Source organism: Ptychodera flava, chromosome 6, assembly GCF_041260155.1.
Source record: "Ptychodera flava strain L36383 chromosome 6, AS_Pfla_20210202, whole genome shotgun sequence".
NCBI lineage: Eukaryota > Metazoa > Hemichordata > Enteropneusta > Ptychoderidae > Ptychodera > Ptychodera flava.
The window spans coordinates 7,088,184-7,160,272 of record NC_091933.1 but is presented as its reverse complement, the minus strand read 5'-3'; the positions used below and the strand labels follow the sequence as shown (position 1 = coordinate 7,160,272).

Sequence of the window (72,089 nt, the reverse complement as noted above, 5' to 3'; positions counted from 1 at the left end):
TTTTTATTACCACAAATGTGATGTAAATTCTCCATTTACAAGCAAACAAAATTATTATTATTATTATTATTATTATTATTATTATTATTATTATTATTATTATTTTATGCTCTCGCTATCACTCGTGCATATGTCGTGAATTGGTCAAAATCTCGATGTATACCGTTGCTGGGTGTGCTTTATTGCTTAAATATTTAATACCGATTATTAGTCTAAGAATAAAATGATGTCATTCTTCCCATACCCGTTGTATTTAACAGAGTTTCTAATTCTGTTTTGATTTTTTTGATTCTTCTCCCTTTACAGTAATTTTATTCTCAATGTACTATTTCCCTAACCAACTATAGGCCTACTGTGTAAGTCTTCTCATTCAAAATGTCCTTAAACTTCATAATATTAGATGACCCATTTTTTAATGATATGAATATTGTCTGTTAATTATAATAGAATCATAGTACCAAAGATATTGCTTTGAAAGCTGTTCCGAAGTTACGAGTCGCATTGAGTTTCGTGAAAGTTGGATAGGTTGGCGACAATATTGGATGGAATTGGGCGATAGTTAAATGAAGTTGGCCACAGTTGGGTCGCACTGAGCGAGAGCCGAATGAAGTCGGCCACAGTTGGGTCGCACTGAGCGAGAGCCGAATGAAGTCGGCCACAGTTGGGTCGCACTGAGCGAGAGCCGAATAGACCACTTTCCGGAAGTGGAAGATCGCGGTTTTTAGATGCGCGCGCAGGGTATTTACATCAATATACGACGTACGCTGGGGTGTTCGATCGACGGTAAATTCTTAGTCTACTATACATGATACTGACAAGTTCCTACGGACAAATACTGCCAATTTAATTAAAATAAATATATATTAGGCATTACGTATTTGTATTATTTGATGAAATACATTTGTCATGCAATCTGCACCAATTCTTGATCGTAAGCGCTGGGCAAGTAGGGGGCAAGTAGTTGTTCGTCAGTGTGACTTGTTCCATGCAACTTGCAGGCTTTCATAGCGTTGAACACTCGTAGTGATAGAATCTATGTAATATTCTTTGGCGTTTATGATGAAAATGACCGTATGTCAGCCTTATATTTTGACATGATTATATTTGATTTTTGAAAAGTCGAAACTTTTTTTCCTCCAACTCCCTCCTCCGAGAAGCAGGTTTTTTCCGCTTCAGACCACAGCAGCACATACACCGGAACACCCCGGTGCGCGTAGTCTCGTTTTGAAATCTACTTCCGGGAAAGTGGTCTATGAAGGTGGCCACAGTTGGGTCGCACTGAGCGAGAGCCGAATGAAGGTGGCCACAGTTGGGTCGCACTGAGCGAGAGTTGAATCGCATTGAGCGAGAGCCGAATGAAGGTGGCCACAGTTGGGTCGCACTGAGCGAGAGTTGAATCGCATTGAGCGAGAGCCGAATGAAGGTGGCCACAGTTGGGTCACACTGAGCGAGAGCCGAATGAAGGTGGCCACAGTTGGGTCGCACTGAGCGAGAGCCGAATGAAGGTGGCCACAGTTGGGTCGCACTGAGCGAGAGTTGAATCGCATTGAGCGAGAGCCGAATGAAGGTGGCCACAGTTGGGTCGCACTGAGCGAGAGTTGAATGAAGGTGGCCACAGTTGGGTCGCACTGAGCGAGAGTTGAATGAAGTTTGGCTCAAAATGTAAGGTATTAATTTTGGCATGGATTACGCGCCATATACACCCTATGCAAGCCCACCGGGATTTTTAGTTTGTGTTCATTGAGTGCTCTTTACACATTGGCATGGAGGTGGCCATATTGCAGTGGGGATACTGCTAATTATTAATTGTATTAAAACTAGCGCAACAAGTTCCGGTTAGTAGTTAAAAACAGTACTGCGGCATGCACGTCCTTCAGTATAAGTACATTTACGTGAATCAATTTTGGTCAGAATTTTATTCAATCTATATGCTCCTCAGTCATTAATATTCGGAATCTAGAACTTCTTCAATTATAAATTTGGTCTTCTTCTTGTAAGGGGCCATTTTGAAGTTCATGGAGTAATTAACGTTTCCACGGGCTTTGTTTTTGTGAAAATGGGAAAAAATCTATGGAGTTTTAATTTTGAACTTCAAATTTCGGTACATATAGGAGACTTTGTTTTCCTAGTACCAAAGTTTCCCAAAAAGGAGACCTCTGATTTTTATCTTTTTTCAAAAGGGAACGTTTTAAAGGTTTCTTGTTGAAAGTTTTAACAACAGCTTAAATCTTTCTATTTGTCTCTCTATGTCGTACCTTAATCCCAAAAATTGGTGTAACTAGGTGACACATACGTGTCGACGAGGGGAATAAATCAACGTTTTACAATGAACAATAACCGAAATGATATATAGGTGAAATAACTTCCTGTGCAATTAATCTGAAATATGTGAAACATTTATTAAGATAGTACATTTCTGGTATGGTGTGTCTGGCAAGGGAGTTTGGTCAGCTATTTTGCGTGGTGATCATGTTTTCGACGTTACGCTTACGAACGGCGCCATTCTTACAAACGTCTACGGAAAGTTTCGGAAACAAGAGGACGCTTTGAAAATCCTTTTGTATATGCACCGGTCAAAGTCATGTTCGCAACATTTTTTCAACAATGACAAATGTTCATTAATAATACACATGAGAGGGAAGGGGAAGGTATCTGATTCAGACCAAAAGATGATTCAGTGCTCCCAAACAAAAAAGAGGTATGGGGAAGAATTAAATGTTGTCGGCAAGACTAGGTGAGAGGTAGACTCTCGCCAGTCGCTAGTACCACTTGGTCTCGCGTATTGGCGTAGCTTCCGGTATTTGGCACTCGATCTCGCGCCTTCGGCACTCGGCCTCGCGCCTTCGGCGCTCGATCGCCTACGTTGGATTGCTACCGCACTTTAATAAAGTGACTACGGTCAAAGAAGGCACGAGGGACTGTCGACAGCCCAGGTGAGAGGTGAAATAATGCTGTCGAAAACTTCATGTTGCACGCGATGTTTTGAAAAAAGGATTCGTATCACATTTTAAATCGTTGCTTCTGCTTTCCGATGTAACGTAAATTTTGTACAGACATTATCAATGGGGAACGCGTATAGTTCAAAAGTTAGCCCATGAATCTGAATACCGTCGTAGAATTTGCCCTTTTGCGCTCTGTTGATTCCACTACGGTTTTGCTGTCTGAGATATTAAGAGGAAAAATATGTTAATGGTCGGCGATCCTGATGAGATGATCGATCAGTTGGTTTGACATTGTCATTCAGCCAATGGGTGATGTAAACGTGCTTTTAATAGTCACCACCCAAGATAAATAGGCAGTCGTTTGAGATAAAATGCGTCAACTTCCCACTGAAATTTCCCGCTAAAAGTCGGTGAGATTACGGAAATCTCATGTTCTACGCATAATTTTGTGCAGCAATTTTCTGTCGATGGGCTTTGCGAAGCTGCTGGAAAACAGTGTCGAAGAGAATTGAGTAGTGAACAAATCAATCTCAGAATCTTCACTTTTGAAAAAAAAAAGATCTGAGTGTTCGAATAAACAGTTTTCATACCGGATTGCCTTTGCCACGTGAGTGTACATGCGTATACGGGTTAATTAACCTGGATATTCGATTTCTTTGATCAGTCCGTCCACCCCAGATATTTAGACGTTGTCACTGCATAGAGTCTACCGCGTGGAAGCGAGCCTCACAGTACAACTCGTGCCAGACAGCAAATTTACCACTTCACTGTGCCACTGATTGATTCGAATCCTATCAGGCTTTGTGTAACTTGTGGTAGGGGTACAGTGCCGGGGATTATGGTTAAAATTGGGAATAGTAGAAATTTTGGCTCCGAAAATAATATATGTATTTCCACGTTAACATAAGCTTATTGTCTCTGTATATTTGCAACATGGTGTCGCAAAAAAATTATGATATAGAAATGATAGAATTTTATTTTTATTTTTCAAAACGATAACATCCATCGGTCGACGGTACCGTTGTACCTTATTTTGGCGTTTCATTATAACACATGGGTGCATGGGGTCACAGTAGCAACATAAGAAAGTTAAAGGCATGGTTGTCAGGCGTCAGATTGTCATGCCAGGAAATTTCTTACTACATTACAATTTCAATGGAAAACTAAGGGCTATGACACCTTCAAAATCCTCTTACAGACAAGAACAAACTTGATCCATTCCCCTATTGAAGGTCTAGTAGACATGACTTACAAAACAAATGATAGAAATGTATTAACAGTTATCGAGAGAGTCCCTTGAAGATTGAACTCGTGAGAATGAGTTGTACTTGCAGCATCCGACGATGGACAACCTTACACATTTCTAAGTGTCATTGGGAACAGAACATCCCAAGAGCGCAGTGAGATTTCTCCTATGGTAAAACGCGACTGTCCAGGTAAAAAGAAACTACGATGGATATAACTGGGAAAATCCGGGGCCATGAACCAGTGTGCTAAACCTCATCATGAATGCTAGTTTCTAAACGTCAATCAAAGAGGAAACAGCATCAGTTCCTGAAATTTTAAGTTTCAACTTCCCCAAGTCTCCATCCTTTGAACCTTAATATCCTGTCAACATATTATGTCCGTCATTCAAATTGTATCTTCCAAAAACGACAGTAACATTTCTTTGTTATACTAATTAACCTGACTAGTTATCCTCAAAATTGGCAAAATGCGTTCAGAAATTCGATTTTTGCTGACAAAACATTGCGTTTGTTTGAAAGGAACTCTTTTGGTTATTTTTGATGGCATCCTTTCGGTCTACTATGATCTCCACTGCTGACGGCAGTTGTTTCCGCTGACATGATTGGACATCACGATATTTAACGACACGCGACACAACAAAAAGTTCCCGTATGGTGCGTAATCGATGAAAGGAATTACATATTCTCAAAAGCTATAATATGAAGATCTCGTGAAATTTGTGTGATTAAAGGAGAAAATATTATAGTACTTATATACTTAAAGTAAAATGTTTTATTTATATATATAAAATTTCACTAGCAATAAATGAATAGTTTTCAAAATATATACATTTCAGTGACACCTACAAATTAAGTAAATGTCTGGGTTATACGTAACTTACTTGTCAAAACTTGATCTGTTATATCATGCAGTTTCTTTGGCTTCATAGCGAAACAACCTGATGTAAGGCATGGCGGTGTTACATCCGAGTGAAACATATATGATATGCAGTTTTAAGCTTACTACAAAACTAATTTTGACTCGAACATGGCAGTTTTACTTAGCTTTAGAATCGAACGTGCCCAATGGTATTATGGAAGTTTTTTGGCAGTAAAAGACCAATTTGAAAGTACTTTAATCCCAAACGTAGAATTTCTTTCGGTTTATAAACAAGACGAAAGATTTGATAGTTTGGTCATACATTGTCGATTGCTTGATAGCTCTCAAACATGGCCGCTTTTCAGTGAAATTGAGATTGCGGTCAAATTGCATACGGTCAGAAAGTATTGTCAATAACTAGCAAAATGGCAGTGATGTAAGTCATGGCATTGTTTCAAGTTCACAACAAAGTGACACATTTACCTTGAAATAGTATTCAGGAATGGTCACCCAGATAAATTCAACTTTAAGTGAGCAAGCCTGAAATATCAAATTTTCCCAAGAGAATTGAAATTCTGTAAATTTTGGGGTTTATTTATCATTCTAATATTGTGACCGCTCCTTACAAGACCTAAAGCTCTTTGGTGATTTGCTATTTCAATGAGTCTATAGTCTGAAAAGTGTTTCCCGCCAAGTGGTGACTCACGTCGCAAAAGTTCAGTCCCCTTCGCGAATTCCCCACTGTGTGCTCATTGACGATTGCTATTCATACAAGGCTTCATTTCGAGAATGAGCCAGCGATTCAATGTATTCTTACAAACGCCCAAACACCGCAATAGTGCCTTAGAATCCATCAGGCGTAACCCTGACCCGATTTTAACTCCTTGAGTATATCTTCAATGATTTCCGATTCGTCAGCGGTGTGGTTCGACAGGGCATGGTTGCTGAACGACGCTATGATGACGTTGATGATAGTAATGACCATGACCATCACGGTGGCCGCGTTGTTACAGATATCGGCCTGTCGCTGGTGTTCTGCCTTGAGAATGTTGTATTTGATCTTGAAGAAGAGTAGAAGCCCCACGACTATCTGCAGGATTATGGAAATGGTCAACAAGGTGACCAGAAAATAGAAGAAGTTCGGAGGGTTGCCCTCGATGTACTGCTGGCACAGTAGCTTCAAGTACGATGTATTTGCCGTCAGCAGGGCTATGTCGAGCATTCCCTGTGTTATTGTTTTCTTGCTAGCATAGGTGTTGGCGTTGAACGTGCGTATCACGGAGCTATTCAAGCGACGGATTGATTTCGACTGACGGCGTACCAATTTTTCTTCTTTACGGCCACTACCCATTAACACACCGTTTGCGGTGCGATCTTGTTTGACGTCGACTTCGTCCGGTTCCGATGTAACGTCCAGTGGTACGTCTCTTGTAAGTTTAGCCTCCTTAGACCTGTCGACCACGTCGAAGTCGATTAGTGAGTCATCATCCTTGAATATTAGAGAAAACATACAGACAATTGGTGAAATGAAAACAGGAAGGTGGCGAGTATTAAAGGATCATAAGGGTTCTTTATTTGACCAATGTGGAGTTATAGTGAGCTGCAGCAGCACTTTTTAATTTAATTTTGCTAAGTTCTAGATGTCTGATGTACTTGCATACACATGCAGAACTGAAGTCCCGCGCTCTATGAGCATTGTTATCAGAGTGCATGTGTACTCTGTGTGCCAAAAGAACAGTTATCCTTGATCTTCTTAGTCATTTGCCATTTGTCGACAGTAAACAAGGACGTTTAACGAGCACGGATCAGTAGCCCTGGGTGTGGAAACCTGACTAAATTGGTAAAATCAGTCAGTAGTAAGCAGACTGTTGTAAAATAGACAAGTGCATTAAAATGACTGACAGATTATTATTCTTGCGACTAAAGTTAAAAGTGCCTTCCCATGAGTTGCCGTAACGAATGTGCCCTAGCCATATACCAAATCTCAGCTATGCAAGTATACAAAAAGACAGATTTCTTACCGGACAGACGGACTGTATTCTAGCCATGGGAATGAAAACAGTATTACCATTGCAGTTGCGCGTGTTGTTATGGTGACGTGAGGTCTCTGGGCTTCCCTGCCCAATCTTCTCAGTATCTTGTTGCGCGCCAAGGGTCATCTTTCTGAAATATAACGAAAATTGTCCAGTGAAACAATCTCTCTGAAAAAGATGGGAAAGCATGTTCTTGAACTTGCACTTTCTGCAGCATACAGGCAGGGATGGCAAAGCTTCAGGGGAGATTCTGGCTATACAGCTCCCAGCCATGGTGGTTTTTGTTCATGACTTTTAATATTTTCTACTTGCAAGAGTAACTTTAATGCCATGGTTAGTTCATTGTGCGCCCATATCACGCCATTCGTGCTGCTGAACACAGATAAGAACTATAGAAAGCAAACGCGTAGGATTTCAAGTTTGAAGCGCTAGAGACGGACAGACACCTGTTTCGATTTCAGTCAAATCACCCTAGGAAGACGAGTGAAAGTACGGACATCTACGTTACTGGCCTCGTGATATTGCTTTCCAAGATTGAGGTCTTGAACCGTGCAGTCTTTTGTTGCAACTATCTTTCTAGTCAAATCCAACTGTCGCCGACGAAGACAATTTGGCAGGGAGCCGTACTTCCTTACACGCACCCACGAGCCGATTCGAAACATCGACCCTCTGTTGCTCATGACGGCGTGAGCTGGACTTGCGCCAAAGCGCTGACATTGCACGAGATGGGACGAAATCCGTGCGAAACATCATGTCGTTCCAAAACTGTGCGATTCGAATATCTGACGACATAGCTACTGAAAAAAGTGGCGGACTTTAAGAATGAAAAGCTGAAGTACTGAAATTCTTGATGTGTGAAAAAGTCACAAGTCTTCCTGGCTTGTCACAGTCGCTGTTGCAGAGATGAATCAACATGACCTAGGTTGGAGCCACCTATAGACTTCGTCGCGTCAGTGGAGAATTTCGCAATTGGTAATTTCTGATGTAATATCCCGATAGGCGTGTAAAGAAACTAAATCTTGCGCAAATATGGTAGCTATGATACGGATACTTAGATTGTGGCACAAAATATAGTAATAAATATTTCACTGTGGTAGTATAGGGAGGTTTTACTTCCTTCCAATTTCACCCGATTTTTCAAGTACAACCTTCAACCTTCTTCAAACGATTACACAAACGTGTTTCTTTCTGAGAAATTTGGGTGAGTCGAGCATTTAGGAATGCCGCAGTACGAGCGAGGCTTATTAATCTCGTGATTTAGACTCGGAAGACAGTGGTATATCAGGGACAGTCAACACAGCTATTCCAGCTAAAATATGGTTGTAAAACTTTGCGGGCGGCGTGTAATATTTTTCCTATCGGTGGGCCGCCAGGAACGGACGCCTGGCACTTTTTTCTCATCAGCGGACTGGAACATTTCATTCTACTGCTCAACTGAAAATTTATGAAAAATGTCCGACAAGTGAACAAGGACTACAATTTGATTGTTGTTGGTGGTTTTCCTCACAGGTAGGGGAGGAACATATAGTAAAGAGGTAGCAGAGGGAAAGGTAGTATGAGGGTAGTGGAAACGTTTTAGTAGGGAGGGGGAAATGGAGATTTATTTGCGGGGAAGGGGGAGACGTTTTTTTTCAAATTATAGCGAGAGGATAAGAGCAGCAATTTCTTCCCCAAAAATTTAATTTTGGTCATGATATGTTAAAGAAATACATTTCCTCGCAAATAAAACCGTTCTGGTCACAATTTCATAAAACCAGCTGTTTGTCTACCCCTAGGCGGCATGCAGGCATGCAAGCATTTTTTCTTTGGGTCGTATTATATTTACAATGTTTCTCTTCCCCCGAGATACGACCTTCTGGTGTTGATTTAAAGCTACATGACATTTGATCTTCAGATTCAGTATTAACAACACTCGGCATTCATCCTTGCCATTATGTACAAACATTTGAAGTGTAAAAGCGGAAGACTGGAGATTCAAATTGACATGGATACGTTTCATGCGCCATGCAATGACGCCGTATGCTGAAACAGGGATCTGTTTTGACAGTTGAAAAATTGTGTGTGAGATGTGGCTTTTGTCGTCCTCTTTAGTCTGTGATCTTCCCAAGTTCGCCTCGCTCTTTCATTTACACTATCTTGCAAGCCTAGCTTGATAATTTTTTACACGGTACAAAAACATCGCCCGTTGTGCCACCGCATAACATCACCATCAATTTTAATACAATCTCGTCGCTTCATGCGCCCTGGAAAATGTTTTGTAGTTTTGCCCTGTTATACACATTTGACTACCCCACTCACAGCGGACCGAGGTACTTAACCTTGACCTGATCACATTGAGTCTTTGACACTTGTTTTATCAAATGCAGTCTATGTATATGTACATCCAGAACAAATTTAAACAGGATCACATCCAAGTTATCACTCGGGCAGGGCGGGTTATTCCCCGTGGCTTGCCTCATCCTTTTTCCTGAAATGAGGACCATCCCAAGAAACCCTAAATGCTGAGTTATGGTGTCAAGCCTCCATGATTGTAGTACTGAGTTATGGTGTCTTACCTACATAATTGTGTATGAGTCGGACCGAGCGTGATAACTTTACTTAATTTGAAGATTATCGACACTATACTGTTTATGCAAGCCTCTGGCGTACATAGCTACGTCATGGTTGTACCGAGAAGGCAAAATGCACGCACAGGCGAGTTTAGCGAATTCGTGGAGATGAAAGACAATACCGATAACTTCCCCTCTGGATAGTGCGTGAGGACACGTTCATAACAATAATTTGGGCCGATGAATAAAGGATAGACTCGATGTCATGCGTGATTCGTAGAACGTGATGCAGAACTCAGGAGGGTGAATCGAGCGTACATCGGCCGTGTATACCAGTCGGTGGATATCACCACAGCCGACATGCAATCTGGATTTAAAGGAGGCCACGGACTGGCTCGGCCGCTTCAGAATAGTCCTCGCCCAAACATACACCGTAGTAAATCACGTTTCAACCATACGCTTCGAATGTCCAACATCCAGAAAGACCAATACACAAGACACTAATGGTCAATACAATTCAGAACTTAACCAATATCAAACTTAATGTGGCAAGACGAAAATTCTAATGGCAAACGATAGCGACAAACACGTAAAGACCGAGAATTCCACTTATTTTATACCCGATGTTCATAAGATCACTCCGGCATACTGCTTTTTTTTCTAAAGCAAACAACCATACAGTGACAACCAAGGATGCAATTGCATTGGCAAGAGGTGGTTGACATCAATGCTTTCTCTTGTGTGAGTGGAACTAACTAGAACAGGCCACAGTTTTTTAACTTGGCACTCTTGCACCACTTGGATGAATGTACAATTCAATGCGATTAATGTGTCCCTCACATGATTGGTTGTTTTAGCTCTTGTATTTCCACGTTTCTCCTTCATGTTTAAGTGCTGACGTAAGGGTTGAACCCGAAACATCCGTGTTTTTATCCTCTGCATTTTTACAAGTGTTCTTATCTCCCGCTAGTCAGTCAGTATTTTTATTGCATTCATTTTTACTTGCTGCAGTTTTACCCCTCTTTGGGGGTAGTTTGTGACAAGAACAACCAAATAAACATTCAATTTTTGAGTCGATAGAAGAGCAACAAATAAAGTCGACGTAATTTCACGAGTTGAAGTAATGCGGAAGACAAGCCGTCGGACCCTTTACACTAAAAATTGTACACTGATGCTAGTATCTTTGAGTTAATTGACTCTGATCCAGGACGGTCAACATTAGAAACGACTTCCTCAAGTAACAGCTAAGGGTAGGTACATGTAATCATACATTTCCCACAGCTTCTGAGTTATCTCGTCGCTGTAGTTGTCTTTTTCTCTCTCTTTCTGAAGAGTACACACGAACGTTCAGACGAATGTCGCTGTCCTACCGTTCTCCCCTTTAAAAAAAACGGGACACGTGACGAGTACCCGGAGACTGTTTGGAAAGCTGCCTGAAACAAACTTAATGTGCAGTTAGCTTCAACAGAGTCTGACGTTCTCCTGCTTGATACGAGGTCGTCTATACACTAGACACTTCCACCTTTTGAGCGGAGCCGATGCCGTGGCGCAACGATGAATAGCTGTCAAGCTTTAAAGGACAACTACGTGATTTGCGGCGCGAACGCAAGAACCCAATACACGTTATAGGCATCGCCTTACTTCTTAACGTAGAAAATGGGAAGTGAGAAAACTGTCCTGACTTACCTGTTCGGGAGACAGTATGTAGATTTTGCTCTGGATGTTCTGTTACGAGCCTTTGATGCTGTGTAGGTCAAAGATGTTCACTGCTCTTCAACGTACTTCTTTAATGCTTACTAGTACTACATTTCACGTGTTTTTGATCAGTCCACACTGTGGGATAGATGCATATTCATAGCCGTGGGAATTCCCCAGTCTCAGCGACGCCCACCATTTCCATGTTTGGCATCGAAGGTCAACACAGACAAAGCAATGCAGCCACTCGATCCCCACTGACAGTTCTAAATTGAGCCTCGCAGTTCCGGGAAGGTGTGTGCCTTTTCTTTGCAATCTCTTTTCAAATCATATAAAGTGTACCCATACAGCACTTCCGCTGTCTGTCTTCCATATATGGGAATGCGCGACCCGGTGTGTTCTGAAACACGTGCCACCATTCACATATCACATTGCGTTGTAATATATCAACTCCAGGTCGCATGTTCAGTATTAGTGGTTGCGTAATAGTAGTTCACTTTTCGAACTCAATTCTAGCGAAAATACTGACAAAGCGTGGTCAGACGAAGAGAAGGGAGCGGCAAAACTATCGGAGTGTTACAGTGAGAATCCTTGACTTAGTTCAAGCCGATGAATTTTCAAAAAATAAATGATTTGCAACAGTTTCCCTGGTGTCTCTTTTTTATGAAATTTGGTAGCCCAGCGCCCTGGTAGCGATCGAACACGTTCCCTTTGAGTCTGCGCAATATAGTTAGTTAGTTTCTGCCGGATTCCAGGCCGCGAAACTCCCCTTTATAGCGTCCAATCCCATGGCGCTCACCCCACTAATTCGTTTCATATGAAAACAACACAACTCATCGCGTTCATCCCACTTATACATACAATCACAAATCATAGACTTGAACCAAGTCTATGAGGGTCCTTGATATTTTGGTTCTTTTCACACAAGGAAAAGATATATTTTAGACACCCCGTTGGGCTGACGTTAATCTTCAGTCGAATTGTTGATCTTCCCGTGGTTTTCACGGATTAGCAAACTACGGAATCAATTATGACATATCTGGCTACTCAGCTTGTAAGGAGTTCAGTTCACCTGAAGTCGGTGAAAGTGGTATGCATCACACGTAGATTAGGCCAGAGGGCAAAAATCATCAAGATGGAAGACCCATAAACACGATGGTGTTAGCCTTACAGAGAGAGACATTTGACAGAAACGCAATCCATCTACCCATGAAGAAGAGTGTATCTAATTCCATTAGTTGATGTTATTTATTTGTTTTCCTGAACCTCAGTTAGCTGTAATATCGTAGGGAGAACATAAAGATTGTTAGTGTTTGAAAAAAGTTTAAATGAACTGTAGTAAGCTTGCCAACAAAGCCTTATCATACCGACAAGCATAGACAGCAGAAGCCACTAAAATGTTTATGCTGTAACTTTAGTTGAAGATTTTTTCGTCTTGTAAGTTCTTTCTTTCGAAAAATTCATCAGTCTGCAATATAGTTCATGTAAAAAAATTTAAAAGCTTCTTGTTTGATGCAAAATTTAACAGTTCAGCATAATCGAGACAGTTGAACACGAAAGCAATCGATTCAGAGAGCAAATACCACAAGTAATATCAAAATTCGATGTTGTCCCTTTTGTATTTAAGTGTAAATTTTAAGCTGCACGCGAAATAGGAGCGCTTGAAATTTTCTGAAACATTTCGTCGGAACCCCCCCCCCCCCCCCCGCCAAACTACTTACGAAGGCAGTCTACGAGAACGAACACAATCAATGATAGCGAGGCTGTAAGAAAAATATTGTCTAAAACCCCGTGATATATATGTCACCCGTAAGAGAACAACGCGTTTGAAGGAGCCATGCATGACCCGCGCACAACATTCCAAGGTCGGTTGGTCACAATTGACAAGTCATTTCTGAAAAATATATCATTCAATATCACTACTGCTCAGCATGAGTGAACGGAGATCGATGGGGTTTTTTCCGACAAACAGTGAAAACGAAAGAGGACAATTCTTGCATCTAGTCTAAGCAAGGAGTAGAATTTCAAGCGCTAAATACAGTTGTTCGCGAGGCACGGTACTTGCACATGCATGTGATAATATTTCATGGAAAATTCGACCAGTAATATACATCCAATTCGCTCTAAATGATGCAATACCACACATCCATTCAGACTTGGACTGAAAGTGTAACTGCGTAATCTTGGCTAGTTGCCACTAAAATTATATCGCTGATAAAAAAGGAAAACAGACAGAAATATTTCATTTCTAATGCAGTGCCAGTCTCTGTTTCCTTGAAATCGTGCAATTATAGGCCCCCTGATTATCAAAATTAATGACAACTCTCTTTAGCATTAATATTTTTTTCGTTACACTTTTTTCCAACCATACCGCCAACCTTGTCTGTGCCCTATTCTATGCAGTCAAGCTTGTCGTCTCTCCCCATCATTGCGCAATGATGGCTCTAAGACTGCTTTGATTAGCGCATGGCGGCCTGCAGTATGTCAACAAGGTCGTTGTAGGTTACTGGTTGCGTTATCTGGCGATGTAAAAAATCGGGGCGGTGTTCAGATTCAATGGTATGACAGTATCATGTGCGAAGTTGCCGGGGAAATCACAATGGAAGCCTTAAAGGCCAGGGACTTGATACCCGGGATCAAGTTGCACGGTCCCGCCACAAATTCATGAGTGTTCAGTTTACACAGAGAGAAATGTGACGTATATTATACAATGTTTTACAGCGGGATAGCATGCAGGGATGTTTTGGGAAAAGGCGGAACAGGAACTACTTCGGGAGAATCCTATATTATATAGTTTTGACCTCCATGAAGGGGAAAACCCGTGCGGGGATGACTCATAGTTCTACAATGACTGAAATGAAGTACAGTTGAGAGTCAAAGTTGGGAGCGCGCCCACGCCTCGTTCCAGACGATAATACTATACCAGAGGACAGGAAACGACGAAACCCCTGCAACAACAGAATTTTCCATTCATCTTCATTTACATGCCTTGTCTCTACTATTAGTTAGTGTCACGTGTTCAGCAACTACTGTCTGATCACTGCAAACGTTGCACAATCAGCACATAAATTGTCGCTCCCATCGTAATGGGACCGTTCTGTATTCATGACGGGCAGTTGCTGCGGATTCGTAGCCCTACCACTCCCTTTGCTGGTTGTCCCCAACACAACCAGCAAAGGGAGTGGTAGGGCTACGGATCCGCAGCAAGACGGGCAGCTGGCCGGGGACGTTTGACGTGTATTAGTCCTCCACAGAAGTGTGACTCCCCTGCTGCCTTTCTACTACATGTGACCTCCCCATTGTAAAACATGACCTCCCCGTCAACAAGCAGTGGGAAAGAGGTACAAAAGTCCTTGTTTATCGTCGTGTTAAAGATCTATCCAGTGTAAACGAAATCACAGTTACAGTAGTATTCAGAGTTTTCCCCAGAGGAAGCACATCAAACGTAACCTCGGTGGCAACCAGAATTAGCGTTAGGAATGAACCATTTGATTTCTGGGGGAGCTGGAGGAAATGGGTATGGCAAGAATTAAGTTTTTCACCCAGCCTGGCCGATTTTTTTTTTCAAATTTTGCCTTGAAACATTTTTGTCCAGTAGAGTCAAATCAGTATTTTTTCACAAAAAACCCAAAAATCGCTGATTAGCGAACCATTGTATCACGCGCACAGCACGTTAAATTACCACAATTCTGTTTGATTTGTACCAATGATAGTTGCTTTTCGTATAACTTTTCCTGCTCTTCATACAAGCAATAACAGAAAGCTTAAGCATATAACATTGTCCAACAATATTTAGCAAATGTGCGTTTAGATATTTCAGTAATAATTACAAAATAACCATTAAAATACAATTAAAGTCACATATTCTGCAGGTAGCGCTGGGAAACAGGTTAAGACAAACTGAAGGGCTCATTCTCTGAGAAGTCAGCAAGTAACTTTCTTTTATCATTTCCTTTGGAAACATCAATATCTTTTGTTTTATGAAACAGGTGCGACTAGTCTCCTTACTTTCCATCCTATTATTCTGTATTGCTGTGGAAACACCTTGCTTTCCATCGTATTATTCTGTATTGCTGTGGAAACGCCTTGCTTTCCATCGTATTATTCTGTATTGCTGTGGAAACAGTCTGTGGAAAATTTTACAAAATTACTATAATCTTTCTCATCAAGCATAATTTTCCAAATGATTTAAATATGGGAATAGAGAACCGTTCTCAAAAGTATGTTTGCAGAATTTTTAAAACCAGTCTATGAATTTGTCTACATATGGGAGACATCGTAGACGTCCCCAAGGAATCACCAGTCGTACTCATAATTAAACATGGGATATCTCCAGTCCTGTGTAAGATCACTAACTTTGGAAATTATACACACTTGAATGACCAAATTAATTTGATTGTTTTTAATGTTACTCACCCGGTGTTGGAAAAAATGTTTGATTGGTGATAACTTACTGCTCTTTTGTCCTTGGCCGTATAAATTTTGCATGCACGTCCTTGGCAGCGTTATATGGCTTCCGTGGTTCTAAAACATGCAAATAGGAACAAGATTGTATACTGGTTTATGAACGTTAGGAGAAAGTATACAACCATTTCTACGAATCAAAGTTAGCTGAGAATGAAATTATTTACGGCCAAAAATACACCCTGAGACACTCAGACCCGGGCACTGTACGCAGTGTCAGTTGTCTGCATATGCAATGACTACTTGCATTGGTCTCAATCCTGGTGCAAGATTTGTCCCCTTTCATCTGAAATGACAAACTTGTCAAAGCAGTTCTTTAGGAAGAAAACAAACGTTGATGAGCAATGCATATGACAAAATTATATAAAATCACTTGGTCCATGCTATAGGTGCGTCGACTATCATATACAATGTACATGTATTGTTCTTGAAAAGTATGATGTTATTTTGTCATTTACCCTCTAAGGAAAATTGCATATTTATAGTGTCGAAACAACGACTTCTCTGAAAAAGGTGCTTGAAACTCCATTAAAGTATATATTTTCCGAAATTGGCAAATGCTATAATTTGCATAGTTGTAATCATTTTGTACGTAAGGATCACATGGCAGTCGATTTCTCAGACAGATTGATCTATAGCCTAACACCTTTAGTTGGTTCTATTATTTACAGGAAGTACCGCAGCGTTTGTACAGGGGAAGTAAAACCGATCCGTTTAGAGTTTTCAAAAACGTAGTGAATCAAAAGGTCACAGGGCAGCCGAGGTTTTTCAATAATGTTGTCCCTATGACTCACCTTGTTTGACATATTTCTGTTGACATACAGACACAGACACAGACACATATATACATAAATACATAAATATACATATTACATATATACACACATATATATATTATATATATATATATATATATATATATATATATATATATATATATATATATATATATATATATATATTTAATATAACAAATTTTTCAAATCATTGGTGCTAAACGATACCACACTCTCAACCTCGAAGTGAATGAGAGAAAACTAGAGCAAATATCAACCATTCACCGTATAGGCATCGATCATGGCTTGAGCTTTCACATATTGGAGCTATAAGCTGATATCCGTCCGTCAGTGTACTTTAACTGTCCCACTATCCCCACATTTCAGGGGGTTGGACATAGTGGTAGGTGATTGAACTAAAAAGCCTTGAAACGAAAAAATCTTACCCTAAACACTAAGACGAACTTCAGCTGTAACGTTTTATGTATTTTTCAACATCTTTCCGAAGATCCTGTTGAAATGTTTACAGTTCAACTTCATGTCACCAGTGTCCGTATGTATGTTATGACCATGCAATGTTATGTCTCGTTGAAAGCCGGATGTAAGTCGGGTACAGAATGATTCATTTGTCAGTAGAAACATCGCACGTTGTACACAATGATGCGTTGTGGTAAGGCTAATGTTTTTTTATTTAAAAATAGTGAGGGGGCAGAGTAAGGAAATCGTTTAGATGAACAAAAATAATCTACGTATTATTAAAAGTAACAGCGAATGTGCCCTAAATGATTTCATAACAACCATTGCTTCCGGGTCCAATATCAAAAGGTCTCTCGGTCAAAGGAGACATGCCGGTAATTTCATGAATCAAAATATGGTATAACTTATAATTTAATGATATCGTATTTTTTTGTTATTCTTGATGGGTTATTTTAGGTTTCTTTCGTAAAACTGTTTCTCTTCAAAGTGGTTGGCTCTGTCGTCTGTAAAGTATTTCGGAACACGAGTTAACACGGAATCGCATTTGATGCGAGTCTTAATTACATATTGTATACTCTCTGAATTGTATGTGCATCAACATCTTGTATTCAAGGCGGACGTCGACAGTTATATCCAGGAGTAGAGAGGGGCGGGTGAAAGATAAAGACATATTATTTTCTCCTCCTCTAATGTTGGTCTAATTTTTTCACGAGTTCGTCAGAGCACGCAAAGTTCGTGTTTTTACGAAAATTCCAAAGTTTAACTTTTTCCAAGGTCCGATATATGGAGATAATGTTTTTAAGAAAAAGGCTGCAATATATCTTTCTTATAATTTTAGTTATATTGATTTTCCCAATACCCGCGTAGTTGATCTTTACAATCAGTCTCCATTTTTCAGTTTTCGATGACATCTGTCTGCCATCCTACAAATCACTCGAGAAGGAGGCTATTAAAATGTTGACAATGACAATGAACATGACCAGTACCATGGCGGCGTCGTTGCACCTGTCAGCGCGCCTTTTGACAGAATCATCACCGTTGACGATGTCGCACTTGAGCTTGATCAGCAGCAAGACGCCAACCACGACCTGAAGCGCCATCGACACAGATAAGAGCGTCACCAGTAACACGAAAAATAGAGGCTGGTCGCCCCTAACGTAGCTTTGACAGAGGAGTTTGAGATGCGACGAGTTGGCGGTCAACAGTGCCACGTCTAGCATGCCTTGAGATATGGTTTTCTTGCTGGCGTATGTGTTGGCATTGAAGTGTTCTTTGGTTGGTGTTTTGTCGTCAGGGTCACCGGTGCTAGAATTGTCCCCATCCATTTCATCTGCTCCTTCTCTTCCATCGCCCTCACTGTGTGAATCGTCGCTGTTTTCTCGATAAACCTGACAGTAGAGATTACATTGTAAGATCACGTTCAGTCTTTTGGTATCTTTCAGGTGTTCTTGTCTGTCATGTTTGATCTGACGCGAACTACACAACTTCTAAACTGAACTTTTTAACATATCCTCGCAGTAGCTTGGTATTCTGACTGACACATTAGATACTAACACACCTCTGCATGTTTGCCTACGATACTCAATTCTATTAAAGAGTAAAGTCTTACGGCAAAACTTTGGTATAGGTACTGCCTTTGGACAAAAAGGTATTTGTACAGTGGCAGGTTTATGTAAAATACGTTTTCAGTTATTCTTTCGAATACATGGTGCCCATAGGAGGGTATTGACTAGCGCCCCCAACGACAGAACTTTTGCGAAGCCACCAGCCAATGCGGAATTCCGGTGTAGTGATAGTATTTAAACTTTGTTACATTTTCCGACAGTTTTTGCACTGCGTAACATCATTGAAGTCATCGGTATTAAAGTGATCTAGTAGTCGGAACTGCGCTCAGAGGTCGTATGGGACCCATACGACCAATGGCAACACTGTATCGAAGGCACGATGGTGATGACAATTAAATCATGTCGGTCATAGTCTGCATCGTATAATTTAAATGTTGCTGCTATGATGATGCGATGCACCTAGGTACTGTGCACGGAATTCATTATTTGTAAACAAGAATGTCGCACAGGAGCAGTTCCGACGACTGTTTCCCTTTAACCTGAAAAGCGAAACCGAAGTACTTGCAAAGTAAAAGCACGTCGTGCACTTGGTTTCTCACAAGTGAATGAAACCAATCTCATTATAAAATGGAATCCAGAAGACAACAACATGACTTACTGAGATGCGGTGACGTTATGTCGTCTGGGGTATAGCAGATGTTTAAGGTAACACGATGACTAGGCCTTTTTCCCGTGACATATTGTTATGTAGGTCATTTCCCCCCCACACTCATCATGACCTGAGTTCAATTGGTCTAGAACATTCTCAGGGTCACTGCCCTTAATGACCTCACAACCTTGAATTCAATTAGTCATGTTTGGAATGTTCTGGAAAGTTGATTAGTTGTGTAAGAGAGATAATTTTAGAACAGTAATTAGCATGTCAATAAAAGTTCTAGATTGTTCTTATATGCCTTTATAAAAGGGACGTGCACTGCTTCCAGTCAGACTTTTGGGATCGTGTCTCTTGTGTGTTACTAAACTCCAGCAGTAGTCATTCTCAAGACTTTTCAAGACCTTCACTGCCAACGCTGGATTTATACTGTGGACTTTGTGCAGCCTGCAAGCCAAAGGACTGTTCATTCATCCAACTGACTGTTACAACTCTGAGACTGGAGCTTTGCCGTCCCAGCTGAGATAAGTAGTCTGTACACTTTTAAAGCTTGTACTCTGTCCCTAACTTAGCAATTAGTTTTATTTTTGTAATAAATTTTGTTTAAACAGTAACTGCTGAGTTCACCCTTTTGTTCGTTTTCTCTAGCACGTAACAAATTGGGGGCTCGTCCGGGAGACGAACATTTTGAGCCGTTTGACAACATTTTGCCAGCCTTTTTAAAACTACTGTATACTGTGAACTCAGCGAAATTTAATCATGGCGGAATTTAAACCAGAGGAAATGGATGACCTTGATCAGGACACATTTGATTCCCTCAGAAAAGATGACCTCATAGCACTGGCAAATTTCCTTAAAGTAGAAGTCAAAAGATCTATGCGCAAGAGGGAAATACAGTACCGTATTGCCAAACATCTAGTTGATTTAGGCCAATTTGAGGAATCCACCCTGAAAGATTATGAGCCCGAGTCTACCTCTGAACTCAGAAAATTAGAATTAGAAATGCAGACAAATTTGGAGATCAAGAAACTAGAATTACAAATAGAAAAAGAAAAAATACAAATGCAGTTAGAAATGGAAGAAAGACAGAGAGAGAAAGATAGGCAGGAAAGATTAGAAATGAAACGTTTAGAGCTTGGACAGTCAGGAAAATCCTTCCCTTCACACGGTTTTGACATCACTAAGCATTTCAGGTTAGTCCCCCCTTTCCAAGAAATGATGTTGATAAATATTTCCTTCATTTTGAGAAAATTGCTCAGAGTCTGAATTGGCCTAAGGAGTCCTGGTCTATGCTTTTGCAGAGTGCTTTGGTGGGTAAAGCCAGAGAAATTTACATTCAATTGTCAGTAGAGCAGGCTTCAGATTATGATTCTGTGAAGGAATTAATTCTCAAGGGCTATGAGTTGGTGCCTGAAGCTTACCGTCAGAAATTTAGGGATTGTGAGAAGGTGAAGGATCAAACTTATGTTGAATTTGCTCGAACAAAAGAACAACTGTTTGATCGTTGGTGTTCTTCTGAAAAGGTCAGTCAGAATTATGACAAATTACGACAACTTGTTTTGATTGAGGAATTTAAGAGGTGCATTCGGAGTGACATCAAGACGTTTATCAATGAACAAAAGGCAGATACATTGGAGGTTGCTGCACGTTTGGCCGATGATTACTCATTGACTCACAAATCTTCATTTCTCAGCAAACCATCCCAGTCCTTTTCCTACAGAAACAATGCAGGCAAATTTAACTCCTCCTTTTCATCCAAGAATTTTTCAAAGGACAGTAGGAAATCAAATGACAACAGTTCACAGAGTTCAAGTAACACTTCCACATCATCAGATCCCAAGTCTCAATCTCCTTCTGACAAACAGTTCGGTACACTTTCTTGTAATTATTGCAAGAAAGACGGCCATTTAATGTCAGATTGTTTCAAATTGAAAAGAAAACGTGAAGGTCAAAGTGGTCAAAGTGGATCTAAGCCCACCGGCTTTATTTCTTCATCAACTCAATTAGAGTCTAATAATGTGTGCAACACATTTTCTGAGGTTAAACCCTCTTATCCCCAATTAATGAGGTCAAGGTCAATTCTTCTCAAGATAGCATTATGGGTATTTTCGAACCATTTATTCATAATGGTTTTATATCACTTTCTAGTGATTTCTCTTCCGCTACCCCTGTCAAAATTTTAAGAGATACCGGGGCTTCCCAGTCTCTTTTGTTGGCAGATACCCTGCCGTTTTCTGAAAAGTCATTTTCAGGTTCTAAAGTTCTTATTAAGGGGGTAGATTGTAATGACTACATTCCTGTTCCTCTCCATAATGTCTATTTGTCTTCGGACTTTGTTTCTGGACCTGTGACTTTAGGTATTAGGCCTTTTTTGCCTTTTGAAGGGATTCACCTTCTTCTTGGAAACGACCTTGCTGGGGACAAGGTCATTACTAATCCACTTGTGACTGATAATCCTAGTTTAGATCAGGATCCAGAGCCAATTGAACAAGAGATACCCGATTTATTTCCTTCATGTGCCATTACTCGAGCCATGTCAAAGAAAACTTCCGAGAATCAAAATACTCTCAAAAATAATGTCACAGATGTTGACTTAAATGACACCTTTCTCAGTCAGGTGTTTGACACGGATCATTCCGTTATCCCTCGTGGATTTGAAACTTCCAGTAAAACTTCTGCTGACCAAAGTCAGACATTTTCTAGATCAAATCTCATTGCAGAACAACACAAAGACCCAGATATTTTGTCTTTGTTTGACAGGGTAGATGATGAAGGTAAAACTTCAGATAGCTCTGTTTCCTATTATACAAAGTCTGGTATTCTCATGCGTAAATGGAGACCTCCAGATGTTTTGGTTGATGACGATTGGGCTATAAAACATCAAATTGTGGTTCCAAAGCCCTACCGTGCTGAAATATTGCGCCTGGCCCATGAAACGCCCTGGGCTCGTCACTTAGGAGTCAGGAAAACTTATCATAAAATTCTCAGTCACTTTTATTGGCCTAATCTCAGGCAGGATGTAGCACATTTCTGTAAAACTTGTCACACATGTCAAATGGTAGGAAAGCCGAATCAGACCATTCCAAAGGCCCCTTTACAGCCAATTCCTGCATTTCAAGAACCATTTAGTAGGATTCTAATAGACTGTGTTGGGCCCCTACCAAAAACAAGATCAGGAAATGAGTACATGCTGACAATAATGTGTACATCAACTCGGTTCCCCGAAGCCATACCACTGAGAAACATAAAGACAAAGACTATAGTGAGAGCTTTAGTCAAATTTTTCACTTTATTTGGCCTCCCTAAATGTGTCCAGTCCGATCAAGGTCCAACTTTATGTCTGGAATTTTTCAACAAGTAATGGATCAGCTAGGCATTAAACAGTATAGGTCATCCGCCTATCATCCAGAAAGTCAGGGTGCTCTGAGCGATTTCATCAAACTTGAAAAACATGATTAGGACCTACTGTTTTGACACAGAGAAGCAGTGGGATGAAGGAATTCATTTTCTGCTCTTTGCTGTTAGAGAGTCAATTCAAGAGTCTCTTGGTTTTAGCCCATTTGAGCTTGTATTTGGACATACAGTCCGTGGCCCACTCAAGCTCGTTAAAGAGAAATTCCTATCAGACGATGATGATTGTCTGAATATTTTGCAATATGTGTCAGATTTTCGTACAAAACTCTCTAAAGCATGTGAATTAGCCAGAGAAAATCTTGAGTCATCTCAGCAGTCAATGAAAATCAAATACGATAAAACACCTCAAAACGGAAGTTTGAACCAGGTCAAAAGGTTCTTGTTCTACTTCCAATTCCTGGAAAACCATTCCATGCTCGTTACTTTGGGCCATATCTAATTGATAAGAAATTGAGTGATTTAAATTACATCATAATAACACCTGACAGGCGAAAACAAAAACAGCTATGTCACATAAATATGCTTAAGCCATATTTGGATAGGGATAATCCTACTAAAACAAAGCCTGTCAGTACAGTCAGTTCTGGCCATTATGAAGATAGTGATACTGAAACTGACTTGAGTGAAAATACTCTAAACTCAAAGCTGGGCTCGGTCAAGCTTCAGAACTCAGAAATCCTGGAGAAGCTGGAGTCTACAAAGTTGGCACACCTCCAGCCAGAACAACAACAACAGGTGAAAGAACTGCTCCATGAATATAAACACCTGTTTCAAGATGTTCCAACGAGGACAAACGTCATCTATCACGACGTTGATGTTGGGGACAGTAAGCCTGTAAAACAACATCCATACAGACTGAATCCAACAAAAGCGAAATATCTCCAGGAAGAAGTCAAATACCTGCTGGACAATGACTTTATTGAACCCAGTAAAAGTAACTGGAGTTCGCCGTGCATACTTGTTCCCAAATCAGACCACAGTTATCGTATGTGCACGGACTTTAGGAAGGTCAACACTTTAACAAAGACAGACACTTTCCCAATCCCGAGGATTGATGACTGCATCGACCGAGTGGGAAAAGCCAAGTATGTGACAAAATTTGACCTACTGAAGGGATTTTGGCAAGTCCCTCTGACGGATCGTGCTCGTGAAATATCCGCCTTTGTTACACCAGACGGATTGTTCCAGTACAAGGTGATGCCATTCGGAATGAAGAACTCTCCGGCAACGTTCCAACGGATGATCAACGACGTCATATCCGGGCTAGACGGGTGTGCAGCCTACGTTGACGACGTCGTCCTGTATAGTGACACCTGGGAGGAACACATCAAGCTCATGCGGAAGTTCTTTGAGAGACTGAGCAAAGCAATGTTGACTGTCAACCTTGCCAAATCTGAGTTTGGTTGGGCTAGGGTAACTTACCTCGGACATACTGTAGGACAGGGTGAGGTAAAACCTGTTGATGCCAAAATCAGTGCCATTTCAAGTTTTCCCATACCAAACTGCAAACGACAACTGATGCGCTTTCTCGGTATGGCTGGTTACTACAGAAAATTCTGTCCAAATTTCTCCACAATTACTGAGCCTTTGACTAACTTACTTAAAAAGAAAGTAAAGTTTGTTTGGTCAGAGCAATGCCAACAGGCATTTGATACACTTAAAGCCATACTGCAAAGTGCTCCAGTGTTGTCTGCACCAGATTTCACTTTGCCATTCAAATTAGCTGTGGATGCTAGTGATACGGCTGCTGGTGCTGTTTATTGCAAGAGGATAGTCATGGTGTAGATCATCCTGTTTGCTATTTTTCACGCAAATTTAACAAATCCCAGAGAAACTACTCTACAATTGAAAAAGAGTGTTTATCTTTGATATTAGCTTTACAGCATTTTGAAGTTTATGTTACTTCTTCAAATCAGCCAATAGTGGTTTATATTGATCACAACCCTCTTGTTTTTCTGCAGAAATTTAAAGGCAAAAATCAGAGATTGCTAAGATGGAGTTTAATGTTACAGGAGTTTAATCTTGATATTAGACATATCAAAGGCAGAGACAATTTAATTGCAGACTGTCTCTCTCGTATTTAGAGTTTATTGTTGTTCACTTTCAAGAAATTTTACTTTAGAGTAAAACAAAATTTGAGTACTTAAATCCTTTTCAAGATTACATTTGCAAAAGAAAGATTTTTCTTTGAAAAATTTTCTTTTTTTTGAAGAGGGGGTGTGTTATGTAGGTCATTTCCCCCACACTCATCATGACCTGAGTTCAATTGGTCTAGAACATTCTCAAGGTCACTGCCCTTAATGACCTCACAACCTTGAATTCAATTAGTCATGTTTGGAATGTTCTGGAAAGTTGATTAGTTGTGTAAGAGAGATAATTTTAGAACAGTAATTAGCATGTCAATAAAAGTTCTAGATTGTTCTTATATGCCTTTATAAAAGGGACGTGCACTGCTTCCAGTCAGACTTTTGGGATCGTGTCTCTTGTGTGTTACTAAACTCCAGCAGTAGTCATTCTCAAGACTTTTCAAGACCTTCACTGCCAACGCTGGATTTATACTGTGGACTTTGTGCAGCCTGCAAGCCAAAGGACTGTTCATTCATCCAACTGACTGTTACAACTCTGAGACTGGAGCTTTGCCGTCCCAGCTGAGATAAGTAGTCTGTACACTTTTAAAGCTTGTACTCTGTCCCTAACTTAGCAATTAGTTTTATTTTTGTAATAAATTTTGTTTAAACAGTAACTGCTGAGTTCACCCTTTTGTTAGTTTTCTCTGCACGTGACATAGCAATAGATGTGGAAACGCTGAATCGGCAAGACTTTCTCATACTGAGCGAGCAACTTTGAAAAGGCTTAATTGACGGGCCCGGAGTATGATTAGAATTAGGGGTAAAGTATGAGGCAAAGAGCTGGCGATTGGAAAATTTTACATTGACGAAACACAGTACAGGGGAAGTTGGGAGATTATCTGGTGGGGGACACAGATAGACAGACAGACAGACACAGCCACACACACAGAGGAAAACTAATAGGTACAGGGGAAACTGTTTGAAATCATGGCGGAAGGAGAGTCCAAAAATACCATAGAACAGCGTATTTTCTCGTAAAGCAACGCTGATTATACGATGTGTCATGGTTGCTGCCTAATTCCAAAGTCAATGTATGAAAAGCCAAGGACACAATAAAAATGGCCATCACCATAGAAAAAAATAGTACTCAGAACGATGTGACTTTCTAGCATCTCCGACAGCTATTCGTTCAACAGACAAATAAGATAAATGCATAAATTACAAAGTCTCTGTGTAACGATGTGTCTATTGCGTCTTGCATGAGTCTGAAAAAAATAGCAATTCGCACCAAATATCTGCGTTTGAACGTTTGAAGATTTCCCGCTCTCCATAATTGCTTTGCAAAATATATTTACCTCTGATTCCGCTTCGTGTGACGGAACGTCGTCATCGACAGTTACCATGACAACAGGTGATGACGTGGAGTGTGTCATTTTGGAGATCCAGTTAGCACGCAACTTGTGAATACAGTATCGGACGTCTCGCTCAGTAATATTATAAGGAGAATTCAATTCAGGCGCTGTTCGTCGGGGTTGTCTTGCTTTGGGAATATTAAAGATAGATGTCACATACCGTTCAACACACTTCTGAGTATTTGTATCAGTGCCGTAAACAATAGTCACGCTGTCGGATGAACGGATTGACGAGGGGGGATTTGACTTTCAAGGCATCGACGGAGACCTGTTTCAAATCCCTCTCCCGGAGAAAGCTTTAGCCATGAAGGAGCAATATTTTGAAGAATTTAATTTGTATTAAAAAGAACGAATACATCATGGGGCACCATTGCAATTTACCGTGTTGTCAATAGAACCCTGACACTCACTCGTTCAAAAGGTGCATGATGGGTCAAATTGCAAAAACGTTCAACCTATATGCTAATATTATCTTTGAATATTCTACCAAATCGTATACCTATACTGACACAACAATAAAACTCGTCACTTTGTCATGCCCGCAACTTTCTCGGTATGGCCTGTAAACCATTAATCGAAACAAACAATATAATATCAGACTGTACGCTTTTCGCATGAGAAACTAGCAAAAATTGGATGCTTGCGAGAGAGACTAAATGTTAAGGGACCCCATTTGCGAGATCTCGACGCCATCGTTTTGATCTCCTAAATCAAATTTTGACATAAAGTAATTGAAGTACCAGCTTGTTACAATACAGTCTTCTGACATACCGTTCGAGATGGCACCCAAGGTCATGACTTACAATCAGAATAACAACAGGGCGTGACAATGCAATTTTGTGTACAAAGAAATAATATGTAATGGCCTCTGTCGCCACTTTGTGAGGTGTCCGCCCGATGGGGGCCTGTTTTTTGGCTGGTCGTCGCAGCGAATGGGTGGTGATTGAATTCTTTAAAGAGACAGACTCTGCGTTTTTGAGGGTCGCTGTGACAAAAAGACAATGGCCCCAAAACTGAACATATTTAGAACTACTTTCACCACAAGATAGGAGATTGATTGACAGATATAAATGAATAACTTTAGTACGTAGATAGATAAAAAAGTAAATAGGTAAACATAAACATGTATGCATAAATATAACCTCAAAAAAATATTGATTCGGATAACAGTGAAATCAAGCTGACAGTGACATTATGGGTGGATCCGATTGCCGATCCCGTGCAAACATTAACACGATTGGAACTAATATGGGAGATTACCAAATGTGTTTGATGCCCTCCAGCTGAAAGTTGGAATATTACAAATTATTATTACCCATAAAAATAAGTGAATTGCAAAAGAAAGAAAAGAAGATGAGCTTAAATTTGCTGATTAAACCAACAAGATAACTAAAATATCTTACTTTCCCTCAGTAGTTCCAATGGTGTTCATTGATAAATACGTGTTTATTTTCTTCCTTTTTTCCTTTTTTTTGCATGCGACCAAGCATGTTCTGATGCTGGTTTAGTTAACAACAGTTCCGATCGGCATTGTTCCTCGACTGTTCGCTGTACAATAATAGTGTGCACAGGCAATATTCCACGAGTAAAATACTTTAATGAACACTTGTAGCAAATTATTTTAAAGTACCTGGTGGGTTCCCTAACTTTAAACCTGAATCCATAGATACTACCAACGATATCACGAAATATAGAACACAACAATGTCATATTCAGCTTTACAATATATTTAATGTTACGGATAGCTTTCTATCCACAGCGAGCAAATTCAAACAATTTTAAATGAAGCTTACTCTAAAATGTTAGGTTCGATCAGACAGTCATTTGCTACCATGCAGTCTGCGAATACAGATTGTTTGTTACTAAATATAGATATTTGATCTATTAAATCTGCGTCAGTAAATACAATTTATACAGCCCAATAAACAGTGGCCGCATACCAAAAGGGAAAGCAGAGAATGAGAAAAAAAATTAGAAAAAAAAATTGTAAATGAAAGCATATTGAGGAATGCTTACCTGAAAGTCGATCAGCTTATACAAACAGTCCAAAATTAAAGAACAAGCTACCTTTCTCGATCACTCAGAACGGTAGCTTGTACGCATGACGTATAGGCTGGAACCCGGCTTTAGTGTGACGTGCTGTTATTTGTTGTTGTTTAATGTGTTGTGTAAACACCGACAGTGTAGATGTGTTTGAACGGTAGCAAGCTTGCCACCAAAGCCTTACCATATACCTACAAGCATAGACAGTAGAGCTACACTAATTACATGTATAAGCAGTATGATGAAGGCTTTTCGACGGGTAAATTCTTTCTTTCGTAAATTCCGTCAGCTTGCAATGTAGTCCATGTACAAAAATTTTAAAAAACTTGCTGTTGAATGTAAAAATTAACATTACAGCATAAATGAGAAAAGCAATCGATTCAGAGAACAAAAAATACTACACGTAATATCAAAATTCGACTTGTTCCGTTTATGATTTCGTGTAAGTTTTAAGCTGCACCCGAAACGGGGACTGTTGAAATTAATTTTCTGGCCATGTATAAGAGTTTTTTAATCACCTTTCCTCAAGACCCCTACCCCGACAGCATACGAGAACGAACACAATCAACGATGGCAAGGCTATGAGAGAAATATTGTCTAAAGTACCATCATCCGTCAACAATCTCTCAGAGGAAAAAAGTTTGAAGGAGCCCTGACCCGTGCACAACAGTGGACGTATTCCCATAATATACACGTAGTGCAATCAGTCTCTAGATCATCAAAGGAAAAACAGCTCTCAACCCCTTCTACAACCATACCACCAAATCTGTCTGTGCCCTCCTTTGAATGTTATGTAAACTATGTTTTATGTGTGCGCAGCAAAGGACCGTGTTCTTACGGAGGGTTCCAATCGACAGTGATTCAAATAAACAATATTCCAATGATCTGTTGGACTGCAGTATTTCAGGATTGTTTTAGGTTATGACAGCCTGAACGGTACGCTACAAAGACTCGCATCATGAATGTTTGGATGGCTCTTAGAATGCTATGATTAGCAGCAGGCGACCTGCAGCCTGTCAGCAAGGTCGTTTTACGGTATGACGCATTGCGTAAAGTAAATATTGCGCGTATTTGGGTAGTGCTTCGTATGGTATGATACATCGAATGGTATTTGGAATGTTCCTAGACAGATTTAGCCTATGACCAGTACCGTTGCCGCGTCGTTGCCTCTGTAAGTGCGCCTACTTACAGAATCATCACTGGTATGTTGCACTTCAGTTTTATCAGCAGCAAGACGCCAACAGCGCCATCGACAGTGAGAAGAACGTCACGAGTAAGGGAGCATTCGTGTTTTACGGGGGAAGGGTCGACGGAACTTAAGCTACAAATGAAATGCAAAAAGCGACTCCCCCACCCCTCTGAATTTGACACCCCCCCCCCATTTCATCAATTGTAAAATGTGATCCCCCCAAAAAATCATCTTATTTGATTCATTAACCCTTTGCACTCTTAGGCCCCGGGGTGAAAAATAGTGACTTTTCAAAAATGCTTGCAAGGAAAAGAGTGACACTCCCCACTTCTCATGCACAAAACCTGACCCTCGCCCAGATGCCACAGTCCATATAAATAATATTTTAATTGACACATAATTTTCATTGGACCTTCGAACTTTGAAAAGAATAATTTTCGAACCGTTACAAGTAATCACTCGGGTGAAATTCCAATATCATATTTGTTGTTCACATTTGCTCTTTCAAACACCCTATTCTCATTATGCACATGAATATCAATTGTCAAACATTTAAAAAAGCCCAGATTTAGCTAATTTTGTATCGTAAAATTTATTCATAGTTTCCTCATGGACTACAATGTATAGTTAATCAACATTTCAGTGAAATTTCAAAATCAAATTTCTTGCACGCACATGGACTTGTAACCACCCTAGTCTAATCAAATACATTAATATCAACAATCAAACGTCTATGAATACATAGATTTAGCTAGTTTTGATTGTAAAATCCCCCCCTAAAAATTGGTTTTGTAAAAGTCAACCGCCTCCTGATTTCCACCAACCCCCTCCTCTCCCGGTAATAAACGAATGGTTTCTAACACGAAGATTGGCGGCTGGTGGCGCCCTAGCTTTGACAGAGGAGTTTCAGATGTGACGAGTTTGTTGTCAGTAGAGCCATGTTCAACACATACCACTGGAGATATCCCATGGTTTATTCAACACGATTGGAACTAATTTGGGATAACTGAATCTTTATATTTTTCAAATTTCTCAAAGCGTTAGGCGCCCTATGGCTGAATGTTGCGACATTACAAATTACTCATAAAAACAAGTGTGTAACTTAAAAACAATAGTAGATGTGCTTACATTTGCAGATTAAATTGACATTACTTCCTCATCCAATTATCCCAAATTAGTTCAAATCGTGTTGATTAGTATAAGATTGGAGATTCCTCTCTGAAAGTCTACCATGTCTTCCATGTGTACAGGATATGCTATATATGCTTAGTATATGCTATACTATACTATATGCGTATAGTTTTAGAAAGTCTGAAAACGTACTAAGAAGAGCATTGTGTTAATGGCAATACTGATGTGATGAAGATTCACATTAGAAGATCCAACGCTTGAGGATGCGCTCGCAGTTGCTGGACTGTGAGAGCGCCCTCGAGCGACATATCCTCAGGTCTACTCTGAGTAGTCTAATCACCTGCCCCATTTCTTTGTAACAAAGACTTGTGTGCAAAATCACAGGAAAAGAAAAAGTATTACTCTAGCCAGTATTTACAAACTTTTATTATAGCTCAAAATCCACTATACCACCAGAATTTCCAGTGTTTTGAAATATTACAATCACGTCAATTCATTTGCAATCTCAGAATGATTCCTAAAGCCCCAATAGCTGCGAATTTTATGCGTTATTTTCATGATTTTATTTTCAAACCAAAGTTGGATCATATAGATGTCACACAATGCCAACTGAAGGACCTGTATAGAAGTATCTCTGTTCACTGATTTGGACCATACCTAGGCGTTTTAACAGGTTAAATAATATGCGGGTGCCGCAGTATTTCTTACACATACACTTCGTTATCATAAAATACGGATAGTTTTCAATCGGATTCGAACCCACAACATACGGCATCAGTCGCCTAGCTGAGAGGCCACAGACAGAACCACTCGGCTAAATCTCCACTCCCAAAAAAGAGTGGTTCAATAGCCGGCTAAGTTGTTACATTTTTCTGACTGAGACCGCTCAACACGTTGTAGAGTTTGTGAAGCACTAATGCACGCATGCTCACTATCATACATCGCACATACACACTTTATCGAAGCGAAGAAACGAATTTCATCGCTTTAACTGGGCGAACGATAACCTCGGGGACAATTCTGTCCACCAGCAGTGTTACCAACCCAGGGTAGAAAATACGGATAGTTTTCAATCGGATTCGAACCCACAACATACGGCATCAGTCGCCTAGCTGAGAGGCCACAGACAGAACCACTCGGCTTAATCTCCACTCCAAAAAAGAGTGGTTCAATAGCCGGCTAAGTTGTTACATTTTTCTGACTGAGACCGCTCAACACGTTGTAGAGTTCGTGAAGCACTCACGCACGCATGCTCACTATCATACATCGCACATACACTCTTTATCGAAGCGAAGAAACGAATTTCATCGCTTTAACTGGGCGAACGATAACCTCGGGGACAATTCTGTCCACCAGCAGTGTTACCAACCCAGGGTAGAAAATACGGATAGTTTTCAATTGGATTCGAACCCACAACATACGGCATCAGTCGCCTAGCTGAGAGGCCACAGACAGAACCACTCGGCTAAATCTCCACTCCCAAAAAAGAGTTGTTCAATAGCCGGCTAAGTTGTTACATTTTTCTGACTGAGACCGCTCAACACGTTGTAGAGTTGGTGAAGCACTCATGCACGCATGCTCACTATCATGCATCGCACATACACACTTTATCGAAGCGAAGAAACGAATTTAAAAGAAACAAGCATGATGCAATGGACTCACTGTTGGAGGACGGTGAGTTCACGACTCTATCACGGTGTTGTGCCCTTGAGTAAGGCACTTTACTCCTCTGTGCTCCATTGGGGGGATAGTGGGTTATGCGTACCTCATCCTGTAATTGGGCTAACGCCCGTTGGATGATGGACTGATAAAAAAAAAAAATTAAAAATTACTTGAATGCACAACACACGATGGCCAACATTGTGTTGTTGTAATATTTATTTTCTCTGTCACATAATGAGATTTTGAAGGTGGCATGAAATCTAAAGTGATATGTAAACGTTTTAATTCACATCCCACTTACGACACTTGTGACAGTGTTATACACTTTTCCAAGTCTTTAATGATTTTATTCAAAGAAAACTCTTGGAAAACTGGGGATATTTTGAGATTAGCAAGCATTTCAAGGGCCTGGGGAAGGAGATCCAGAAACTCTGTGACGCAACAAATCCTGAAAAATGTTAAACGTTACTGTTACAGTTATTGAGCCCTTAAACCTCCCAGGCCTGATATCATAAAAATACACAGTCATTGTTTTATTTTTCACCCTTTTATAGCGATATCGAATGATATGATTTGATATTTAATTTTAAAGCATTGCAAACTACGTGTTCTTACATTTTTATATCGCCCTCTTGGGCATTTAATTGTGAGACTTCCATGAAACAGACTAGATTCATGTTGCTATGGGCATGGTCCAGGGTACATGTTGCTATGGGTATGGTCCAGGGTACAGAGAGAGGAAGACGATGCCTTGCAAGGTGAATCTAGTCTGTTTCATGGAAGTATCACGATTGATCCGTCAGTCTTTTACTTGTTTACTCGTTTGTTCTTGTTTAATGGTTTGGTTTTGTTTATTCCGTCTATATTTCTTTTTTAACCGTTTTTAGTCTCACAATTGATCCGTCACTCGTTTGTTTGTTTGCTTGTTTTTTCTATCTGTTTTCTTTTTTACTGTTTTTTTTCCTGTTTTTATTATTTAATTTTTATGTACTTGCTTTCTGTTATTCAGCCGGAGTTCCCTATATTCGAACAACAAATTAAAGCATAAAGTCTACAACTTTCCGTAAAATCCGGGAACAGAAGTGTACACTTCGGACCATGTACTGACGTCAACACAATATGTTCTGCAAAGCATTCGATCAAAATTCTCGTGATGTGTCCGCATTTTGACTCGTTGCTGCGCAACTCGTCAAAATACGGACACATCACTCGAATACGACGCGGTATCGCCCAAACTTCGTGTAATAACCCCTAAATATCACAGGTCACCTTTATTTATTTTGCCGCTCACAAAAATTGGCACTTTTTTGTGGTAACAATTATGCAAGTTTCTCCTACATTTGTAAAGGCCATAAAATCAGTGTACTATGGCCAACTTTGCTTAACAAAGTATGCTTAGTCTATGTTCAAAATTTAGAAATTTAGAGGGGAACATATTAGAAACTCTCACAAAGATTTGCCTTGGTGTTATTTAATATTGTGTGATTATCTTTCCCCAACTTTATATCCATTAGGGATGGTGTCGCATTTATGAGACTTGTTATAGTTTGTCTAGGTGTATATTTTAGGGTTGCATGTCCAACTGCTGTACACTTTGTACCCAAAATGTTTAGTTGTTGAAATTCACTTCTTTACAGGGGGGGGGGGGTAATATGTGAAAGTTTGACTGATATTTTATAAGGCGAAACTAGATCATTGTTATTGTACGACCGACTTTATGCAACTTTATACCGCTGTTATGAAATCGGGATTTCACCCCTTTCCCATGTTGAAATCATCATAACTTACTGAGTTTGTATCTGATATATGAATCTCATGTAGCTGAAGGGCGTGCTGAAAAATATGTCTGATATTTTAAAGTAGCGCGCCCGAAGGGAGCACCGAAAATATCAAAGATACAGATCTGTGTGTGTTGTGTGTGTGTGTGTGTGTATGTGTTTTGTCTGTGTCTGTGAAGTACATGTCCAGTGTCCACTTTTATTCCATCAACTGTACTTGCAAATACATTATCATGACAACCCCCCTCCCTGAATTCCTAATTCGCAAAAATGATTGATCTTACTCGAAGGCTACAATTATGACCTTACTCTTGTAAATCTTGCTTGCTCTTCCCTTAGAATATCGTATTTGGTTAAAACCACTTGTGTTAAATATCAACTATCCATGCGAAAGAGCGTCCCCAATACGGAAACTTAGTAAGTTATTTTGCATAGGCACATGGTTTTCAAGTTTTGTTTTTATTTACTGACACAATTTGAGAATCCCAATTGTTACCGTTGTTGCAATTATATTAAAGTCGTTGCAAAAACATATAAATGACCTATAATCGTACTTCCGCAGCCTTATGAACTGGACAGGTACTGAGTAAAAGAATGGGCGTTTCACTTCTTCTTATGTTGTGTGCGTACAATAATGTTGAATTTGTGAGGTATTTGCATTTCTTTTCAAATTTCTATATAGCAGAGAAATGTTTTCATTTAAGAGACTGAAGATATAAGTTTTTTCAATAAAATATGGTAAATTGGGGAAAAAACGTCCAGTGGGTCAAAAGTAACATCCAGCTATTGATAGGCGTCTGGCAACACTCCGAATAAGGGACTGGTCAGTTTCTTCAGCCAGGAGTATTCATGGGGCGGGGGTCGCCCTGTTTTTGACTTTGGTGACGGGGTTACCATGTTTTCGTAACGCGCGACGGAGAGGGGGAGGGGGTCAGTGCGTTGAATTACGACACGGCTTCATACTTGCCTAAAATGCAGCCATGAGTTGCATTATCCATGCGCAGCTTTCGGCACACCCTTCGGGCGCTTTACTTTAATTTACTGGAGATATACATCACATATATCTGCATTGTTTGCAAATTGAAAGTCTGTATTGCAAAGCATTATACCAGCCATAAATTACATCATTTAGTCATCATTACCTACTGAAATTTTAGATCTACTGCTGTTCTCTCTTTGATATTAGTGATTTGCATCAATTTATGTACAACAGTTCTTGACGTCTGGTTTTGCATAGAAACTGTGAAATGCATTCACAGCTTATTGACTATATTGTATTTACAAAAGTTTGAATAGGGGTCACCCGGTTTTTCTAAAGTTGGATAGCGGAGTCAGCCACTTTTTGATTTCCGCAAAATATATCCCCCCTGAAAGACTGACCAGTCCCTAATGTCCGAGTCTTTCCTGAACTCGATAATTGTCTGGTATTTCAAGCTATGGAATCCCGATTTCAGCGATTTACAATGACGTCAATACAATTGAAATCAAAGCATTGAAGAATAAGTTTTCTTCGAGTTAGCAATATGAAATAACAATCAAAGGCAACAACACGTAAATAAGTAAGGATGAGACCAGAACTCAACACCTGTCAGGTAGGCCCTATATCCAGCTCGGAAGCTCAATTTACAATGAAATCAATATGATTTAAACACAGCAATCACAAAATTGCGTTGTTCAATTTTATTAGCAAACACCAACACGGACACCAACAACGGCCGGATTAATAATTCCCTGGGGAGATATACACTAAAGCCGTTCCGAATTCTCAAGTACAGGAATTTCTGAGAAAAGAATTCTCCTTTGGCGTAGGGTCTATTGGTACTTCAACCAGAAATATCTACTCCTTCAAACACCGTCGTCTTTGGTCAATTGTTGAATTGTTTAAGTACTTGTGAGAGGGTTGTTTTTATTCTTTACTGATGATTGAGGTATGACTGAAAAGCGTTTATAATTTATCTTCTTATTATACCCGTTAAATCATCGAAAATGTTGCATTTCTATGACAGTTTCGTGCTCTTTTGCCTTCCATCGCAGCGTGGCAATGCTAGAACATTGGCGGCCACTTTCCTTTGGCTTCGAAGAGGTCACAGCTGGAGGTTATAGAGCGGGAATAGCCGGCGGTGGCGGTATTGTAATGCTGGCTGCTGACATCATCTGGCCCGGTAGTGTGCTGTCAGTGTCCCGTGGTGTAGGCTGAGGTCACTATCGATTTCACACTGAAAAGAGAAAGGGAACAAATAGAAGTTTCAGTAAATTAAAAACAGAAAAGTTCATTCCACACACCCTTTGCATCCATTTTGTAATCAAAGGAACTGGATTGTGTGTTGGTGCTGGCAGTTATACTTAACAACGGACAGTAGAGGAGCAGTTGCGAATGTCGAATTAGCATAGACTAACTGCGCTAGCCATTTTACGTTCTCTTGAGAAACGATAAAATTGAGAGCGTAAGGTGTAAAGCTACAAGTACGCACTGTACAAGTCTGAACAAATAAGGCACGTAATTGTTATCTTGTTGCGTGTGAACGATTTTTCCTTTGTTTTTTTTGTTTTTTTGTCACACGGGTAGTTTGTATCATGTGCTAAAATGTGTTGGTGCATCACTTTTGTGGGTGACCTAAGATGAGAACCACCCTATTTTTTCTTGGGGGTGGGGGAGAGGGAGATTTGTGATGTATGTTAGGAGAGAATCTTCCTTAATAAATAATCGCTTGCTGAGCTAACGGGCGATACGTTGTCAAACTTCTTCTCTCCCTCCCCCTCTCATCAAAGTCCCGAATATGCCAAGGCCAAACTGTACAGGACATATTAATTTGAATAATTTCATCAAAGAAGTATTGATCCAAAACAATCCCCTGATCTTTCGATTTCAAATTAGCGCCACGGAATCTTGATTGTAAACTATTTTGCTACGTAAGTATAGCACTGGACAAGTGACACACAAAGGCGACTGAAGAAAACAAAAATGGCAAATTTTCGTCTTGCTACTGTACAAATTATTTTTACTGCTGTAATTTCCAAAGGTTTTGTTGTGAAGGAATCGTTTGTAAAGGTGAAAGTGATATTTCCAGTCATGTACGTTACTGCGCGTTAGTCCCGAAAGCCAAGGTTGTCAAAATTTGTATCTATATATTGTTGTGCATATTAATAATACTAGACGACCCCATTTTGGAGAAGCCCTAACAATGCGGAAACGGGTCAAGAAAATAGGTGCGACAGCAGTGGATCAAAGCGCAAAGTCTATCGTAAATGTCTGATAATTCTACGGCAATGTGGAACTGGATAGATTGCAATTGTGATGGTCGTGTACTTAAGCTACGGTCAAGTGGCAGAGCTGCTGTAGAGTTGGACGCTGGAACGATGTCAGGCTCCATCAAATCTTGCAAACCACAAAAATTTCCTAGCTTTTCATACTTTCTCCATATGGCACGCCGGTTTTGAAACCAAATCTGTGATGTAAAAACAGCAAACCTCATAATGGTCGGATATCGCAATAGCAAGAAAAGTTTACACAACAAATTATGCCGTGAGACATTTCCACAAATCTAGACATGGAGGACACATTGGTGACTGTAATACGTAAAACATGTTACGAAATTTACGCTTCTCTCAACAATTTCGCGAAGTATTTCAATTTTTGAAATTCGAATAATTTTTCCTCCAATGATGTTTTCATTAGATTTTTATTTTAGTTCAATAACAAACTGGTTGCACGACTCATATTCAGCTATCTCACGGGTCCCTTCGTCCTGTATGTTGTCTGACGAGACAGAAAGATATTGCTCTGCAAATTTATGTCTGTCTTCACGTTTTCTGAGCATCGTTACAGATAATGCTTGTGATATCTGCAATTTATGGGCTACAAGCAGTCTGAGAGCGCCCTCACAGACTCTTACCTGTACTCTCCGCTCTGTTACCTCTGTGTTGCCGGCCAACTGATCTCGCGTGTGTACATCCGGGTAGAGTGTAACCTTGAATATCGATTCAAACTCTTGAAGCTGTTCTGGTGTAAACGTAGTTCGGGCCCGTCGCTTTGTCTTGCGGCACATATCTACGTCTGTACGGAAAAACACAAAGACAATTGGTTAAGTCATACATCCACGAATATCATGTTTGTCCAAAACTACACCTATTTTTCATCCACTGAACCAAAACTTTCTACCCTTTCTTTGAATTCGGCTTTGACTTTCAGTTCGGATGAGACGCACAGGTGACAACACCCATGTGAGGATTTCATCCTAAATAGACATTAAACAGAAAGAAAGTCGCGATTAATTTAAGAATTTAGTCGAAAAAGTTAAAACAACACACGAACAAAGGGATATTTCTGGTCACTTGATACAAACGGGCAGACATGCACATTCTCTCTCTTTTCTCTGTCTGTCGGTCTGCCTCTGTCTCTCTCTGTCTCTGTCTGTCTGTATCTCTCGCTGCGTCTCTCTTCTCATTAATATGTGTTGTCCACATTTCTGCAATTCAAGCCTTTTAAGGTGTAGATCTAAGGTCAAGTTCCCCTTTACAAACATAAACTTTGGGTCTGTCAGTGCTATCAGCGCTATTGTTGTTGTTGTGTTGTTGTTGTTATCATCGATTTCATCACAATCGTGATATACGAGATGGTCGTGCGCCCTCTTACGTTTTTCCTCAAATCGTCCGGTTCCCTCTTTATCGACTGTTCGTGCTCATGAAGTTCATCTTTACGCTCTGAGTAGTTTTCAAGCTCAGCAGTTGGAGTTTCCGTTTCCTTGGTATATTGCTCACAACATCAATGTAACTCATGTCATCACTAAAGGGCGTACATCTATTTTCATCGCGGCTGATATCTCGGTCCCTCGTCGGTGAATGTTCAGTATCACGCTTCTCAAGTTTTGGAGATCGCCTCTTTGGATGTTGCTGCCGGGGCGATGGATGTGTCGAATCTCTGAGAACAGATTGATAAGAAAGGCGTCGCGGATGCTTTTGTGCTTCGACGTGGTATCCGTCATATTGCGATAGTGATATCGGCGACTGGAGCAGAGAACCTGACAGAGAAAGAGAATGGCGAAAATGCAACGTCATCATAATTCAAAAATATTACTGGTAAAGTAACAACGGTTTAAGGGCCACCTTGATGATTATTTTCAACATTTGTGTTTAATGTCAGCTACAGTTTCTTTTTCTTCTCTTCAAAGCATGTTGAGATATACAGCATTCAGATCATCAACTCAGTCTGTGACCCAAGTAATTCTACCAGAAGAGTCCAAGACTTTTAGCACAAGCTGGAGGATACCGACTGGTATCCGTTTCTATGAGTTTTAGCCAATAAGAAATGCAACGCTTTATAGGCTATGTCATATATCAAAGAGTCCGATGAACGACATAGTTGATCCCTAGAAAATGACTTTAATTTTCTATGGAAGATCACAGCTCTGTTGGTTCATTGTTTCAGTGTGCACGATCGCGTAGAATGTCAAGGCTCAGTATCTGTGGCTTTCACTTTGACTTCGTAGGGCAGGTAATGCTCATTTTTGTTTCGCACAACTAAGCCATGAGACCTTATGCTTTAGTCATTTTATGTGTCAGCCCAGCTTCCTTCAATTTTGAAGTCCAAACTATTGCATATTTCTACATTTCCAGTCTCTTCCTGACCTTGAAAAACAAACACGAGAAAACCGACGCCTGTCTGGAACTCAATCAATCAACAGGTGTATGGCTGCCTTTGGACGACGAAATGGTCAACGTAACATCCCGACTTACACAACCTATAAACATGCCACACTCAAAATTGTCATGGATGTACAAAATGTCTCTTTACAACTTGTAATCAAAGCGATCACACGCCCTAACCCGAACAAACCTTATCGCCCGCAATCAACCCATACAAACAACGTGCTGAAAAGTCGTCAAACGCTTTGGCCATTATTGTTAAAGACGTCCTAATGACTCGGCGATGCGACGGTCTCTTAAGAGATGCCGGGGTTTCATAGAAGACAGTCTTGCGATCAGAAGAGTTTTGAGTCTAATTGTGTTATCTCTGTCACCCCGATTGTAGGTATCTACCGACCGAGCTTTGAGTCGCTTGTTCTCATCATAACCTAGCAATATGCAATTGGATCCCTAATTAAAATGGATGCCGGTTGCTAGGCATACTCTGGTTTATTATGTTCACTATCTGAAGACAGCGCGCTGCATTGATTGGCAATTATTTACCCCCAACCTCTAACCCAGTCTACTCCATGACAAAAGTGATGATTTGATGAAGATTTTGCCATCCAGTGAGACTTTAAAATGCTTTAGAAATAATAAACTTAATTATTTCAAAAATAATGAGACGACGTAAGAGTTCATTTCAATCTTAGACTACTCAACTTTCTTATAAACATATTAGTTTCATCAACTGCTCTGTTGCTGAAAGAGGAATTTAAAATTAGTGTACTTATCCGATGCAAGGTTTTTGTTGAACATCTAATTAGTACGAGGATCAAAAATTTCGAAAATTATTTTTGCTGACAAACGGCCATAGGATACTGCGATCTTTATTAGTTTTTACATTAAAACGAACTAATAAGTTAGGAAATTAGTTTAATGCCCATAATTTGGGGATTTAGCTTCTGTCTTTATCAATGTTTCTGACCTTTGTCTTCGAAAGCTAATTTTACAGTAAAACAGTTGATCAACAATATTGGTAAATTTACCAGTGTCATTTTTGACGGTTCAACTTTGATGCGGACAAGTCTGTAGTCAACAATAACATGACATTTTTTACACCGTTGACTATGCTGGGAAGACTAATATTTCAACATACTTGACTGGCAAAAACAGAAAAAAAATGGTGGGGGAAATGGTTAGATCGTATTTGGTAGTATACATCTTTAGTAGCAATACATACCATAGTCAACGTATCAAAATAAAATAAACCATAGCAATAAGAACCTTGTGCTTAGATACCCCTACCCCCATCCCTATCCCTGGGGACGGATTTTTGTGCGATCCTCTATTAAAGCCTAGGTCCAACCAAATATAAAAGCATCAAACCAGGAATTTGTATAGAAGCCATTACTTGACTTACGCAGACAAACAATTCCATAAACATACAATAACAGAGGAAAGAAACAGAAACCTTTCAAACCAAATTTCAAAGCATTTATTTCATACAAAATTGTCATATTTACATCATTCTGCAGATGTAAGAGTTTATGATTAGTACCTTGACCTTGTTGGATTAAGCAGCAAAGTTTCCTGTATATACAGATGACAGTTTTTATGAATATACCTGAATCTTGAAAATGATAGGCTGGTTGTTTCCAAGATCTGTAAACAACAACTTCATTTAGATTCACTCATGGTGACGTCAATACAATGCTTTTTGTAAAATATGGTATGTTGGCTTACCAAGACAATCTGACCGATGTTTACTGAGATTTTCACTAAGTTTACACTTTTGTTGCTCATTAGCATTTTATTTGGTAATGTTGACGTCATGTCAACAAATACTCATTTACAGTTGAGCATGTATCTACCACAAATATACAGGTAAAATGTGCAGCAATTCTCAATTTGTTGCGAATGGACCAGGGACTTCAAGAATATCCTATTTGGCACTTTTTAAATAAAACAGGCAAAACTTTACTAGATCTGTAACCAAACACTTCTTTTAAACATAACATACAGATATTTCCATGATAAATTTTTTAAACTGTGTCAGCTGCACTGGTTAAATATTAAAAATATGAAACATCTGTCTTCCCATTCGCTCATATTTACTTATCCAATCAATATTCATCAATGTTTTAAACTTAAAAATCCAAAGTTGAGACCTACTATCTGACATGTGATTCCTGAAGACAAGACTGAGACCAAATGTAATATCGAAAAATCCTCAAAAATACATATATACCAATTTTATGCTTTTCAACAAAAATATCGCATACATTGTCCCCAATATATGTACCAAATGACAAAATAACAACTCTCTTAACAATAGAAATATTGCAAATTATAACAGGGGAGCATTCCACATTATGAAGCTGGAGACATTTAAAGCGGAAATTATTAAGTTATGAGCTCCACAAACTTGGTCTTGGCCTCCTAGTGTGCCCTGGCCCATGGGGAGTGATAAAGATGTAACAAACAGCTGGTATACAGGCACTCAGGGTGAATATATTACATCAACTTGATTAGTTTCTTGTCCTCTTTCTACTTAATGTAATAATCTTTAAGACAACCTGCAAGGCAGTTTATATGCGTTGACAAATATGTTATCTTTTACAGGCACTTAGCAAACTATTCTAGATTTTTCATAAACAATATTTGAAATAGACTGGAATACATAACATGCAACCAATGATTTCATTTTACCCATACAGCAGATACATGGAGAGATTCAACATAAACCATTAACTCAGAAACCCTCCAGTACAACTGGTGCATCCACTTTTGGAACAACTTACAAAACTTACTGACAAAAGGATGATGACATTCAGATTTTAACTGTGGTGAACTTGACTACTCCTTTCAAATCCTAACCTAATTTCACATCTTCAACTGAGATACAGCCCACTGGTAATTTTGTGCACAAAGACATCAGGAGTGGACCATTTGATATCCTGGGGTGGAACATTGACGAGGTAGCATTGCTTTTTGTTATCTGATCCATTGTACATTATTTTTTCCCACTCTCCCACCTATTCTTGTTGTCAAGCCTTCTCTAGCTGCTTTTTAATTGATATTTGGCTTGCTGGGAATCTTTTTACCCAAAAATCTTCCAGACCCTCCCCCCAAGGATATCAAATGGCCCACCTGTTGGTATTGACCACATTTAACGAGATACAATGACTAGATGGCAGAATGTGTATTGAACCATTCACAACCTTGATACTCTTAAAGCCGAACTTTTCAATCCCAGGTTCTCGCATTAGGGGAGTTCTCCTCCCAGTCAAACGCTTGGCCAGTACGATGTTTGATTTCTATAACATTGATTACACAAACTGATCTCAACCTTTTGTCACATTTTGCTAATCCTGCAAACATAGTTTATGCAAGCTTTTGATTGACGGTCGGTTCAAATCGCCAACGGTCATTGATTCCCCACCACAAACGCTTGAATTTCCTAAAAAATTGTCTTCCAGTCGCGTTAGACTTGGAATATAACCACAGAGTTCGATCGGCAGCAACTTCGCGCTGACCGCTTGGCAGTCTGTCTGTGTTTTTGCGGCCGGGGAAAACTAAAAACTTGCATTTTCTGGAGCGTGTGCTTGCGTGTTGCCTGTTGGCGTCCTTTTAAAGGGAGGCTCCGCCTTTAAACATTGAAAAAACTATTGAGCATATTTGTTGGAGACCAAACTTGCTAAAATCACTCAAAGTTCCTGTAGGTATAAAATCGCTAAAAATAAGAAAATCTCTTCTAATTGTTTATTAATTTTGTTCATATCAACACAATCTCAATGAGTCAAGGTACTATCACTTAAATTGAACCTTCATGCTAAATTTCAAACCAGCATTAGAAGTGGTTGTTGTGAAGATATACATTACCACCAACAACAAAGAAAAATAAAAAACATATTACAATTGTTCATTTCATTCTGACATGGCAATATACGTATGAGAACATTCGTAGAGATTTACAAAACAATTATAAAATCAATACAGCAGACTATTTCTGTAATTTTTTCCACCAACAATTAGGAAAAAACTTTACTTAAACACAGAACTTAAGACATTTTTCTGAACATTCAAAATAAGCGACCTAGCAGGTGATTGAGCTCTTTTGTTTTGTGACAGGTATTGATGGAGGAAATAGTTGATTGCCTAATTTAGGTCGGCCTGAGAAAAATGGCAAAGAATAGCTGCAAAAATACATACAGTAAAGATTTTATTATAATTTGAAAATATTTAATTAAAATCATCTGTACGAACATGTGTTCTAAATAGCAAAGCTATCAGACAACTACTTTCTGAAAAACAAATTTTTTGACCAAAAAATGGCAAAAATTGCCCCAAAATACAAAATTGCCAAGTTCAACCTAATTTCAATATGTCATATTAAGAAAGACCCTGGGAACCTTTTCATTAAATATCAAAGCAATGAGAGAAATAATTTTTGAGAAAAAAAACATTTGACAGGCAAAAGAAAATTGCCCCAAAATACCAAATTTCAGATTCCATCCTAATTTCAATATGTCATATTAGTATAAAGCCTATGAACTTGTACAAAGCTATCACATCAGAAGTTTTTGGAGAAAAAAATTTTGACCACAAATGACAAAAAATTGCCCCGAAAATATATCATATTAAGATAAACTCTAGGAACCTGTATAAAACATATCAAAGCAATCAGATGTGTAATTATTGATAACAAAAATTGACCAAAAATGAGAAAAATTGCCTAAAAATACAAAATTGCAGATTTTATCAGAATTTGAATACATCACATTTTGACCCATCTTAAGAACATGTATACTAAATATCAAAGCTATCAGATCAGTAGATTTTGGATGAAGACATTTTTGACTTAAAATGGGAAAATTGCCCCAAAATTACAAATAGGAAAATTTCAATACAACTTGTATACAGTTGACCGAGGTCATCCTGAGAAAAATAAATAGCAATTTTCGAAGCAATCGGACAAGCGGTTTCAGGGAAGAAGATATTTTGAATAAAAACTGTAAAATTTAGCCCAAACATGCAAATTTAACCCAGATTTGTACACACCTAATTAAAAATACCTACAGGAACCTGCATATAAAGTTTCAACCAAATCTGACTGACCTTCATTAAGTTTTATCAATTTGCAGGATTTTTCTTTTATTCCCCTCATTTGCATATTTTTGACACTAACATGTTCATTTGAACAAATTCTAATATCTGCCCCTAATTGCACCTGTACACCAAAAACAAAGACGGTAGGTGCTGTGATTTAGGAGGTTTTGATCTTAACGGCCATACATCCATACATACACACAGACATGCAAATGGGATACAAATAATTGATTCACCCTATAAGATAACCTCTCTTTGGTATACCGGTATATACATACACCAAATGAGAGCTAAAAATTAAATGTAAGAACTATTTTAATAAAGCTGAATATGGGTATAATCAACAATAAATAAATAAACAAAATGTACAATATTGTATTCTATGCTTCTGCTGGGCTTTGAAACATTGTTAAAGTGGCTGAGAGTTCCTTTGATGAAGGTGTGAGAGCTCAGGTGTTGAAGAAACTGAGAGATTTATCAGTATTCCAACTTGTTCAATCAGTGTTCCCTGTCCCTGATAGCGTTTCAAATCAACACTGGTTGGTCTTTTCCGAGCGTATCGTGGTCTGTTTTGGTTTGCAATGTGGAGATCGGTGAAATCTTCCACGCTGAACAGTTCAGAATGGGAGCATTTATGACCGGTGAACAACAACGCCAGGATCAAACTGAGGCTCCATATGTCCTCCTTAAATGATGTTTCGTCTCTGTCTAGGACTGCTTTCGGAGCCATGTACAGTAGCTCTCCAAATCCGCGACTTTTGCCAGCGTCACATAGCTTTTCCACATTGTTAAAGTCACTAAGACTGACTTCCAAGGTCTTCTTGTTGATCTATGAAAAACGATAATCAAATTCATATAAGGTTAGTTTTAATCAAACCTCAAACTAAATTAAACCTAAAACTTTAAACTTGTAAAAATTAAACTTTTTGGATAAAGATGTCTGACACTACAAAAACAAAAACATGAAGTGGAAGGCAGCAGACAAAGACGCAACACTAAAAAATACCGCCAATGATACGGTGTTGCTCACATTTGACTGGCATTGGTACATACTATTTGTAGTATTGGTACCAAAGATCATTGATGAATGTTGTTTCTGCCTGTTCAGTGCGGCAAAAATTCTACGTTGATGTTATGACAATGATTTCTACACAGTACAAGGAGAAAAACAAGATTGACAAAAGCAAATAAGGTCTGCAACTTAGATATTGGCGGTAAACTTTAGAAACGTGCATATCAACTTCTATGGCAATGGGATAAGCAGATCCTACTTACATTAGCAAATGTCAATAAAAAAATCAGGCAGAGAAGGCTTGACAAATAGAAAAGGTGGGAGAGTGGGTAAAAAATAATTTACAAAGGATCAGGTAAAAAAATTTTAATGCTACCTCATCAATCTTTTACGGTACATCCAAACCCTGGATATCAAATTTTCCACCCCTACGAATCATGTTTATATAAAGAGCTACGATGGCCACATGGCAGGAAATGTAAAGTAGGTGAGCTATTTACAACCTTGGGAATTTTTAAATGCTATCAATGCTGTCATTCGAATGTAAACAGCACTACTAAGTTAGTTACAGATTGTGAAATTCCTTCCAATATGGGGGTGATTATGACATCTGGAATTATTCTGGATCCAAATTTCTTATCAGTTCTTGTGTGTCTTACATGGAAAAGTTGCAATAATTGGTCAGCAATGAAAATATAATTATCCTCAGCTTTGTTTTCTGGATCAAATTCACTACAAATTGATACCAAATATGACAAAATTATGTTCATAGCCTTAACCACTGTCTCACAACATATCCTGGGTTGGTATAGGTCATTTAAGGTCACAGACTGAGAAAATATCTAAATTATACAAATTTTGGGGTTTCTCAACACTTTCAGCAGATTTATCTAACATTTAACATTTTTCAGGACTTTTATACCAAATTACAAAACTATCAGACAAGTAGTTTTAAAAAAGAGTTTTCTTTCCCAAAAATGACAAAAATTGTCTTAGAAATACGTTTTCTTGACCGAAAATGATAAAATTGTCTTAGAAATACAAAGTGCCACGTTTCAGGAAAATTTCCACAAATCCAACTATTGTCATCCCTGGGCATCTGTATATCAAATACAAAAGCTGTCTGTCCAGCAGTTTTAAAGAAAAAAGATTTTTATGAGTTTTTGACCAAAAATGACAAAAATTGCCCCAAAACGGTAATTTTACCAATTTTGTTGTAATTTCAACAAAATAGAAGGGTAACACTCTTGCAAATATCCAACCCATATTTTAGAGCAATTGACATACATAAAACTGCATAAGGTCCACAACCTAAGGTACTTGCACACTAATTTTCAAAGCAATCAAACCAGTGGTTCTCGAGTTATTAGTTTTAGACCTTTTTCACATTTTTAAAGCTCATTTGCATAATTTGGGCAATGCAAACTTCATTTGAAGAAATCCTATCTATGGCCCAGGATGCATCCAAACGCCAAAGACCAAGCAAAAAAGTGCAGCGGTTCACAAGTTTTTGATGTTGACGGACATACATAGATACATGTACATACATACATACATACATAGATTCAGACAGACAGACCGACTACAGACAGACATTCAGACAGACATACAGACATACATTATTACAGTGTGTCCTCTAAGGGGAGGGGAAAAAAAAATTTTGAGTCAAACTGAAGAAAACTTGACTTGGTGTGCGTCACCGCATGCATGAAAATGGTTATAAAAAAAAGTAAGTAGTTGAAGTGTAGCGCCCTCTATGGTGGTGTTTCTTTCTCGATTCCTGGCATTCTCGTGTGAGTCAGTGAGAAGACAATGAAAACAACTATGGCTGCCTCCTTCCCATCGATCGGCAAGACAAGTGTACAATCGGCACATAGTATCACTGCAGAGACTTATAGAAATGACATATGCAGCTACTTTTTCGCCCAAAAACTACAAGGAAACATGTTATCTGTGAAAATTATGAACTGCTTAGCATTTCTAGTAATTGGCAGGCTTTTTACAGCTGTGTTCGTGACGCGTCAGATTACTTGTAATTTCAGTGCGTCAGGTGGATTTGCTATGCGTCATGACGCGTCAAATTGGCTTAGCGGGCACACTAGTACTGATACAGACATACATACATACATACAGACACATACAGACATTCATTCATACATACATACATATAGACGCCACCGACTTCAGCTTATACAATAACCTCACATGGTATACCAAATGTGAGCTAAAAAGCACAAAGTGAAAGCAAATACTTGATACCGGAAATGTTTTAATGTTTGCATTTCAGGTGTTACTAAAACCAATTAAAGAACTGACTTTCGATGGCGCTTTGAGGACAGATATTCTGGTGAACAATGCCAGCACTGTGCATATGAGCCACTGCAGCACACAGCTGTGAGGCCAACTGGCTCGAGTACCGGTACTTCGTTGAAAGAAAACTGCATCTGTAATCATGGAAAAATATGACGATGGTAGTGGTGGTGGTGCAATTATCAATTCAATGTTTCCCTTCATTACAGTGTTTCATCTAGAATGCTACAACAGGGGGGACTGGTCCTCCTCCACAGGAATTTTGAGGGGGATTTGAAAATTTTGAGGGGGATTTAACTGAAATATATAATCACGTCTTTACACGTAAGTTTTAATGTTGCAATGATGTCACTTGTGATATGCATACTACAAGCCATAAATCACTTGCTTACACAATCCAAGCTGCTGGCTGGAAAAACCATCCTCTAGAAGATTTTTTCAAAAGTCAACAAATTTGACTATCACTGTTGTGAACGTGTAAGGCTTCCAAGAGTGGTGGACAGCTCATTAATATTCATAAACATTAATATTCCTAAAAAAATTGTAGATTATTTTGCATGCTACAATATTCAAACATAATGACAACAGCTAGCCATTTCCACTGTACCTTCAAGGGATTTTTTTCATTTTTAACTGAACTCTGTGCACTTAAACAAAGCAAGAAAAAATGTTAAGTAGTTATAAAAGAATGTATTGTAGCTTCTGATAAAATGCTGTACTTGTTTGTCCAGTTTTATCTGTGCTTATAGCTTCTCTAACCACTGTAAAGCTTGGATCAACATTGCTCTATACAAACCAATTAACTGTATTTTTCTAGTGACCTAGCTGGTAGACGCGCTTGTACTGTGGTCTTGTGCACAGACTCAGTAAAGTTAAAACGAACAAGTTAGGAGGGTGGAGTAGTCTGCAGTGTTTTGAATGCAGAGGTTCTCGATGTCAGTTTCGCTCCAATTGCTTTTTTTGTCAGTCATTTTAGAATGGGAAAATAACAAATAGAAAGGCTGGTTGTCACCGACAGTTAACTTTAGGGTTTATTTGCCAGAAAAATAAGTCAGTGTTTGTTCATTGAATTCAAAAACCTGACCCATTGACACCACAGCCTGCTTGTTACTTTCACTGCATGCAGTCCCGTCATAATACCATGCCATTCAATGAACTGAGCACGTTTATGTAACAGTAAAGTCCAATTTTGCGACTAGAATTATTTTTATAGTGTTATGGACATTCATACGCACAAAAACTTCAGTTTGTCTCCTTTTCTCAATCGTAGAGTAATAATGTGACAGGTTTACAGAGACGTTTTCTAGCTAGGACAGTGAACTTTTGTGAACGTAACTCTCAACTGGCTGACAGTCTTTCACATTAGGGGACACTTGCATTTAAAAAACAGAGCACTTTTAGCCCCCTTTCTGCACTGATAATATGCAATCTTAAGTAGTTCTATCAGATATTACATAACATCGAGTCAACAACTTCAATGATTGTCCGCAGGAGTAAAGTATATAACCTAACCTAACCTAACCTGTGACTCTTTATTTATTTTACACTCCATTACAAGGACGTATATCTCTCATACACACATGCTGTAATTAATTAGTCAACACATAGTACTGATCTTGTGATTGGCTAAAAGTCCAACACGTGACATTCCACAAAAGTGATATAACATGGTTCTATTTGCTCTGGCCCTCGGCTCTTGCCCGCTACGCGCTAGCCAGATTTGTAGACTTGGTTCAAGCCTGTGATTTGTGAAGTGTTAATGGGTTGAACGCGATGTGAGATTTGTATTCTGTTTTCATATGAAATGTGTGAGTGGGGTGAACGCGATGAGTGGGCCCGGGCATGAACGCTATTATACAGGGGAGTTTAACCAGTGAATCTGGCAAAAACTAAGTCCATACTGCGCTAACTCATAGGTAACTTAACGCGTTCGAGCCGCCAGAAAAACAGGTTTGTAAGGAGACACAAGAAAAACTTGCAAATTATCTCAATTTTTGAACATTCACCGACTTGAACCAAGTCAACCAAATCTGATGAGCACAGTTGCTAAAAGAACTACGTCTTTTCCTTTTGAGACTGTAAAAGACCGCTATAACAAAACCCATCAAGTTAGTTACAATTTTCATCATGAAAACATTTGGAAACCTGACACAAAGAAACAATTTCCCTTTCAGCTGCATCAATGTGAATGAAAAATGTCTTTCCATTTGCCCCTTGAGTGTAATAAATGTGACTTAATTTAATGTGTAATGAACAATACTTAACGTTGTTCTCAGGCTCAAAGAGACAACGGTATAAAGGAGTGGTCGTAACATTATATTTTACTTGAAAATTAAACGATTTCAGCTAAATCAGAGAAAATGCAAAACTAAAAGCGAAAACTGAAACATCAGTTTGAACTCTACGCAGCCATCACACATGCGCGTAATTACGTCATCTAAACTCCTCTCTTCACCAGCTGACAAATGAAGACGTGTGGAAACTATCGGATAGATACTGAGGACAGTTTTCAAAGGAGGAGACACATAAGGTCGTATTTCATAATTAATTTCCAATGAATTCAAAACTGGTTTAAACTTCCTTTGATTTCTGTTGGCCTGTTCATCACAAATTCTGGTTATCTTTATGACCAACACCCTGAAAATATGACGTATTTGTCCAGGCAGTGTGGTTTGTTCAAGTAGAGTGCTGTACTGACTTTCATTTTACATTGTGTTTATTTATTGCTTTATTTTAAACAGGCGTCTTCATATGTCAGCTTTGTTGTTATTTACTCTATGTAAGTGCATCAACAAAAAAATACAACAACAAGTGGACAACGGAGGCTGAGACCCTAAATACGACTCAAAGATACCCGAGATAGTTTTACAAACCGACCAAACTACCAATGCTCCTCCTTACGGGGAATTAATCTCTTCAAATAAAAAGGCGTGATTGAACGCAAAACACAAAGAAAAGCCGAAACAATCCTAAGCTTATATGAGCAGGACATAGGAGCCCAGAGTACAACCAGTAAACGTTGGCAACCATTATGCCATGTGATCTAATTCCTGCCGCTAAGCAACAACCCTCCTACGCGGGATAGTATTGTCTGAAAATTAGGGATTTTTCTATTTTCTTAACCGGGTAGGTAGTATGATTCGGTCTACTAGAGGTCCCCTTAGGTCGCCAACTGATGCAGACATTTAGTAACAACACAGGCGACCCAAGTATTACTGAGTTTTTCACACTGTTTTCTCTATCATTTTCTCTTCTTTCTTCATGCTCTGAATGATCGGAATAAATAAAATAAATATTGAGGTGTAATTTACGATGTTGCACTTTAGTTTGATCAGCAGTAAGACGCCAACAGCAACCAGTGGAGCGTCATCGACAGAGAGAAGAGCGTGGCGAGTACGGGAGCATTTGTTTTTACAGGGAGGGGGTCGGTTAAACTTAAGCTATAAACGAAATGCGAAAAATAATCCCCTCTAAATTAGATTTATAAAATTTGACACCCAACTCATCAATTGTAAAATGTGAAACCCCCCCCCCCAAAAAAAAAAAAAAAATCATCTTATTTGATTCATTAACCCTTTGCACCCTTAGGCCCTGGGGTAAAAAATAGTAACCATCAAAAGTGTTTGCAAGAAAATGGGTGATCCTCCCCACTTTTCGTACACAAAAAACAGTGACCCTCCCCCAGATGTCACAATCCATATCAATAATATCATAATTGACAAATAATTTTTCATTGGACCTTTGAACTGGTCTTTCAAACACCCTATTCTCATTATGTACATTTATTTATCAATTGTTAAACATTTATGAAAGCACAGATTTAGCTAGTTTTTCACTGTTAAAAAAATTATTCATAGTTGGAGATATCCCATGATTCATTTATGATTATGATTCGTATGTTTTGAGATTCCTCTTGGAAGTCTACCATGTCTTCCATGTGTACAGTATATTCTATATATGCTTAGTATAAGCTATACTATATGCGTATAGTTTTAGAAAGTGAAAACGTACTGGGAAGAGAATTTTGTTAATGGCGATACTGATGTAATGAAGGATGCACATTAGAAGATCCGACGCTCGCAGTTGCTGGACTGTGAGAGCGCCCTCGGGTGACATATCCGTACGTCTACTATGAGGTGTTATCAAGTGGTGAGACTTTATATTTAGTATACGATTTATATAAAAAAACTGAAGTCCTATGTTCTCCCGCGGAAAATTAATATTCTACCACATATAAATTCGCACGATCTATCGTTCTTTGGCAAATTCGAAGTTAATTAATCGGCAGATGTAACGATGCATAAGATCAGTAAATTCTACCACCCTGCTGGTGGATATCAAAGTTTTCCTTTTAAAGCGTTTCACGAGTATCTATCTGACTTTCTCGTCTTTTATCAATCTTTAAGTTTTACCTGGAGGAAAACAGACAAATGACATAGATAGACCACGATCCCCCATACCCACGTAGTGATTTTCCATTTCCGTACACTGTGAGTTTCGCGTTTTGCCCCATTTCTTCAATATCTGCTCCTTTTTGCTTTTCTCGACTGCCCTTGTCATCGGACCAGATAACATGTTTTGTTATTCTTAACCCACGATGAAAGATTTATAATAATGACAGAGTTCGCAACGGGGTTTGCTGAATGCCGAATACATTGTAGCCCTAGCTACGGCAGCAGATAAGGGGAAAATGCGATAAACAAATTTAACGATCTCGCTGTAGTCACTGTCGAAATCAAAGAATAAAAATGAAATTATAAGAAGTGGGAGACTGAAAAAGAAACTGAACTATCTTAACTTCATGCGTTCAGTGTTGAGCGTTTCAAATGGCTGGCCATATTACTAGACGTCGTAGTTTCAGAAGAGATGACCGAAGAAAAAATGCATGAAGTCGAACGGTGTGATTACAATTTGACAAAGGGGTATATCATACACGATAGACTGGAATATCCGTGGTTCGAGGCAGGGCCGTACCCTTTTTTAACCTTCATTTAGAGGAGGGTTGCACCTCAACAACGAATTGTACACGACGCTTGGCCCCAAATCGGGGTATAAGGTCACATCTGAATGACAAATCGGGCAGGGACGTGACGTCACTCCCATTCTTCTTGTTTTGTAAGGTGAGTTATTCAAATCTATACAATTAGTTTAACCTTTAAACTTCTACTGGAGGCACATACAGGGTATTCGCTTCGATATCTGGTCGGAATCAAAGTAAACTACCGTGACGCAAAAGTAAGTATTGTATTTTTCAAAGTGACTGGTTTTGTCAGCTTTGTGATAAAGCTGATCGAAATTTCTTTGGATTGGTTGGATGGAGGAGGTCATTCGTTCTTATTTAAGGTTTTTCCCCTCCCCGTTTACTTTCATTTTCTCCATGCTCTCGTTTTGTTCAACGAACAAATTGTCTGTCGTAAGTTGTCATATATATTACAATGTTTTGGCCTGGACACGGTTAACCATGGCCTGAACTTGATTATCTCGAATTGGTTGTAATGTGTCTGTGATATACTCTGTGGTGGTAAGCATTGTGTAAAAAGCATGCCTTTGTGTGTAAATGTTGGTATCGGCCAAAAGACTGAAAAGAGTAAATGAGTTGTGTTGACTGTTCACAAATTCGAAATTGCCATCAATAACAAGCAAATTAGAGGATACGTCCTTAAAAATCAGTGGCTGTCTTTCGTCGGTGTGTGCTGGACTACGTGCCGAATGGAATTAAACTGTGTTGATGGAATATAGTCTATTTTAGAACAGCTTATCGTTATTTATTAAAGGTCGAAGAGGATTTCTGGACGAATGCCACTCTTTTCAGACAGACGAGAAAGGTTACTCTGTTGCAGCTTGGTTGCCACAGCGTTTACATTTGTAAACGCTGTGGCAACCAAGGAAACTCTGAAAAATATATTACAGGTATTACAAAGAAAGACGTGTATGTTGTCATTACACAAACCCTACCAGCCCAAAAAAGCGTCAGAGTCGACCCTGAATGATTAGGAATAAAACTTGTGTGTGTGTATATATATATATATATATATATATATATATATATATATATATATATATATATATATATATATATATATATATATATATATATATATATATATATATATATATATATATATATATATATATATATATATTTAAGACGAGGGCTTTTCAAGTAATTTCACGACGCCTGAATAACAAGCTAGAGCATAGTAATAAATCTGGTAAAATGCTCCCGACAATGCAAACATGTGTGCTTGATTATTTGTTCAACAATTCAGTTACTAACGTTCTAAATCGCCAGAAATGACGACAAGTCGGCTGACAAAGCTGTGTAGTATGACAAAATACTTGAGCTACTTTGGACAAACAGAAACTATTAATCATGGCAACAGTTGAACAGAAAAAACAGCTCCATAGGGCGGCATTCATTCATCATTGCCGGGAGACGGACTGATTGTATGCCCAGTTGCACTGAGACGCCCATACGAGTCCCTTACTGACCTCGTGTCTTTGTGTGGGGTCACTTTTACAAGTAGCAGGCGCCAAGCGCGTACCATAATATGACAGTAAAATGTGTCCATTGTAACTCGATCCTCACCTTGCATTTATCCGCTACAGACCGAAATGCCAGTGAAGATTGACAGAAACAGGGACGAAATTAAGTGTGCCCGTGAGAAATGTGGTAAAGAAATTTTGTAAGTATAAGTTTGCGGACAAGTGCCGATCAGTGGGCACGCACCATTGTATAGGGATTCTTTTCCTACATCTGTATTGCTAACAAACTTTCTAGGTTTAAGTAATTTCCCGAAAACGCTGTTCGTGTGCATTACTCTTCAATCTTGCAAACATGAAGTATTTACTGGCAATTGCCGAGGTGATACTGTATGATTGGAATTTGCAAATTATTTGACTGTAAACTTTGTTTCGTCGTCGCCATCGCTGTTGTCGTCTTTATTATCACAATCAATGTCATTGTCATCACAGATACCTTTTCCACCATCATGTGGTCGTCGTTGGAGTCGCCGTTGTCGTCGTCATGATCATCATCATCATCATCATCATCATCATCATCACTACCAGGATATCCTTTACCACATTCACACCTTTCGTGATTGTCCTCGTTGTTGTAAATGCTGTTCCAGTCCTTGGCATCACAATAGACTATTTAACAAGATCACTTGAGATGTACGCGAAATCATTACAAAGCTTTTCCAGTACCCTAAAAATCATGTTGATGGTCGCATTATCAGAAGCAACATCCTGTTATCATGGGTCTAGCGTACATGGTTCATTGACTGTTACTAATATGTACCTTGTCTTTATTCTCAAGAGGCACAATAATCATCGCTCTTGAAAAAACATGGCACATTGGCTGTTTCTTGTGCTGCAAATGTAGAACAGAACTGAGAAACAAGAAATTCATTCTGGGAAAGGATAATCAAACATATTGTGAGAAAGACTACAAAAAATTCCAGGGAACGGATAAGTGTGAATGTTGCAAGGATCCAGTTGTAGGGGTCAGTATCCAACTCAGTAAGCCATTTTGTATCAGCCATTTAGCCATCATTAGGCATCACTAAACTAAAGTGCTAAATATTCAAATCTGAAACCATTGAATGGCAAGAAACCACTGCCTGGTATATCAGAATATTCATATAAATTCGCGGGTGATCATATCAGCGTATTTAAGCATCGCTTTGAGATGTAGTAGAAGATGGACCACAAAATTTCCTTCATAAAGCATTTCATATAGAGCGAATGGTATCTCTCTCTCTCTCTCTCTCTCTCTCTCTCTCTCTCTCTCTCTCTCTCTCTCTCTCTGCTGAAAGCAGGTGATCTTATTCGCTGGCGGGAAAGCGTGGCACCCCGAATGTTTCAAGTGTTATGGGTGCGGTGGGCGAATCGCAGGTAGTTCTTTCGCCGAAATGGATGGGCACCGGTACTGCAATGAGGGTGAGACAATCAGAACATATTATTTGTGTATGCAGGTCAAATCTGTTCAATTCTGACATTGGGGAAATTAATTTGGAGGTCGAATTTGAATGCATGCATTGGTTGAATGTAATATAATGTCTATGCTTCTTACTCAACCTCTGACTAAAACATCATGATATACTGTACGGTCCTGTCATCATAAGTAATGGATTAAACGTGCATACTAAATACGAAAAAGGCGGCTTCTTCCCATCGATTTTCATTCAGCTAAACACAGTGCAGTTCTACTAAAAATCAGTGACAAATCTCGGCCAACCTGTTAACTACAACGAGACTTCAATGAAGGAATTCGAAAATAGAATATTTTTTTTATTTTTCTGGTAGGCTAAAATCTGCTGTTTATTGAAATATACCCCTATTTCTATTTTCTATTTTCTTGACATCATTCGGCTAAACATTATTTCACCCTGAAATCAACAAATGACCGTCGAAATATGAGCAAATTTCATTATTTCATCGGTTAACATGACCATTTACTTGAAAACAGTTTCAATCTTGGATGTGCTTTCTTAGCTCTGTACATGTATTAAGAATACCACGTTCAGCGCGGTATCTTTACAGGCAAACTTTATAATGCAAATGGGAATTACGGACCGATTGTAAACTGTCAGGGTTACATCCATATCCTATCTTTTCAATCGACATCTATTCATTGTTGTATATTACGTATAGTTCAGTTTTGTTGATGTTGCTATAATTACACAAATAGCTTTCAAAATTTGTAAAATGCAACTCCCCCGTACTGTCCTTTGAATGATTGTCTGACCACCATGCAGTGTTGTAAAACTAAAACCGCTGCTATCCACCGATCGTCCCCGGTCGAAAAATGAAACCTCCATAAGTTGGAATCACATGTGCAAATTTTTAATTTCTAATTTCGATTTGCTGTCAATATTGCACAACTAGAGATTTCGTCATAACGTCGCTATTCGCACTCGGGAAGCCAAATGCAATTTAACATTTTACTCAATTTGTAATTTTATTTGCTTTTATTGATTAAAAATAAGAGCGACTGATAAAGATACCGCGCTGAACGTGTTAGTCTTAATTCAGAAATACAGCCCCGGGACTTATCAACAGTTACAGAATGAGAAATTCTATCAAGATATCAACTTTTTCTTTCTGTTCTTTTTCGAAGCGAGCTCAGACATATTTTATCCACCTTTCTTTCAGCATACATAAGATGCTGACTTCTATGTAGACTCTGACCACTTTTAACCCATTAAAAACGTAGAAGTCACTAAAGGCTGCTGCTCGCTGATAGAATCATGATTGAAGGAGGAACTTCACAGGATGAATCAGACACAGACACATTAATATTGCGTGCAAGAAGTTTTGTCGTGACACTACAACACTTAAACTCTGATACTGTTGACAAATAGATATTCTAAGAATTCAATATTGTTTCGCCCTGTGAACAGACTGTCGGCAGAAGATACCTAAGGTAGGAGAGGAAAAGTCAGAGAAAGGCAAGAAGAAAGCCCAACCGACCGAATTACTAAAACGCCCTGGGCGCATTGTTGTCTTTAAATGCGAGGTAAAGAGACAGGAGTGCACCGAAAAAAGTTGACTAGTTTAGTGGCTTTTATTTATAAAAGAGAATGTTTACGCAACTGTACAATTACAAGTACAATTGATGCGAGACTTTAATATATTGCAAATTCCGCGGCCTACTCTGGTCGATGGATATCTCCTAAAATAAATGTGCCTGTGTGTTTTAATTTCCAAATGGCGTTCATGACCTTTCTTTCCCATGGATTTGTTTTGTGTCTTTTTATCTAGACTGTTCATCTTTTGCTGCTTGTCTGACAAAATCGACGTTTTTCTTTTGTCTTAAGGAATGTCAAAGTTCACGGAAGAAAAGGTATTTTGTCAGGAGGGATGGCAAACTTCATTGTGCGAAGTGCAAGAGGGAGAGGGCAAAACGAGATGAACCGAACCAGAATACCTCGTTTAGTGCAGGGAGAGGAAATCACTCCGGTGGAAAGACGCTAAGCTTACCGAATATTCGTCGACCGCGTACCGTGGGTGAATTCCGCAAAAGTTCAAATATGTAGAACAAAACAAATTTTCTAAAGATTACCTAAAAACCTGTGTGAAATACAATCATTAATTACACGTAGCAAGGCTTGAATATAATTAGATGTTAATATTTGTCATACTTTAATATGTATAAATTCGTAATTCATGTATCTCGAAGAATTATAAGATCATACCAGTATATTCATAGCGCAAATACAGCAATACAGTATGATTGGTCCAGACGCGAACATAACCGTGCTATATTGGTGATAAGCACCGTTGGAACACGTGTTAAATCTCAGCTAGAGAAAAATCCCTCTTTTGACGTTTCACGCCAGAATCTCAATATACTGTTATGATATAAAAGCAATAAATCACGTCAGCAACGGGTATACCACTCGGTTTTGACCAGTTCCTTCATATATGCACTCGTTTTGCTTCTGCAAACTCGTCAAATCATATGGCGGCCATACCTGCTATTTGTCCAGAGAAAAGGTTAAAGGAAACCGTCGACGGAACCTGTGCGAGCTTCTGATTTACAAACAATGTATTTCGTGCACGATATCTAGATGCATCGCATCATCATAGCTGCAACATTTTCATTATATGATGTAGATTATGACAGACATGTTTTAACTTTCATGAATCACCATCGTACATTAAATAGTTTTTACATTGGTCGTATTGGTCCCATACGACCTTTGAGCGCAGTTCCGACGACTGTATCCCTTTAATTGTAATTTATTTTAAATTATTTGACAAAGGCAACATGTGTTTATGGTGTTAGAGAACGTTGACAAAAACATCTTTTAAGGGACTGGACATAAATTACAGGGGGGGTGGGCCGGTGTTTTTGGAAAAACAGCTGCGTAAAAAATAGTGACCCTTCAAAAGTTCATGCACAAAAATTAGTGACCCTCCCCCTTATCCGTGCATGAAAATAAGTGACCCTCCCCTGTTACTCAATACCCCCAAAAAAAACCCGCAATGTGTTAAAGACCCCCTTCTGACTTGCTATACTTTTTAAGTCGCCCTCCCGAAAGGAAGGCAAAATGTGGCCGATATAACGCGTTGTCCAAGAAATATCAAATCATATGTGTGTGATAATTCATGTAAATGTACTTTGCTTGAAGTGGCAGGTAAAAAGTGCATGCCTGTACAAAAAAATGTATTTTTAGATTTTATCGATAATGTTGATTCACTATACATGTAGTCGACTATAAGAAAACTACGAACGTGTATTTTCCAGTATAAAACTAGCTATATCTGTTCATATACAGATGTTTAATAACTGATATAGATATACTTGATTAGCATGGGTTGTTTACAAGTGCACATGTGAACAAGATATTTGATTTTGGAATTTCTGTCAAAATGTTGATCCACTATACATGGGAGTCTATGACAAAACTATACATGGGAGTCTATGACAACACTGTCAAAAAATTTTCAGAATTAAAAATTTGCACTATTTGTGCATATATGGGCCCTCAATAATTGACATAATTGTGCTTGATTAGAAGAGGGTGGTAAAATGTGCATCTGTGTACAATAACTTTGTTTTTGGAATTTCGCATAAAATGTTGATCCACTATACATGGGAGTCTATGACAAAACTGTAAAAAAAATTTTCAGAATTAAAAATATGCACTATTTGTGTATATATGACCCTGAATAATTGACATAATTGTGCTTGATTAGAAGAGGGTGGTAACACGTGCATCTGTGTACAATAACTTTGTTTTTGGAATTTCGCATGAAATGTGGATCCATTATACATTGTAGTCTATGAAGAAACTATGAATAATTTTTTTTAAATACAAAACTTGGCAAATCTGTGTATTTATGTATGCTTGATTATTGATATTTATGTTCTTGATTAGACTAGAGTAGTTACAAGTCCATGTGTGTGTAAGAAATTTGATTTTGGAATTTCACCGAAATGTTGATTCACTAAACATGTCAGTCTATGGTGAAACCCTATGAATAATTTTTTTCCAATACAAAAATAGGTAAATCTGTGCATTTATGTACACTGAATTATTGGTACTAATGTTCATGATAGACTAGAGTGGTTTCAAGTCAATGGTTGTGCAAGAAATTTGATTTTGCCATATCACTTAAATGTCGATTCACTATACATGGCAGTCTATGATGAAACTATGAATATTTTTTTCCAATAAAAAAATAGGAAAATCTGTGCATTTATGTACACTTGATTATTGGTATTAATGTTCATGATTAGACTAGAGTAGTTTCAAGTCAATGGGTGTGCAAGAAATTTGATTTTGGAATTTCACCAAAATGTTGATTCACTATACATTGTAGGCTATGAGGAAACTACAAATAACTCATAGGTTATCTGATCCTAAATTGTTATTCAAAAGTTGTTCGACCTGAAGCTTCCAGTTGTTATTGATGACACTATGCACTATTCTGAACAGTTTGTATTCTGTCAATGTCCTCAAAAAATTAAAAAATGTACATACAGCGACATGAACTTTTGACACCGACCTATACCCAATGTAGTGTTGTCAATGGGAGAATGATGTCAAATAAGTAATCTCCCAAATTGTTATTTAAAGAGTTATTATAGGGGACAGTTATGCACAATAGTGTTGAATAAGTAGAAATCATGACAACTTAAATCAATGTGGCTGCTTGGATCATCAATACATTGTTTATTATACCTGAAATTTGCGCCCGAAGGGCGCGCCGAAAATGGTAATGGCAGAAAATGAAAGTGCCAGGAGGTATTTTTTCTTTTTTCAGTATTCCATAACGTGCACATGCAATTTCAGCTTTGATGCATGAAAAAAGGTGACCCTCCCCATAGGCTTGCACAAAATTTTATGACCCTTCAAAAATGCTTGCGCGAAAAATGGCGACCCACCCCCAAAAAACACCGGCCCACCCCCCCCCCCTGTAATTTGTGTCCAGTCCCTAATTACACTAAAAATACGGAGAACAATGTATGAACAATATGGAGAAAAATATCGACTGTAGCATCAATCTCATATATTTTAAAAATTACGGTTAGTGTCAGTCAGCAGTGAGTTACCAATCCTGGAATATCAAACATAAGGAGTTAAATTCAATTTATATCAAGAGTAGACATCAATGTTGCAGATGAGATTGCCTTTAGTTGCTCGTCTTCTCTCTTAAGAGAGAAAGGGTGAATGAAGTCAGCCAGTCAAAGGTTAGAGTAGTAGGTACGAAAATGGATGGCCATATTGCAAACAAGTAAGAAAAAATTGAATTTAGGTTTAGATTTTTTCAATTTTCTGTGTCTTTTTAGGCCTATTGAGAGAGTGAATTTAATTTTATACACTGTACAATTAGAGTTCGATATATCTAATCAAGCCACGTTTTTAATGTAGAACGCACCTCCGGGACAGATATTCTGACTCTCAAATTTCTACAATTCTTTTATGGTCTACCACTTGTTGGGGCTCATTTTCAAGCTCTTGGAGAAAAAAACTTTCACCGTTTTAGTTTTTCGAAAATCCAATGTATAATTTTCCCCATAGAGTTAACACAGAGATGGCGGTCATTTTTGAATTTCAAATATCGCAAAATGTTTGGCAATTTGTTTTGCTAGTTCCAAATTTTTAACAATGACCCCATTTTTATTGTTGATTTGGTATGAGAATGGTTGAAAGTAGTTTTCTTGAGGAAATTTTGAGCAAAAGTTTAAATCTTTCAGTTTCGAGGCGAATACTACCTTAACGTGACTTATTTCATTTATTTAAACCATCACTACCACTGCAAAGATAAATAATATGATGATATGATGTCTGGTATCGACTGCAAATAAATTCGCTATGTATTTGAAGGTTATGTTTGACTTTCGTCATATGCTGGAATGAGTTCACTGTTGATCTGTTTTAATGGTACACTGTATTTTGAGATATTTGAAATAAAAGTTATGTATTCATACATTGACGGCAACAAGATAAATTATTTGTTGTTATGCACAAAGCTTCCAATCACTGAAATACATAAAAAAAGATTCTACCTTGATTTATCCTTCTAACAGACTAAATTAGACTAGAGATTTCTTTTAATTGATGCTTTGTTATGCAATGAAATGTTCGTGTCACCTGCGTCAGCCTGTTCTATTTGTCACTGAAAGGCATGATTTGCCACTCGGATAGTCTCGCCTGATATATAAATGCACAGATTTCAGAATGATGTTGTTACAATTTCAATATGACCTTCGCTCACAAAATAATGATAATCTGTTCAGTCATTTCGTGTGAGTTCAGTGATGTCGTTGTCTCATCATTCATAGATTCCCTGATATATGAACTTTATCTTTCTATAAAGACATCACAACAGTAAGGGTCTTTCAACAAAGAGGATTGTAAACTCAATTATGCGAAATACAAGATAGTAGAGTATGGCACGCCAAAGCGGAATACCCCGTGTAATAGAAATAATCTTTCCGCCATTTCCATGCTCTGCTGCCCAGCACCATGCCTTTAGATCTTGTAGAGCAAAGCCATAAACATTTGACGGTGGAGAGGCAGTACGCTTACCTTGTATTCTTCAAAATCGAGCTTCCCAGCATAGCCTCACCAACAAGCACAGCATGGAATCACCGCACAAATCAAATTTTAATTGTGTGCCTGCATAAAATTCACTACAAAGCACTAGATACTATGGAGTAGGAACATCCCAGAGATCAACTTTCACTGTATCAAATTTCATCTGCTGTCTACGGTAAGATAAAATGTGGTACTTTAAGGGAGCGTTCAGTTTTTACGGCCTGGGGGGGGCCGGCAAAATCTTGTCGCCGGTGTTCAAAAAAATATAGACCCCCCCTGCATTTTTTGTGAAAAAATGATGACCCCCCCTTTGTCAGACGAAAAAAATTGATGACCCCCCCCCCTGAAAAATAACCAAAACCCATATGTCAAATTTACCCGCATGGTTTGGATTTGAACTCTGGTACGCGGCGCACTTTATTCGATGCCAGTGCACAAACTTCTCAGCCACATCCATTGAAACGTCTGTTAATTAGGACGACTGTAAGGCAATTTTTAACTTCATTTCCATAGACAACTCATGTCCATGGACATTGTATAAAGTAAACTTTATCGGAGTGGTTCGCCAAAGGCAGCCCTCCGGTTAAGAGGGTAATGGGCCATTACGTAAAGTCAACTTTATTCTAGTGGGCCACCAAAGGTGGCACGCCGGTAAAGAGGGTCGATCATGGCTATTGCATAAAGTAGACTTTACTGGACAGGGCCGCTGAAGGCGCGCAGCCATTACCATTATTCAGTGCGTGATCCCAGGGGTCCCTCAAAAATGTTTCTAATACAAGCCGCGGCTTCAATTGGGAATTTTACAGTAAGATTGCCGTGGGGTATTACATAAAGTCAATTTATTGTAGTGGGCCGCCGGAGGCAGCCCGCCGGTAAAGAGGGTCAATCATGGCCATTGCACGAAGTAAACCTAATTGGAGTGGGCCGCCAAAGGCGTCTGCCCTTAAGAGGGTCATGGGTAATACATAATGTATATTTATTGTAGTGGGCCGCCGAAGGCGGCCCGCCGGTAAAGAGGGTCAATCATGGCCATTGCATGAAGTAAACCTAATTGGAGTGGGCCACCAAAGGCGTCTGCCCGTTAAGAGGGTCATGGGTAATACATAATGTATATTTATTGTAGTGGGCCCGGCCGAAGGCGGCCCGCCGGTAAAGAGGGTCGATCATGGCCATGGCATAAAGTGAACTTAATTGTAGGTATTATGTTTTTGAAAATGTGGTGACCCCCCCTTTCCTACCAGTGAAAAAGCGATGACCCCCCTTTGCGGATTCCAAAATTATGATGACCCCCCCCCCCCTGGATTTTGCCGGGCCCCCCCCCGGCCGTAAAAACTGAACGGTACCTAATATCTTGTTATTTTCACTTTCCCTTCGTTCGATTTCGTATCATAATTCGCCATCCCTTACTTTGCACACACAATCTGGTCTAGCTGCTGAAGAGCGGTAAGATATCTTAAAACACCGGACAGTGCTGAAAATTAAAAAAAACGTGATGTGAAATGATCAAAATATATACAACAAACTGCCATGTATCTGTCACTAGAGGCCTCACTGTAATTGAGGCCTTGATAATTGCTTTAACGAGAAAAAATAGAAATTTCTAAATTGCATGGGGGAGGGACAGAAGTTGTCTCCTCTTAATTTTGCCTTGGGATGTGATTTTGACGGAATTTATGTTTATATTCACCTTACAAGGTTCCCAGGGCCTCCAGGGCAGGGGGTGTTGATCAGTATTTCGCTAAAGTATTGAGGACTTCAAAACGAGACCCTTTATAGAATAGAAACGATAGGAGGTACAAGGTACAAGAATACGGACACTCTGACAAAGCCGGTAAATTCCATTCTTTACAAGGTAACACATTACAGGCTAACGTATATGGATTGCAAAGAAGGCGTGACATGTCCTGACCTGAGTAGATGTTCTACTCTGTGAATATATTGTGAACTTCCCCCTACAAAAGCGGCGCCTTCTACTGCCTGTCATTTCAAGATTTGGTCGGCCAGGTCCTGGTCACCGCCACGAAGAAAAGGTTAGAACTTTGTTATTGTAAATTTCAATGCATTAATTCAGGTCTATACATATCAAACATCGTGGCTTATTACACACGAGAGTCACGTTTGTGCATATTTTATGATACCTGGTCCTTGTTTAATTTATATTTAGGGCGTCGCAGACATTTGATGCTAACACTGAAAGCCCCATTAGTTCAGGCCGTTTGAAGCTAATTTCTTGTTCTCCTCACGAAATTATAAGTACCCAACTTATCAATACAGCCTGAAAGTGTGTTCTGTTTACTGTAATTGACAACTATTTCTAGTCAAGACAAAAATGTTGTCAAAAGTTACTGTACAGGTTTTGCCCCTTTAAGTTTTGAAGATCAGTAGGTCACGAGAACTCAAGGAAATCTCGATTTATCAGTCATCAGACTGATATATTTAGATTAATTTTTAACTGTTAGGATAGACATGTCTAAATTGCTGTACACACTGGCAAACTAGCAACGTTATATTAGGAATTTAACCTGCACAGCGTTAAGGCTTGTCCATAAAACTGACAGACACAGACGCTCACATATATATCAGAGATACTGCGAAAGGACGAGTTTATCGTTGACACATAGCCACTGGTCGTCTAAAAAGTGCCAACTTAAAAAGTCTTAAAAAGTGCTACTTTGTCAATGATACGTCAGCTGCAGACGTGCCGAGAACACTAATCTGGAGAAAGCAATCGTCACCTTTGACCTAAATATTCAATTGCATATTGAGTTTAGCGAGCGACAGCAACAAACAGTCCCGTGGGCGACATTCAGTGCTTGTTGCCGTGATAGGAGTCAACGCTGGATTATACACAAACAGAAGAATTTCAGCGTACCCTACTATGAAAGAAAATGTAGCAAGCGTATCGGCAGCTCCATCGCCTGGACCTTAGACTTGCATCAGAATATCTGAGGCAAACCTATAACCATGATCTTTAATATCTCACTGTCATCATCTAATGTTATCCCAGTTTTAAACAAGGGGAGATTGTCATAATGTTGAGAACCATCGTCTGACAACCTTGTTGTCGCTCATTTTTAGCAACATATTTTGAAAAGATTATTTAAGCAAAAACTTCGTTTTTAAATATGTCCAGGGTACTCTTATCTTTGAGCAGCACGGTTTTATTAGAATAGAGACACTATTTCTTAGCTCATTTCATGTGTCGACCATCTCTCAAAAGCACTTTTTTCAGAACAACAGGATGACATGATTTACCTATAGATATGGTAAGCCTTTTGATTTTTTGATCCTGTGTCTCACAATAGCTTTTGGCCCGCTGTTGCTTTGGTCTATATCTTTAATCTCCAAGGCAGATCTCAGAGAGTAGTCTTAAACGATAAACAATCTTCGTGGAAGTCAATTTTCCCTGGTGTTCCACATGGATCGCTAATTGGCTCTATTCTCTTTAATTTGTATACGAATGACGCGTCTACTATTATTTCTCACTCAACCCTGTCTATCTACACAGACTTCACAACAATGTTTATATGTCTTGATATTTGTAAATTCATTCAGCAGGATTTACACAAAATTTCAAATTGGTGTTTTAGAGTGAAACTGAATTTACGGTAAATGTTTCTAAATGTTTTATCGTAGCCTTCACTGACAAAAAGTATTATTTGACTATTCACTTAATTGTTGTATGTTACAACGCATGTCTTCGGTCAAAGATTTTGGTATAACCTGACGTCAAATTTAAATTTCAAACCCCACATTAATTTCACTGTCAGCAAATCTTACAAATTTCTGTGCCTCCTAAAGCGCACCTGTAAATCCTTCTTACTGTAGAGGCTCTGCAGACTCTGTACGTTTCTTTGGTTTGCTTAAACCCTGAATATGCCTCCCCTGTCTTGTCGCCGAATTAAAAGTATCTTATCGAAAAGCTTAAAAAATTTCCAAAGAAATCTATTAAATTTTTAAGTTTTAAACAAAATATATCTTGTGATTCAGAGCAGTATGACCAGTCATGTAAATATGTTCACCTACCATGTTTCCGTTCAGATCGCAAGGTGGCCGACGCTTAAGTTTGTTTTTTTCTAGGTTTTGGGGTTTGGGGTTTTTTGTTTGGTTTTTTTTGGTTTCGTTTTATTTTTTGGGTTTTTTTTTTTTTTTGTACATAAGTTTGTATACTCCAAGGTACCAGAAGGGGTCAATTACAACTTTCCAATGAGGACCCTTCATTCAGCAGCTTTCAAACGAGATCTCGTTTAAATGTCAGGAAGTTTTCCTTCCAAGATCAATATCTTCTTATAATATCCAGTGTTAATAATTTATTTACATCTCATAAACAGGTCTACCTTCTCTCAGGCTGTCAAAGATTTATTGTATAGGCAATGTTTTTTTATTTATTATTTGTTTTTGATACATATTGATAATGCCTTTTTCCTGTCAGACCTGTGGGTAAGTTAGCATTTTGCTTATTGGATCAGAATAAATAAAATAAAAAGAAAAAGAAAACTGTCAGAGAAGAGAAATGATATCATTTTGGTAACTCCGATGTGATGTAACATCTTCCCTACAGTCAAAATGCCGAAATGTCAGAGTCAAGATTGCGGGAAAGAGATTTAGTGAGTACAAGTGATCTATCTAGAGGGGTGTTAAATACATGTAACATTGCATGATGGCCATGTTCAATGTCAACCATCGTGTCACCGCCGTCTTGATAATCATCGTCAACAGAAGCATTACGTACGCCATCACATCACCCTGATAAACGTAATCGCCACAATCATTTTTCCACTCACTGTATCATTTATCATCGTCGATAATAGTGTACACTATTTAATTGTTGCCAACATCGTCATCATTATCATCTTCGTGTTCGTTTTCGTCAAGCAAAAAATGAATGTTCAATATCACAGTAACTGACATATACAAAACAAATAAGAAATATGATTACGTTTTCCGATAACATAAGCAGTAAGGTAGACGACCGGTGTTTGTGAAGCAACGCCCTGTGTGTTATCAGTTTCAATCCTTACTTTAATTCAGACAAACCGCGTTTATTTTTGTCGCTCCGCAGTGGCACTGTTATAACTGCAGTGAAGAAGAAATGGCACCCCGAGTGTTTTAAGTGTACCGAGTGCAAGCAAAAGCTGAGAGGCAAGACGTTCTTCAAAGATGCAAAAGAAAACCCACTGTGCGAAAAAGACTATGAGGAACATGCGGCACCGAAGTGTAAAGAGTGTAAGAAACCAGTTATAGGGGTGAGTAATCCGTAACCAATCCATTATAAAGTATGGTTTAGCAACAAAAGAGGTTGATATCGAAATTAAGGAACTAATATAACGGATAACGGCAGTTATGTGGGTAATTGTTAACATCGGTGCCGCTAATTTAACTCCAGTTTCTCTCATATCCTTTCTAAAAAGTGTACGCTGTTATCTGTTGACATGTTCTGAACAGGTAAATCTCTCTCTCTCTCTCTCTCTCTCTCTCTCTCTCTCTCTCTCTCTCTCTCTCTCTCTCTCGCTCTCTCTCTCTCTCTCTCTCTCTCTCGCTCTCTCTCGCTCTCTCTCTCTCTCTCTCTCTCTCTCTCTCTCTCTCTCTCTCTCTCTCTCTCTCTCTAGGAGATCGTGTCAGCTCTTGATAAGGAATGGCACCCTGAGTGTTTCGTATGTGCATTTCACAAGTGTAAGAAGCAATTGAAGAAGGAACCTTTCAAAGCTAAAGATAACCAGCCATACTGCAAAGAGCGTGAGTAGAAATGTTATTTAACAGAGCTGATAAAAGAACCTTATCATGAGCCGTTCTTTTTCAATGTCGTGGCAATGCGACAAACAAAGTTTTATTTGATATCACTATTATATTTTCATATGGCACGACTATTTTCATTTAATTTATCCATTCGTCTCCATTCTCCATTGAGATCAGCTTCCACATTATGCTTTGACACTAGGCTGCATTCACAAACACCGTTGGGGGAGATTTCAGGGAGGACTTGAAAATAATAAAACACACCAGGGGGGTCTGAAAAAAATTGACGCTGCAAAGGGAGACTTGAAAACTTGTCGAATATCAAATTCCTTTATAAATACCTTCTGGCACTTTCATTTCCTGCCATTTCCGTTTTCGGCGCTCCCTTCGGGTGCAAATTTAGGGTATATTAAAAAATTTGCTGATGATTCAAGCAGCCTCATTGAGGCAAAAAATATTTAGTTTGTGATGATTTCTACTTACTCAACCCCTCTGTTGTGCAAAACTGTCCTCTATAATGACTAAAATAATGACTAAAATGAGTATAATGTCTAAACGTTTCAACTTAACCTTTCAATAACAATTTTAGAGATAACTTATATGATATGATTCTCCCATTGACAATACATTGGGTATAGGTCAGTCTAAAACGTTCATGTCGCCATATGTACATTTTTATGAGGACTTTGACAGAATACGAGCTATTTAGAATACTGCATACAAACTATTTAGAATAGTGTATAGTGTCATCATAACAACTGGAAGTTTCAGGTCAAACAACCTTTGCCTTTGAATAACAAACAATTTGGGAGCTGATAACAATGCATTATTTGTAGTTTCTTCATAGCATGTAAAATGTATAGTGAATCAACATTTTAAGTGAAATTCCAAAATAAAATTTCTTTCGCACACATGCACTTGCATCCACCTTAGTCTAAACAAGTACATTAATATCAATAATCAAGTATACATAAATACATAGATTTAGCTAGTTTTATATTTAAAAAAATATTCATAATTTCCTCATAGAATACAATGTATAGTGGATCAACATTTCGGTAAAATTACAAAATCAAATTTTCTGAACATACATGGACTTGTAACCACCCTTTTCTAATCAATTACATTAATATCAATAATCAAATATATATAAATACACAGATTTTCCGAGTTTTTATTTTAAAAAAATTATTCATAGTGTTCCTAATAGACTAAAATGTGTAGTGGATCAACATTTTCAGCGAATTTCGAAAATCAAATTTCTTTTACACATATGTACATGTAACCACCCAATGTTAATCAAGTACATTTATATCAGTTATCAAACTTGTATAGATGAACAGATATTGCTAGTTTTATATTGAAAAATACGCGTTCATAGTTTTCTCATAGACTACCATGAACAGTGAATCAACATTATCGATGGAATCTAAAAATCAAATTTTTTGTATACACATGCACTTTTTACCTGACACTTCAAGCAAAGTACATTTTCTTTTAATACATGAATTATCAAAAACATATAAATGTAGCGATATAGCTTGTTTTTATGGGGAAAATGTTAATGGTTTGCTCAATAGACTCCCGTGTATTATGATTTGATATTTTTGGACGAAGCACTATATCGGCCACATTTTGCCTTCCTTTGAGGGGACTTCAAAATTATAGCAAGTCAGAAGGGGGGACTTGAACACATTGCGGGTTTGTTAGGAGCGTATTTGAAAACATCTGAGAACTTGTTTTGGAATCCCCCTCCAGAGGTGTGAACGCAGCCTTAACATACTAAAACTAAAGAAGGCACTGAACCTTGCCTATGTTATTACGGCGATTCCAAAAGGTGTGAGGGTTTTGAAAGAAATTAAAATGTTAGCTTGGTTAACCACACCACATCTGTCCCGATAAGTCAAATTCAGTTGACAAGAAGATTCAATTATAATTATCCATTCAGACATCAGGAGTCGTCCTTGCAATATCATGGCTTATAGGAGTATCTTTATGTTGCAGGCGACGGCGGTAATTTTTAGTCCCCACGGACACCGTCCGGGGGGACTTATAGGTTTGGTCATGTCCGTGCGTGTGTGCGTCAATCCGTGCGTCCGTCCGTGCGTCGGTCCGTCCGTTCACGCAGATATCTCAGACATGCCCAGGTCAATTTCTTTCAAACTTTGCACAAGGATAGTACCCTACCCCATACAGATGCACGTCGATTTGTTTCACAATGCGATCAAATTTGGCCGTGTTAGAGGACCTTTTAGTTTTCACCTCCATAGACTCCCATGTATAAGGCAGTCTCCATAGACTTCCATGTATAAGGCCAAGAAAAATAAAAATTTAGTTTCTCATCGTATTCATATTGCAAAAAGGATGCAGTGACACAGTTTTTAGTCTTAGCAACACAATTTTTTTGACAAAATGTCACATGACGTCGGTGAACTTTGACCTCAGGTATACATATTTGTCCATAACTCAGTAACCACAAGTGCTACACCCTTCATATATGGTACGATGGGAGACCTTATGATGCTTCATACTGTACCTCATTAATTATGCATATATCTAATTCTGAGCAAACCCATAGAGCTGGATGTCTGATTTTTGGTATATAGGGATAACTATAGGATAGAAATTTTTTGACCAAATGTCATGTGACCTCGATGAACGTTGACCTGAAATATACGTTTATGTCGATAAATACGTAACCACAAGTGCTATGTCCTTTATATCTAGTAGGGTGGGAGACCTTATGACAACACACGCTTTACCTCATTAATTATGCACACATCTAATTCTGGGCAAGGGAATAGAGCTAGAGGTCTGATTTTTGGCATATAGGGATTAATTAGCAATACAATTTTTATCAAAATGTCACGTGACCGTATGACCATTTGACCTTGATTATACATATATATGCATAACTCATGATTGCAGAATTTTTAATCATACATAGACCCATTTTTTGAACAGGACTCTATCCTCTCTGAGGACTGGTCATCAAAGTACCCATGAATAAGTGGGGACTGTGTCATCATCGATGACTTGTTATACATGTTATTGAACGTAATCCATTTCGATTTCAAATTATACTTATTTCAATACTTTTGCCTCTAGCCCATAGTACAATTCAAAATACAATACTTGTGTTCGAACATTGATACGAAAAGAATAAATAAATTACGAAATCTTGAAATTTTAGGACCGAAAAGATACATTTCTGACACTGGTTCATGTCTCTCTTGACATTTGAAAGCGACAAGAAAACAAATTAAGCAAAACACTCAATACATGGAGACTCAAACTCAAGGCTTGATAAATATCAATCGGATTCTATGATAAATCGGCAGGTAGAAGATCTTAAACAACAAAATGATGCTGATCTAACTCAGACTTAAGGGAAATCTTAAATGCACTAAAATCATCTAAATTTCTCTATATAACAAATCTGAGTTTCATGACTGTATAAAGCTTTCAACCGAAGTTTTATTATCAACACCTTGATTCAACAACACGAAGCCGAATCCACATTACAACAGCAATTCCCTTAGATTTAAAGCTCAAGATTTATTATTGCTTTCAGCTTCATTGTTTTCATATTTGAAAGATCATTACAAAAAGATCTCAATTTCAAATTTTTAACCAATAATAACTAATCTACTCATATCTCAAACAATAAAAAGGTTTACTGCAAAGTTCGCCTTAGACAACAGGAACTCAGACGTATTTGTATTCATACCAAATAAATATTTACAAAATTTACGATGTACTCCTTCAACATTTTCTGCCCT

The 72,089-nt window shown here is 38.7% G+C and overlaps 4 protein-coding genes across 5 annotated transcripts in view; 2 read left to right on the top strand and 2 right to left on the bottom strand.

Annotated features, from left to right (window-relative positions):
- Positions 1 to 4,938: 4,938 nt before the first annotated feature.
- On the bottom strand, positions 4,939 to 11,457 carry LOC139134710 (ninjurin-B-like). The gene is made up of 3 exons (XM_070701683.1): positions 11,317 to 11,457; positions 7,070 to 7,211; positions 4,939 to 6,537 (listed from the first exon to the last, which is right to left on the bottom strand). The coding sequence occupies exons 2-3, from the start codon at positions 7,205 to 7,207 to the stop codon at positions 5,902 to 5,904; spliced, it is 774 nt and encodes a 257-aa protein (XP_070557784.1). The 5' UTR covers positions 7,208 to 7,211; positions 11,317 to 11,457; the 3' UTR covers positions 4,939 to 5,901.
- A 3,958-nt stretch (positions 11,458 to 15,415) lies between these two features.
- On the bottom strand, positions 15,416 to 28,306 carry LOC139134744 (ninjurin-2-like). Of its 2 annotated transcripts, XR_011552862.1 has the most exons (3): positions 26,098 to 28,306; positions 17,012 to 18,430; positions 15,416 to 15,849 (listed from the first exon to the last, which is right to left on the bottom strand). XR_011552862.1 is itself a non-coding variant. In XM_070701764.1 (2 exons), the coding sequence occupies exons 1-2, from the start codon at positions 26,173 to 26,175 to the stop codon at positions 17,966 to 17,968; spliced, it is 543 nt and encodes a 180-aa protein (XP_070557865.1). In that variant the 5' UTR covers positions 26,176 to 26,428; the 3' UTR covers positions 16,877 to 17,965. The 2 variants fall into 2 exon arrangements, 1 of the variants encoding a protein (XP_070557865.1); XM_070701764.1 differs by lacking the exon at positions 15,416 to 15,849 and having other exon boundaries at positions 16,877 to 18,430; positions 26,098 to 26,428.
- A 24,878-nt stretch (positions 28,307 to 53,184) lies between these two features.
- LOC139134709 (thyroid receptor-interacting protein 6-like) lies at positions 53,185 to 61,960 on the top strand. The gene is made up of 6 exons (XM_070701682.1): positions 53,185 to 53,248; positions 54,623 to 54,699; positions 55,335 to 55,521; positions 55,837 to 55,957; positions 57,421 to 57,536; positions 57,838 to 61,960. The coding sequence occupies exons 2-6, from the start codon at positions 54,629 to 54,631 to the stop codon at positions 58,054 to 58,056; spliced, it is 714 nt and encodes a 237-aa protein (XP_070557783.1). The 5' UTR covers positions 53,185 to 53,248; positions 54,623 to 54,628; the 3' UTR covers positions 58,057 to 61,960.
- Positions 61,961 to 64,347: 2,387 nt separating this feature from the next.
- Positions 64,348 to 72,089, top strand: part of LOC139134708 (PDZ and LIM domain protein 7-like) — a 9,882-nt gene continuing 2,140 nt past the window's right edge. The window contains exons 1-4 of the mRNA XM_070701681.1: positions 64,348 to 64,601; positions 67,133 to 67,178; positions 67,634 to 67,817; positions 68,181 to 68,307. Of these exons, the coding sequence (XP_070557782.1) occupies positions 67,138 to 67,178; positions 67,634 to 67,817; positions 68,181 to 68,307 (352 nt within the window). The 5' untranslated portion in view covers positions 64,348 to 64,601; positions 67,133 to 67,137. The remainder of the gene's footprint in view (positions 64,602 to 67,132; positions 67,179 to 67,633; positions 67,818 to 68,180; positions 68,308 to 72,089) is intronic.

Coding starts and splice junctions, on each gene's coding strand:
- LOC139134744 (XM_070701764.1), bottom strand. CDS start 26,175: ATGACACACTCCACGTCATCACCTGTTGTCATGGTAACTGTCGATGAC. Junction 18,431..26,097: donor CACACGAAGCGGAATCAGAG/GTAAATATATTT, acceptor CTCTACTGTCAG/GTTTATCGAGAAAACAGCGA.
- LOC139134710 (XM_070701683.1), bottom strand. CDS start 7,207: ATGACCCTTGGCGCGCAACAAGATACTGAGAAGATTGGGCAGGGAAGC. Junction 6,538..7,069: donor GAATACAGTCCGTCTGTCCG/GTAAGAAATCTG, acceptor CTAATATTCAAG/GATGATGACTCACTAATCGA.
- LOC139134709 (XM_070701682.1), top strand. CDS start 54,629: ATGCCAGTGAAGATTGACAGAAACAGGGACGAAATTAAGTGTGCCCGT. Junction 55,522..55,836: donor GCAAGGATCCAGTTGTAGGG/GTCAGTATCCAA, acceptor TGCTGAAAGCAG/GTGATCTTATTCGCTGGCGG. Junction 57,537..57,837: donor TTGTTGTCTTTAAATGCGAG/GTAAAGAGACAG, acceptor TTTTGTCTTAAG/GAATGTCAAAGTTCACGGAA.